This window comes from Artemia sp. Qi Xiang Cuo, chromosome 3 (assembly GCF_049724085.1).
Source record: "Artemia sp. Qi Xiang Cuo chromosome 3, ASM4972408v1, whole genome shotgun sequence".
In the NCBI taxonomy this organism is placed as follows: Eukaryota; Metazoa; Arthropoda; class Branchiopoda; order Anostraca; family Artemiidae; genus Artemia; species Artemia sp. Qi Xiang Cuo.
The window spans coordinates 64,540,434-64,612,522 of record NC_142796.1 but is presented as its reverse complement, the minus strand read 5'-3'; the positions used below and the strand labels follow the sequence as shown (position 1 = coordinate 64,612,522).

At 33.8% G+C, this 72,089-nt stretch overlaps 2 protein-coding genes and 1 long non-coding RNA gene across 4 annotated transcripts; 1 reads left to right on the top strand and 2 right to left on the bottom strand.

Moving 5' to 3' along the window:
- Positions 1–12,840: 12,840 nt before the first annotated feature.
- On the bottom strand, positions 12,841–22,810 carry LOC148954416 (uncharacterized). The gene is made up of 4 exons (XR_016141508.1): positions 22,707–22,810; positions 19,733–19,890; positions 14,896–15,057; positions 12,841–12,920 (listed from the first exon to the last, which is right to left on the bottom strand). It is a non-coding gene; the product is annotated as an uncharacterized LOC148954416 (long non-coding RNA).
- A 10,186-nt stretch (positions 22,811–32,996) lies between these two features.
- On the bottom strand, positions 32,997–68,494 carry Cp110 (Centriolar coiled coil protein 110kDa). 2 transcript variants are annotated; one of them, XM_089086472.1, is made up of 6 exons: positions 68,438–68,494; positions 62,602–64,800; positions 49,576–49,707; positions 43,673–43,870; positions 40,046–40,254; positions 32,997–33,268 (listed from the first exon to the last, which is right to left on the bottom strand). In XM_089086472.1, exons 1-6 carry the CDS (start codon positions 68,453–68,455, stop codon positions 33,136–33,138), a joined length of 2,889 nt encoding a protein of 962 aa, XP_088942598.1. In that variant the 5' UTR covers positions 68,456–68,494; the 3' UTR covers positions 32,997–33,135. The 2 variants fall into 2 exon arrangements, with proteins under 2 accessions (XP_088942598.1, XP_088942599.1); XM_089086473.1 differs by lacking the exons at positions 32,997–33,268; positions 40,046–40,254; positions 43,673–43,870; positions 49,576–49,707 and adding an exon at positions 53,636–53,880.
- Positions 53,365–54,662, top strand: LOC148954415 (uncharacterized). The gene is made up of 2 exons (XM_089086474.1): positions 53,365–53,641; positions 53,831–54,662. The coding sequence occupies exons 1-2, from the start codon at positions 53,365–53,367 to the stop codon at positions 54,154–54,156; spliced, it is 603 nt and encodes a 200-aa protein (XP_088942600.1). The 3' UTR covers positions 54,157–54,662.
- Positions 68,495–72,089: the final 3,595 nt, after the last annotated feature.

Here is a 72,089-nt window from a genome sequence, read left to right as displayed (position 1 = left end):
CCTTGTTTTTCACATGTAACTGTAACTCTTTCCATCCATTAGCAAGGGAAAGGTCAACAAAATAGCTGAACACTCGATTGTTCCAGTTTTTTGTCCTTGAAAAACATCTATAATATGAGATCAACCTATTCACTAGCTCACCGCCTCCCATGTACTTGTGATAGCATCTAACAACTTCAGGACATGAAACGTTTACGTATCGCTTCTTAACTTCGTCCAAGCGCTGGACATAACTTTCCTGTCCTTTTGCCACACAGTTAGATGCCATGAGTATTTCTTTACTGTCATACCATTGAGTGATTGCAACTGTCTTATCTGATCTCACATGTATGACAGATGTTCCTCTACCCATCCGTTTGAGATCTGATTCTGTTACTAGCTCAAGCCTTTCATTTTCAATTTTATCCCTTTGCAAGGTGCCTGAAGCATTAATCTGCATATCTGAAGCAAGTATCTTAAGCAAAGAGATAGAAGTAAACTGCCGGTCAAAGAATAGGAAAGTCCCTGGCAGTAAGGACTTAGACAATATTAAGACAGAAGCAGCACTATAACCTAATTTCAACATTTCAGGATTAAAGGTTGTTGCACCTTGATAGATAGTGAAGTCAAGAACCAGTCCGTCAGAACTAGCAAGAACAATATTTTTCAAAGCCAATGGCTTGGGGTTGTTTGGATCGCGCTGCCGTACTGAGCTACATCCAAACAAAGGAATCATTTGTTCATCAATAGACGCATATTTAGGTCGTGGAAGCTCTAAGCATACCTCCCTTACAGTGTCAAGGAGTGGACGCACCTTCCACAGTTTATCATTTTTTTTAATTTCCGTTGTTATATCAGAGTCAATTACAAATTTTAGACGATTTCTAAGCTGAAAAAAACGGTTTCTTGTCATTTTCTCAGTAACTAAAGGTGTTCGCAGTCTTGAGCTCCAGTACATTCCAATCCTTGGATACCTAAGACATCCCATTACAATATTTATTCCAGTAAACACCTTTAACTCAGAGCCAGTAACACACAGAGACTTGCCAGTTTCACGGAGACTTTCGTGATTCATACAGAATGCCATTTTATCAAAAAAAGAATCTGGAAAATACTGTGTAAAAAATTCGACAGGATCCCAATCATTATGTTTTTCAAATACTAGATTATCAAAACTTGAGCCACGGAATTCCGAAAAATCACTCACTCCATGCTGCCACGTCAGAGACCGCTGTTCCCTTAACTGCGTATGAGGACCAAACTTGGATACATCTTCATCTTCGAAAAGTATGCTGTAACTATCGTTCTGGGAGGAAGGATACAAGACACCTGGTTTCTTCAGCTCTCTCCTCATCACTGTTTCTTCCTCATCCTCTTCGCTTTCCTCTTCTAGATCGAGACCTCCCTTTGGCAGCCACAAATTGTCTTCGTCAGAAAAATCACCTTCTTCATCATCAATGTCACTTCCATCAAATACATGTTCACCGACTTCGTTCTGATGGACTTTTGAAGCTAAAAAGGTAATCATAGTATAGTTTATCAATTGTGCTAGAAATAATAATTTGAAACAGAATATATATTTCGAGAGAAACAAAAACTTATTTTTTGTATACACACTCACTAGAAACAGAGAATTTAATGAAATCATATCTACTATTACTTGTCAATGTATTTTACAATCTAGTTTAAATGTCGATGGTTTGGCTTTTGGTTCAAAATGCTCGGGGTATTTACCTTGTGTCTTTTTTTTATATTTTTTTTATAATAATTTCGAGAAAAAAAAAAATTTATTTGGGCTAAGGACTCTCTCCGAATACAGTGATTATAAGAAAATCAGAGCTACTATGACTAGTCGATTTCTTCTCCTATCAAGTTTTAACGTCGATGTTTGCTTTTTGGGCTCAAATTATTCGCGTGATTTAACATGTGTCTTTTTTTTTACTTTATTTAATAATGATTTCGAGAAAAAAAAAAAGTTATTTGGGATAAGGACCCTCCCGGAAGACAGTGATTATAAGAATATCAGAGCAAATATTGCTAGTCGTTTTTTTCTCCTATCAAGTTTTAATATCTACCTTTGCTTTGTGTGCTCAAGTTGCTTGATTTATTTTACTTGTGTCTTTTTTTTAACTTTATTTTCGTTTAATTTCGAGAAAAACAAATAGTTATTAGTTCTAAGTACTCTATCAGAAAACAGTGAATATTATAAAATCAGATATATTATGACTAGTCGATTTCTTATCCTATCAAGTTTTAATGTAGATGTTTGCTTTTTGGGCTAATAATATTAGCTTTAAATAACTTGTGTCTTTTTTTAACTTTTCTTACTAATGATTTTGATAGAATCAAAAAGTCATTAGTTATATATTCTGTCTATGAAAAAAGCTAATAATATGAAATAATAGATACTGTTACTCTTTGATCTCTAATACTTTAGAGTCTTTTTTTCGAGTGTTGCTTTGAGTTTTAGTATCGTTTGCTTTTTTTTACTTGTGCCTTTTTTTAAATGATTTGACGAATAGTTACGCGGAAAACAGAAATCCATTTTTTAAATGGGTCCTATACAAAAGCAGCGATTATAAGAAAATAAGTTCGGCAATGACACGACGATTACTTCACCTTTCGATTTGCAATGTCGCTGTTCGCTTGTTTTTTCAAATCAATCGCTTGTTTATCCTTGTGTCTTTTTTTAACTTTAATTTAGGATAAATTAGATAAAATAAAAAATCCAATTTTGATATGTTCTCTCTACGAAGACAGTGAATATAATAAAATCAGAGCTACTATGACTAGTCGATTTTTTCTCCTATCAAGTTTTAATGTCGATGTTTGCTTTGTGGGCTCAAATTATTCGCTTGATTTAACTTGAGAATTTTTTTAACTTTATTTACGAATAATTTCGAGAAAAACAAAAAGTTATTTGGGGTAAAGACTCTCTCAAAAAACAGTGATTATTAGAAAATAAGAGCTACTAATACTATTCAATTTCATCTCCTATCAAGTTTTTAATGTCGATCTGTGCTTTGATGGCTAGTATCGTTTGCATGATTTTCCTTGTGTCTTTTTTTATCTGTATTTATGAATGGATACGCGGGAAAAAGATCGCCAGCCTGTAAATGGGCCATCTCTAGAAACAGCGCTTATAACAAAATAAGATCTGCAGTGGCAAGTCGTGTTCTTCTCCATTAGATATATATTGTCGCTGTTCGCTTGTTGTTTAAAAACGATCGCGTGATTTAACTTGTGTCTTTTTTTAACTTTAATTAAGAAAAATTTAGATAAAAACAAAAATTTATTTTGGATAAGGACTCTCTCCGAATACAGTGATTATAAGAAAATCATATCTACTATGACTAGTCGATTTCTTCTCCAATCAAGTTTTAATGTCGATGTTTGCTTTGTGGGCTCAAATTATTCGCTTGATTTAACTTGTGTCTTTTTTTTTAATTTATTTTAGAATGATTTAGAGAAAAAAAAAAAGTTATTTTGGATAAGGACCCTCTCCGAAAACAGTGATTATAAGAAAATCAGAGCTACTATGACTAGTCGATTTCTTCTCCTATCAAGTTTTAATGTCGATATTTGCTTTTTGGGCTCGAATTATTCGGTTGATTTAACTTGTGTATTTTTTTAACTTTATTTACGAATAATTTCGAGAAAAGCAAAAAGTTATTTGGGGTAAGGACTCTCTCCAAAAACAGTGATTATAAGAAAATCAGAGCTACTATTACTAGTCAAGTTCTTTTCCTATCAAGTTTCATGTTCGCTCCATGCTTTGATTTCACAATTCATTCGCTTTTATTTCCTTGTGTCTTTTTTTATCTGTTCTGTCTAATAGATTCGCGAGACAAAAAATTTTATTATTTAATTGGGCCAAAAACAAAAAAAGTGATTATTTGATAAAAGTATCTGCACTGAATATTTATTTTCTAATCATTTAGGTTTGCTTTGTCGCTCATTGCTTGTTTTCTAAAGTCGTTCGCGGCTGTTAACTTGTGTCTTTTTTTAACTGTATCGAAGATAGAATTAGCTTAAAAACTAAATTCATGTGTTATTTGCACTATCTACATAAACAGTTAATAATATAAAATAATATCTTATAGGAATTTTCGATCTCATAACCTATCAAGTTTCTATTTCGCGCGGTGCGTTGTGGTTTCGAAACGGTATAGTGTTTTAACTTGTGTCTTTTTTTAAATTTAGTTACTAATAATATATATTAAATAATACTTTTAACTGTTAGTTTGACCCAATCAATAGACTGCTATTATTTGTTAATATGATCTACGATGACTAGTCGATCACTTTTCCCTTCGATTTTCTATTTCGCTGTTCGCTTGTGTTTTCAAATCGTTTACTGGTTTTAACTTGTGTCTTTTTTTAACTTTATTTACGAATAAATATGAGTACAAAAAAAATCCATTTGTTATAAGGACCATATACAACAACAGTGTTTATTAGATTATAATATATACTAGGACTAGTCAATTTCTTCTCCTATCAAGTTTTAATGTCGATGTTTGCGTTGTGGGCTCAAATTGTTCGCGTGATTTTACTTGTTTCTTTTTTTTTAATTTATTTACGAATAGTTTCGCGAAAAACAAAAATCCATTCGGGATATGAGTCCTCTCCAAAGAAAGCGAATGCTAGAAAATAAGAGGTACTATGACTATTTGATCTCATCTCCTTTAAAGTTTCCATTTCTATGCATGCTTGTTGGCTAAAAATATTCGCTTGAGTTCACGTGTGTATTTTTTTTAACTTTATTTACGAATGATTTAGAGAAAAACAAAAATTTATTTGGGGTATGGACTCTCTCCAAAAACAGCGATTATAAGAAAATCAGAGCTACTATGACTAGTCGATTTCTTCTTCTATCAAGTTTTAATTTAGATGTTTGCTTTGTTGGCTCAAATTATTAGTGTGATTTTAATTGTGTCTTTTTTTAAAAATATATACGAATAATTTCTAGAAAAACAAAAAGTTATTTGGGATAAGTACTCTCTCCAAAGACAGTGATTAATAGTAAATAAGAGCTAATGTGGCTTGTCGATCTCTTCTACTTTCTTTTCACAAGGTCTTTCATCGCTTGTTTTCACTTGTTGCTCTCGGGTTTTTACTTGTGTCTTTTTTTAACTGATATATCGAAAAGTAACGCGACACACAAAAATTAAATTTTTATAATTATTCACTACAAAAAAAGCGAGTAATAGGAAATCAGAGATAATACGACTAGTCAATCTCATCACCTATCAAGATTTAATGTAGCTGTTTGCTTGTGGGCTCAAATTATTTGCTTGATTTAACTTGTGTCTTTTTTTAACGTTTTTTACGAATAATTTCGAGAAAAACAAAAAGTTATTTGGGGTATGGACCCTCTCCAAAAACAGAGATTATAAGAAAATCAGAGCTACTAGGAGTAGTCGATTTCTTCTCCTATAAAGTTTTAATGTCGATGTTTGCTTTTTTGGCTAAAATTGTTAGCTTGATTTAACTTGTGTATTTTTTTAATTTATTTACTAATAATTTAGAGAAAAAAAAAAAGTTATTTGTGATAAGTATTCTCTCCTAAGACAGTGATTATAATAAAATCAGAGCTACTATGACTAGTCGATTTCTTCTCCTATCAAGTTTTAATGTCGATGTTTGCTTTGTGGGCTCAAATTATTCGCTTGATTTAACTTGTGTCTTTTTTTAACTTTATTTACGAATAATTTCGAGAAAAACAAAAAGTTATTTGGGAAAAGGACTCTCTCCGAAGATGGTGATTATAAGAAAATCAGAGCTACTATGACTAGTCGATTTCTTTTCCTTTTAAGTTTTAATGTCGATGTTTGCTTTGTGGGCTCAAATAATTAGCTTGATTTAACTTGTGTCTTTTTTTAAATTTATTTAAGAAAAATTTTTTACAAACTCATTTAAGGGAAAAAAACATACGAAATTGCTGAAAATATGCCTTATTCTAGTACAAAGAGTAAGAGTTTGATGGTACCTGTCTAATTATAAACAACAAAAAAACAGTTTTCACATCAGCACCTATTAAACTTTTTAATGTAAAAAAAAACCTTTTAAAATAGCACTCATGTTAGTTAAAATGAGACCACAGTTTCAATCTTGATTCTGAGGCTCAAAAATAGGCTACTTTGTTATCAGAACACAAAGCTATACACGAAATTTCCAAACTCTAAGAGGATCTGCAAAAATGTTTGTGGTCGAAACAGAAAAGATGTATTTCTCCTTCGCATTTGATCCTTCGCGTTATTGTATTTCTCCTTCGCGTTTTTAAGCTCATGAGAATAAATACTCCTAATTATAACATTACATTTCTCTTTTGGCACAATTTTGTGCAAACGAATATGGTTAAATATTTACACATGTCCAGCAAGTTTCATAAGCTTCTTGCCTTATGCCTGGATTAAGTTTTTGTAAAATAACCAATTTTTATTATTTCAACTTTTATATTTCCTTTACAAATTTTTGCAAGGTTTTTTTTCTGCATTACTAGGCTTGTTATGTTTTGACGTATGGCAAAATTGTTACTATTAACCGATAGATGAGATAGAGCTTTGTCCATTGCTCTGTATTTTTTTAAACTAAAAAATCTAATGAAAAGGTAAGAAAAAACATGCAAAAATAGGAATGTTTTACTATTTTTTTAGTAAGTTTAGATTATTCTGCTGAAAGAAATCATAATTCTAGTGTAACATTATAATTCTGGCTCGGTGATGGATAGGACTAAAACTAATAAATCCAATGCTATAATTTTTTTGTATGTTTAACAAAATTTTATGTTTCTCAGGGATCATAAGCCTTAACTAATCTTAGTTCTCCTCATCTTATGCGACTGCAAAAAATTAAAATATTCAAAACCTAGAATTCAAAATTTGGGTATTCCTGTGAAAAAGTTTAGAAAGTTTGAGGGATCCACGTGAGGGGAGGACAATATCAATCAAACGATATATAATTTTTTTTAGAAAGTAATTGTTAATGTTTGACAAAAAGAGCAAAACAACATAACAACAAAAACCACTAATTGTAAGCAATAGAAAAAGAAAGAAACATTTAACACTAATGTAAAGAAAAAAGCAAAAAGAAGCTTTCACATTCATGATTTTTCAGATATGGGACAAGGAACTGGAACAGCTTCCAGACTAGGATTCTAAAGTCAAAGATAATTTTTTTATTTTTTACTTTTTTCGTGTTGAATATAGCTACATTAAAAAAATTTAGAGGGCAGTAGTATTTTAGAAACTTTTGAAAGGAAGGTTGAAACCTTCAAAGAGTGATTTGTTAGGATTGAAAATTTCCATGCTCCAAACGCCTCCCATGGGGTTCTGTCTAAATTCCGCATATAATCAGAAAAGAGATAAATGAATAAAAAGAAAAGTAAGAAAATTACTATTTACATTAAGATATATGAATATATTCGGAACGTGGTTGTTTAAAACTGGAGGTAAAGGTTTCTTTTAAACTTTTATTAACCTTTTTTAAAATAGATTTTAAGCTAAAGATAAACCAATGAAAGAAGAGATCAGTATACTTAAATTCTACACGGAAATATACTAAAGAAAACGACTCATATTCAAACACGTAGGCAAATCAACAAAAATAATATTTTCCTACCAAATAGTTGATAAATTAATGTCAAAAGCGCCATTATATCTTCCTTGGGAATATTTACCGTTGTTTTTTGTCGTGTTGGCTTAACAGTGATGTTTTTACCCATGGTTTTATCGTTTTCTACGGTTCTATCAATTAACGGTTTTAAGCGTTTAAACGGTTTTATTGATTGATTCAACTGATACGATGTTATCATTTAAAGTCATGTTGAAAAGACTTGCAGATTTACATACTTAGAAACAATCCATAACCATTCGGTCCAAACTAAGATCTAGGTGCAGTTAGTCGGCAAATAAAAATCAAGAAAACTAAAAAGCATTTGATAAAACATTTGATTTGTTGGGCGTTTGATCTCACTCTAAGTTCACCTAGGAACAAACTGCTGCAGCGAGGAGCATTAGGGAATCGAACCAATGAGCAACAAATCTAACCATCGGTTTTCATGTTTGTTGCCGTTGTTTAGAAGAAATTACTGGAAAATTGCACAGGTGCCTGATAAAAATTGAATTTTTTTTAATTAAAAAAATTGTTCGAAAAGACAACTAAATCATTTTTAAGTCGGCAACTAAGTTGCCGCGAAAATCAAATATTGTTCCTGTGTGAACATCAGTGTTAGTCAAGAATTAAAACCCTATTTTCCGATGTCATAGGAAAAGATGAGTTAAATTAATCACTTAACTTTTCCAAAACATACACATTCGTACAAACATTCGTTCAAACGAGCAAACGTTCGGTCGAACAACGAACAGCGTAAGCAATCGCTTTCCGTACAGTACTTCTTTTATATTTGAAGAAGACACCTAAATGAAACCTAAAAGGATCAGAAATACAGTCACATAATAATTCAAACAAAACGAATAGGAATTAACGAGAATGAATAAATAAAAACCCAAACCAAACACAACTTGCATTTTGAAAAATGTGTTTTATACCTTGACCAATCTAGATCCTTGTTTCCGACAACAAAATGTTAATGTGCCGATTTTCCAAAAAAAATATCGAGCTGTTTTTGAGAAAAAAAAATATATATATATATTCCATACACATATACACAATTATTGCTAGTTTAAAGATAGAAAACGTCATGAATTCTTAGAAGTCTCAGCAATTTTTATCTACCAATATTAGAGCGATTAAGTTCTATATTCTTCCTTATGGCAATTTCTGTTCATTTTAGGAATTATCTATTCATCAATATCTATGTCTGTTATCAACAAATTTAAAGAAATTAATCATTTTAGTTTCCATTTACTCATTCGTAATGATTTCTGTTCGTCATAAGTTTGAATATTACCAAACCTTATTTGTCGTTTTAGATAAAACTTAATCAATGGGACAACCCATATCAGGCAGCTTCTCGTTTTGGCTTTTGCCTTGCCGTGTTTTTCTATTGACGTCTGATTTGCGTTAGGTGTTTATTCCACTGTCGCTTTAATTGTGTTTTACTTGTCAAACACAATCCAAAGAGGTTTACATTTTTTTCCCTTTATTTTACTTTTAAACTGTTATAAAAACTGTTCTTTGTTTTCTTTTGTCATATTATGTTAGTTCACAAGCTATTCGAAAAACTAATAAATAATATAAATTGTTAAGCTGAATAAGAACAGAATTTTCTGTTTTGCCGAATTGAATCAAAACAGAGTTTCTAGCTACTTTTCTGAGTTTATTATTATAAGATTATCACTATTATGGTGTTTTTTTATAATACATAATTTATTATTATATTATTATTGTCATAATGTAAAGCTTATTATTATTGTTATTATAAGACTGTCGTGAATCCCGTTCCATGACTAAGACTTTAGTTCCATCTCAACTTAATAATATCCCCATAATTAGTTCGCTGTCCTCCTTCTCTTTCACGCCCGATCCAGTCCCGCCTTTTAATTGTACCTCAAAGCCATCCCCTTATCTACAGCATCCTTCTCATAAACTTCAACCCTAAATAACTCCATCCCGAGTTGAAAAAAAAATCCCAATACCCAAATCGGTTTAAATTTCCAACTTTCCTACTTACCAATGCTGAGAGCCTGAATTTTGATAAAGTTACCGAACTCGAGGGTATCTTTGAAATTCATAAAAGTAATATTATTGCTGTGACAGAGGTTCAGTCCCAGAACCCAGATTACCTAAAAATCAGCAATTATACTCAGTTTATATAACTTCGCCCTCCCGATCACCCTCTCGGCAAAAAAGGAGGTGGTATATTATTTTTTGTCCAAGATAACCTCCAACCTAAACTCATCCCCACCCCCAACTTATCAGATTATGATGAAATCCTATGTCTGAGCCTTAGACCGAAATTACTTCCCCGCCCTTTCAATTTAATTGTAACCGCCGTCTTTTATCATTCCCCTAACCAAAGTATTGACCAGAAACGTAAATGTATACAACAATTTCTTATAAGTGCTGACTTTGTGTTAACAAAGTATCCGAACGCCGGTATTTGCTTACTTGGCGATGCGAATGACCTGAGAATAGACTCTATCTGTAACTCTCTTAATATTAAACAACTGGTTAAAATATCTACAACAAAAGGTAACACCTCTTTGGATGTTATTTGTTCAAACATGAGTAAGTATTACAACTCCCCGCAAGCACTACCACCATTATGAGGCAGTTACCAACTATTGTCTTCTTTTTTCTCCCTCTTCAGCCATTGAACATTCCTTTACTACCTCCATTGGGGTTTGCTGTCCCCTCAGTGACACAGGCCTTTTTTCTTTTGGATCATGGCTGACCAGTGAAAGTTGGTCAGACTTTTATAATTCTAATAACCTTGATGATAAAATGTAGATTTGTACAAAAAACTAACTGATTCCTGCTCATTATGTTTCCCAGAAATTAAAAAAAAATCAGAAAATGCCCAAGTGATAAACCTTACATAAATAATCACATAAAAATGTTAATCCGCACGAAAATAAGCTTATTTAACAGGGGTAATTTAGCTGGAGCAAATGAATTAAGAAAGGAATTAAAAAGTCAAATTAGAAAAGCTGCCCGAGCCTACTATAAAAATAAAATTAAAAAATTGTGCTATGATAAACCAAAGAACTGGTACTCTGAAATTAAAAAACCTACCAGCAAGAGTCAAGAACAACTAAATTTTAATATAAATGAACCGTACCACAGCTAATGACCTCAATAAGTTTCTGGCTTCTATTGTCCAGAGTCTCCCACTACTATCTTACGCATTTCCAGATGTTCCTGATCCTTTTTCACTCCCACATGTTTCTCTACTTGATGTTGTAAAAAAAAATTGAAAAACTAAAACAATCAAGCATTTGCCCTTTAGATATTCCTGTTCCTCTGATTAAAGCTTTCAGTGATTACCTCTCAAAACCCCTATCCACCCTGTTTAATGAAATTACCGAATCTGGACAGTTCCCTCAATATTGGAAACAAGGCTTTATTACCCCTATCAAAAAGAAAAATGGGAAGCCTGGCTTTGATGACATTCGTCCTATTGCCCTCACCTCAATTTTTTCAAAATTGTATGAAAGTTTTCTCGCAGACTGGCTTAAGATGAAAGTCCTCCCCCTCATTGATCTTAGACAGTTTGGTAATCTCAAATCCACGTCAACCTTTCATTACCTGATCCATCTTGTTGATACCATGGGTAAATTACATAAAAAACACTTGGCTTAATCTGATTTCTATTGACCTTCAAAAAGCTTTCGATTTGATTAACCACAATTTACTCATAGATAAACTTACAAATGAATTCCACATTGAAACTTTCCTTGTTAAGCTCGTTGCCTCTTTTCTCTCTTATAGATCTCAAGCAGTTAAATATCTAAATTGTTTCTCAGATCATCTCCCCATATTTGATGGCATTCCTCAGGGGACTATTCTAGGCCCTTTCCTTTTTTCTCTTATGATTAACACCCTATCAACACTTTATGACAATAGGTAGAAATTTGTCGATGACTTGACAGTTTTAGAGATATGTCATAAAAACATGTTTAGCAACCCAATGGGCATACTCCAAGATATTGCCTGTGAGGCCTCTTCCCTTGACATGACTGTTAACCCTTCTAAATCCGCAATAGTCTCAGTAAGTTTCCTGAAATCCCTTCCGCTTTTTCGTGATCCTAGTCCTCATGAAGCCTCTGTCTAACCACTTAAATTCCTCGGGCCTAAAACTTCTTCTAATTTGAAATGGGACATCCACATAAATAATACAATTCGACAGTCAAACTCCTTACTTTCCCTCCTTCAACTTTTAAATAATTTCAGTTGACCTCAATCACATTTACTACAATTATACATTTCTTTTGTGCGTCCCATATTAGAGTATGCTTGTCCTGTGTGGCACCCTGGCCTTTCAAATAAAGCAACACAAAAAATTTAAAATGTCTAAAAGAGAGCTCAAAGAATTATTTTTAAAGAGGGCAGATACCATATTTGCATTTATTAAATATTTCAAAACTAGAGACCCTCAAGAGACTAAAAAATAATTTGTGCCTCCGTTTTGGTAAGTTGGCATTTTTGAACCCCCGTAATGCGAACCTTTTCCCTGAATATTATGTACCTGATAGAAATCGTCCTCCACGAACTGTGTCCCAGCCTATCCCCATCTTATCTCCCATTCTTTGTACTACCTTGCGGTATAAGAAATCTTTTACCACTTTTTTTACTGATATAATAAATATTTGTTAATTTTATCAAAAATTTTATCTTATCACTTGCATGATAAAAGAAATATCTAGTTTTTATTTTTACTCTTTTTTTGTTGTTTTTTAAACATTTGTTAATGTATACTTTATTTTTCTTTTAATATTTATCAGTTTTATATTTTTAAAATGTGGCCAGTAGGAAGATTTTTATTTAAATTAAAAAGGAATCATATAGCATTCCAATTTTTTTTTTTTTTTTTTTTTTTTTTTTTTTTTTTTAAATTGTTTGCCAATTTTTTAGTTTTTTTGCTTTTTTTATGATTTTGTTTTTTATTTTTTTTTTTACGTACTTCAAAATTCGAATTCGACCCCTCGGGGCTTGTGAGGTTAGGTTGTGCGATTTTTTTTTCTCATCTGGGTCCAGGTGTGTCAATTGGGGGGGGGGCCATGGAAGGCCCCAATATTTTTCATAAAAAGTTTTATTTTCTATTTTTATTTTTTTTAAATACATTTTCGTTTTGTATTTTCGTTAAAAAAATCGAGAAAAAAACAAAATTGCACCGGTTATGGTTTTATTATTAGTTTTAACTAGATGTGAACTATGACCTCTTATAAACATACCTTAGTCAGGACCACAACCGGAGTCCAGTTTAAAGGAGCCAAAGCCAAGATCAAGTTGTTGAGAAAAGAACGTAGGAGCCGCTACATCAATATTTTCTTGTGAATTGATGAAATGGTACTTGTAGAATTTCCAAAGAATTCATGTTCAGGCAACACATCCTCAATGTCTGGACAACAATATTGAAAAAGAAATTTTACAGTCTCAAAAGGTAAATTTTGCCTACTAGTTCAGGTATATCTTCAAAGTATATATTGAGTTATTTTATTCTGTTTATTTAAAAATTAAATTATAATATTTTCAGAATTAAATTAAATAATGACACTAAAATTTTTAATGAGATTTTACAGATACCGATTTTAGCTATGACTAATTTTATCCAATCATAACTATTAACTGAATTTTACAGCCAATCAGAATTTTTTTTTTTTGAAAAAGCTGATTTTTAAAAATTAGGATAGCTAAATCTCGGAGTCAGTTAAATATATTTGTGGATGGGACTTGAAAAAGTGTGTCTAATCTTCTTAAAACTTTAAATATAATAGTAAACTTATTTTTTATTATTATTAAATATAAAACTCATTTCATTGCTTGTTGATTAAATTTTGAAGACACAACATTAAATAATTATACTGTTATAATCACCTATAATATAAAATTTAGGTGGGTGGTAATATTGTCGTCATTGGCGTTAATTCACAAAAACTAAGACATGGGGAGGGGGGACATTGTCGTTCTTTTTAAATGAAAATAATCAAATAATTTCCGTTTAACTTAAAAAAATTTTAAAAAATGTCTATACAAAAATCTCGGGGAGCGGGAGGCGCATAGAGAATATACGAAGGAATGTAAGGCTGAAGGGAAACAAGGCACGATTTATATCTTTGAGAGGATAATGTCTTATTTTTAAAACAGGGTATAAAATTTAACAGTTTTAATAAACATTGCAAAAACATTTTTTTTTTGACAAGATTCTTACCTAAATATTTAATCTGAGGCATCGGATATTTGTCCAAGTATTATTTACTATAGTTGACTGTCAGGGTTTAATTAAATATATGTTAATTAATATAATGTTAATTGACTATTTATTTTTCTTTAAAAAGTATCAATATTTTTTTTCTGAAATTGACAAAATAACATTATCTGTCCTGAAAAAAACGGTCTAGATAGGTCAAGACTTTTGGGAAATTCGTGTATAGTCCTAATTTTTGGGAAAAACATTTTTCTTATAAATGCCATCATAGGGCTGATCGTATCGAAACTATTGTCTTATTATATCGTGAGTAGGCTCATTGATGAAATAGTACAAAATTTCAATTAAAAATACATTTCATAAATCAGAATAACTTAGGAGAAAGTGCAAAAAAGTCCTTTACAGTAAATCATTATGAATTTAAATTGCAGAAGAGAAGGGGTTATTTGGAAGGTCAGAGGTGGCATTTTCAGCAGGGGCAGACTTTTTAGGGGCTCAATATTTAAAATAATATTATATTTATAATTGTCTTGAAGTTTTGAAAATGTATTTTTATTGAAATAAGGTAGAGGGCACAGTTGGCAGTAAGTATAAGCAAATTGAATAATACATTTTAATTTTCCTCATATCTTTTCCCATTTAGAGCAAGAAAATTTAGATTTAAATAAATGAATAATTTTGCTAATAAACGAAAATTGTGTTAATACATGAATTTTTTTTTTTAATTTAGCCTGAAAATTTTTAGGAGACAGGTGGTAAGGGGGGCACTAATCAATATTTTGTCCAGCGCACAAGATAGGCCAGAGAGGCCACTGACTCAAAGAGGATCAATCAACTAAAACCAAAAGGACCTGCGTTTTTAAAGCTGTAGTAACTAAAAATTAAAATAAAATATATTTTGGAGATAAATCACTTCCAAAAAGCTTCATAAAAGTAACTAAGTCAAGCTTGAAGTTTTCCAAAATTCATTTCTACTATCTGTATCAACGATTTCCACTATGTATTAACACCAAGAATTACTTGGTAATTGTAATCAGTTATGCTAGTCAAGAGGACTCATTGTCAAACAATATTCAACATACCGTCTTGGACTCGATTCACTGTATACGCTTCAACGCCGGCGGGAAAATGCTGAACAGAGTTTATTTCTGTTTTTAAAAACACAGCAAAGGGGTCCTTTGTAAGATATGCTTCACACCCTCCAAATGGCTTATCACTGCCAGAGAGGGAAGTAGCTACGATATCTAAAATCAAAATAAAAGAAACCATAATAATCAAATAAAATGAAAAGACCGGAAAACGAGATAGACTTGTTGTCTGTATTTTTGGCAGTGATCGAATGTCTCACTTTTTCCAATCATTTTTGTGTGATTTTTTTTATTTATACTTTTTTTCCAAAATCTTAAAGGGACCACTCATTTGTTGGTTGAGCGTATAAAAAAGAGAACAAATCAAAGAGAGTTCAAACAGCTCAAACAAAACACCAAAGTGAATAGTAGAGCATTAATCCAAAGTATAGCGAAGTAACAAATTAGTTGCAAAACTTACAGGGTTCACTCTTTCTGTCCGATTTTTGCACACGGGAAGATAGGAAGAAGAAGATTTTCAGCCAACGGTAAGCTTCACAGACATTTCCAAAGGAAAGTGTGGAAAATCTAGCCCCAAAAAGCACACTTTTTGGCTGCTTCAAATCAAAAATTAGTTGGATCATAGCTTGACAGTTATGTGAACAGATAAAACATTCTGAAAACTCATACAAATAGCCTAGGTATAAGCATATTGTGACGAATAATTCCATTATTTCCAGCCCCCTTGGTGGATATCAGTATTACTGGGATTGAAACTTAAAGAAACATTCTTCCAAGAGTTCACCTAAACGTAATAGAGAATATCTTTCGATATCTGGCAACAGTGGCTCTTGTAAATTTCGAAAGAAATTTGGGAAAACAAATCAATTAAAAGAGAAAAGAACATGGAATTTTGCACACGGGAAGATAGGAAGAAGAAGCTTTTCAGCCAACGGTAAGCTTAACAGACATTTCCAAAGGAAAGTGTAGAAAATCTAGCCCCAAAAAGCACACTTTTTGGCTGTTTCAATCCAAACTTAGTTGGATCATAGCTTTACAGTTATGTGAACAGATAAAACATTCTGAAAACTCATACAAAGAGCCTAGGTATAAACATATTGTGACGAATAATTCCCTTATTTCCAGCCCCCTTGGTGGCTATCAGTATTACTGGAATTGAAACTTAAAGAAACATTCTTCCAAGAGTTCACCTAAACGTAATGGAGAATATCTTTCGATATCTGGCAACAGTGGCTCTTGTAAATTACGAAAGAAATTTGGTAAAACAAATCAATTAAAAGAGTAAAGAACATGGTATCTTTTTAGAAAAAAACAATAGTTTAGTTAATTATTTTCAGTATAATTAAAATAATTTCAACCAGAACAAAATGAGAACTCGAAAAAACCTCAAATCCCACTATGTTAAAAACAAAGGTAATATAGTGGGTTCTGGGGCAAATTAGGTTTAATTGATCAAAAAAGTACTAAGTAACTTGAAACACACAGGTCCGTGGCGAAACTGGCAGTGAGACCCATGAGGTTAAAAGATTCGTCACTAACATAGAGCAAGGCTCCCACTTCAATCTTCAGCACAAACCATATGCCTCAGAGAAATACAAGCAAAGTGATTTTTTTACGGTTAATAATTTTTGTTCTGTTTCTGTTCCAGCAAACCTGCAATTGTTTGAATGTTAAAACATGACTTTCATATTAAAACACCCGCTTCTTATCTTCAAAAAACTACAATATAGTAAAATTTCACATCAATTTCTTCTATCTTTTTTCAATGTAAAGATAGTAAATGGCGCTTTGTATTCAACTAAAAAATGAAGAGCGAAATCGATCAAAATTTTCAAAATCATCACATTCTTGGCCTTTCTATTTTCTATTTTTTTTATAGTGCATTAAATTTACACTATCTTCGAAAGAGTATATATAACCCTAATAATACAATCCACGCTGTTCAAGTCAGAGTCAATCTGATCAAACAGTTCATGGTACCGAGCTTTAAGAAAGGAGCGACAAGACCCAGTGGTAACCGAAAAAAGAATCGGCTTATTATGCTGATTTCAAATATATAATTTTCACTAAGTTTAGTGTTACCCATCAGAGAAAATATGACTAATTTTGAAAACGAGGAGAGACCCTCCTAAAAGTTAAATAATCATAATTAAAATCACAACCCCAGCGTCAGCGTATAATAAAATCTGCCTGGAGAGCTTTCAATCTACTATATTCAAAAATGTGGAATTTTATTTTTTTTTTAAATAAGAATAAAGATAACAATTAATTGTTTGTTTGTTTTTATTTTACAGGGGTAATCACACTGACCCAGAGGTCCTAGAATATCAGGAAAATTCTAACAAAAATTAAAAGTTCTAGTGCCTTTTATAGGTGACCAAAAAGATTGTAGGGCAACTAGGCCCCCTATTACACTTTTTTTCCACTAAAATCATCTAATCAAAATTTTGAGATAGCTATTTTGTTCAGCATAGTTGAAAGGCGCAATAACTACGCCTTTGGAGATAACATGACCCCCAACAGCCCTTGCAGAAAGGTCTTCAAGTTATAAAATTTGCCCATTGTTTATGTATAGTATTTGTTATTAGGAAGTATGCATATATTTTTATGCATACGTCTTTTTGGTATGAATGGTTGCTCAATACATAATAATAATACTTTAACAGCTTAGACCTGTACTCCTATTCTTAGTGTTCCAGCCCTAATCTTTTGTTCTTTTTTGTACCAAAATATAAGAACTGGGTTAAAATTAGGGTCATAAGTTTTTTTGGGATATAGGTAATACTAGATCTTCATATAAGTATATAAATGAAAAGAAACAAAAATATTTCTTGTAAACACACCCAGAATCATTTTATTGATGTTGATGATGTCTGACAGGACATTAATAATCTGTCAATAAAAGTAACCTTGATTTTTTTGCATTTAAACTGGATAACCAATGGCAAAAACATCTGAAGCACTCAATTTTCGCTTATTCCTGCACTACACTAGGAGTATGATACAAGTGAATGTCATGGCAAGGCCCTATTATAGTCACACTTGTTGATAAAACCCAAACCGAAATTACAAAAAAAAACTACAGCCCCAATTATGTAGGCCATTCATAGTTTCTTTGTCCAACTTTCAAAAGTAAATTTTCGATTGACCAATCAGAGTCAAGAGAGAAGGTATAATTTTTGAAACTAGAAAAGATGGTGCTTTAAACAGTAGTTGTTCTTTTTATAACAGGAACATGGCAAAAGATAAGAAGGCCTAGTATTAGTAGAGAACGGGTGTGACCAAAGTAGGTATGAGCTTTCAAATTTCTCACCATATTGATGCCCAACTTCTGAAATACAATTTTAACATTATAACATATAAAATCACCCTTAACTTCATAATACTTTTCATTTTCATAAACTGGTGTAACTATGGGTCTGGATTGTGCATCAGTGAGATAAGTGGCTATGATTTTTACCATCTCCCAAGAAAGTCAATATTGTTAAATTTGGCTAATGTTTTAGAAAGAAACAAGTGTGCCCCAACATCTAAAACTTCTTGACATCAAGACAGGCTGTTAAATGCTCTAAAATAAAAATTTCAGAATGTGTGGACATGGGTTACAGCACCCTCCCAGAATGAGGAGGGGGGAGGGGGACGATCATTGTCTAAATCTCGGACTGGTAATTTCTCTGTTTCTCATTTTTTTTATGAACATGCCAAAATAAGTGTTTTTCTAATTAATATACCATAACAAAAAGGACTTCTTCAAAATCCAGGGGGTGAAATGTCCCGCCCCCAAATTGTTGCAATGAACAAAATTACAATGATTGTCATGAGGTGAGCATTTCTATGAACTGTTTTAAGTCCTCCTATTGAAATTTCTCTACCCCACAGCACTCAAAATAAAATTCAATTTTCTTCCTTTGCTGACCAATTAACATATGAAGGAATTTATAATTTAGCTCATAATGGTGCAACACAATTATGCATAACAAGACAGAAAAATGTTATGTACTAATCACACACTCAGGTTAAACAATCACACAATCAGATTCAAAAAATCAAAAAATACTACTGTACAGAGTTAAAGCTCTTATATACAAAAATGTGGAACATTGTATTTTATGCCAGACCAAAGATGCATGTTTATTTTTTGTTTTGTTTTTCTCCATCAGGGGTGATTGTATTAACCCAATGGTCCTAGAAGATCAGGCAAAGGCTTATGCATTATTTGCCTATTTCAGAATAATTAATCAATAAAAGATTGTTGTACAACAATGGGCTTTTTGGGCCATAGTCACAATACATTTGAGCTACAGTCTATTTTCATTTATTGAATTAAAATTTCAAATGAAAGTGTCAGCAGTTTAGGTGTATCAATATGAAACATTATCTTGTTTGACAAATACTAGTTCCTTTTCCTTGTAGATTCCAAATACCGAAAATTTTGTTTGAGCCTTTACACAGCTCTGTCTTATATAATCTACTGTCATTTGTCAATACAAAATAATTTCAACATGTAAATGCTTAAAATTGTTTTTTACTCAGACAGTCACCCCACTCCATTCCAGAAGCCAAGTTACAAGCAGACTTGTCTACCAAATACTACATTTTTATGATGATAGTTCTTAAAAATTCCCAATTTCATTTTTGAATTAATACAAATTAAGATTTTCTTTATTTCTAATTTAAACAAAGTGTAAAAGACTTCTAATATTGCAAATTAGGTAAATAAATAGCAAGAAACCAATTTACAATAAAATTATATGAACACTTGTTGGATAGTGTTTATATAATTTTGCTGTTAATTTAGTCAACAAACTTCTAATAAAATCACTTTACTTACCCTGCTTAATGACAGGAAGTTGAGATGCACTGATGGAATCCATCCTGGTTTGGAGTCAGTTCACAATTAAATCATCAAAGGAAAGTGTTGACTTGAATTTGAAGTATTTAAATACTACACAAAGGCCAGAACAGAAATGGAAGAAGCACAACAGTTCCCTAAAAGATTGTATAATATACCCATTTATTTCTTTTAATTACAATTATATTATTGTTGCTATGGTAGTATGAGTTATTATATATTAACTATATACAAAAGTACAATTTCCAAACTGATAGTTAAAACACTTTGATGGATGATCATAATTGACTGGATGATGATAGTTGGTAAAATTCTTAGAATTTACACAAACAAGCAAAGTTACATGTGATGTTTATTTAAATAAAAGGTATATATATTCAAATTTCATAGACAACACAACTTCAATAGGCTTTTGTATATAGAGACACTTGCTATCCTGTAGTAATAACTGTGTCAACAATGTTGAGTTTTGCCACAAGATAAGAATTGCAGATCCATGTGTTTAAACATAGAAGATCTTTCTAGAAAAAAAAACAGAAGGAAATTTCGACTTGTTGTAATTTGTGAATAATTTTCAAAAATGTCAAAAATACAGATGAGGCATTAAGGCAATGGAGTTGAAAATCTTTAAAATAAGACCATGGTGGATGTGTATCTTATTTGCAACAAAACACAAAAATGGTAGCCAAACTTGACATTCAAATGAGCTACAAGAGTCGTTATGTAAGCTTTATTGATGAGCCAATTGGAAGGATAAGATAATTACTGTGATCAACAGGCCTGATCCTGAGAGGTATGTCTACTGGTAGCAGTTGAAAAATCAACTTCAGGCTTTTGGGCATTTCATGCTTTTCATGGGCAAGCTTTTCATGATAATAATATATCAAATTAAAAACCTCACTAATGCACGTAATAGCAAAACTAAAATTAATAATACTATATGTGTACATACAACTCGTAACTTAATACTGGCAAAATTAAAAAAAAACAAGGCCTCAGCTGGATGTAATTCAAAACTTCTATGGTTTAATTGCTTTCTGAACTAACTTTTTATTTTAAGGAAAGCTGTCATACAAGGTGAGAAGCCTTCCGGTACTTTTTTTAAATAAAAATCCATTAGTATTTAAAATTTATACTTATCGGGCAGAGCTGCGTAATTTAAATATAAATTAAGGTTTAGCCAGAACAAAAAAAAAATAAGGTACTGTACCAGTTGGATTTATTTTATTTACTTTGTTTGACCTTATTGCAGACAGTAAACTGTTGCAGAATTAATACAATTTTAATTAATTGTAAAAGTAAATAAATTAACTAAGAAAGAAGAACTTTCCTTTTTGGATTCTTATTTTATCGATTTTCTTTGCAATAATTTACAATTAGTTGTTTTGGTAACATAATAATGATAACTCTCAAACCTTTACAAACAGTAATTAAAGTATCATAATAATTACAGCTATTCTACTTTCCTGATTTGATGACTATTTTAGAAATTTTTTTTCATTTATTAAATATAAAGTATGATATTTTCCATAGCATTTATGAATACATATAAGTTTGAGCTATAAAATTATATAATTTTATCAATACATATTTGGCTGAAAAGTGTTATATCCTTGCATAAAATACATAATTTGAATCCTTTTTCTGTGCTCTTTCAAACTTAAATACGTGCTTCTAGGTAAAATTTTATTTTGAGGCCTTAAAAATGATCAAAACCTCACATAACAAACAAAAATTCAAAAATGTTTTTCTAAAACAAATTTATAGTGAGAAAAAAAAACCATTAAACCTTGTCCAGGTAATTATTCTTTTAATTATTATTAATATAAAAAGTTTATTTCAAAAAAGAAAAATAACTTAACTTTATATTTTTAGTCTCTTTTACATTTGGTTTAGTTTTCTAAAAATACAATTTCTATCATTTCAGCAGGATTTTAAACTACATATGGGCTTTATTTCATGAATACCAAATCAATTTATGAATTTTTACCACCTTATAAGTCAGAATTGAGCAAAGTTATTAGGCCTGAAACACCTTCCCTGTGCCTTATTGACAGCACGAGATATTTTCCTCATGGTTTCAGTTTCATAACAAAAAGATTGTCAAAGCTTACAGCCCTGTGGAGGGGGGGCAAATAGAGGCATGTAATTCAAAGTACCTTCAGAAAGATCAGACAGGCTCTTAATCTATTCTTGAAAGTTCTAATCACTTAACTACTTTCAAAGATAGTGATAATTTCTTCATCTAGTAAGTTGAATTTCAGATAATATACTACAAAAAGGAACCTAATAGTAATATTATTATTTCATTAGTATATTGCCTTCAGAGGAGCAATCAAACTACATCTTTAGCAGGAAAGTTTCCAGATTTCCTATTTTTATGCATTTTTAGTGTCTTATTATCACGCAGGAAACTCAAAGCCAAATCCCCTCCTTAACATAAACTTGCCAACATGTTTGATATAGCATAACAAGCTGGCTAAGCTTTCTGTCTAGTACTTGCAACTACCAAAAGACAGCAGACCAATATGCAATTTAGTACATGCAGTTTATTTATTTTGTCCATGAATATAGACTTGTTGGGATCATTGGAATGAGACTAAAAAATTATTTATTAACCTAGTTTCTCTAAATGCTCAGCCATCTAACAAGGCGTAGGGGGAAGCAGGCTCATTATGGAATATGAGTAATTAGTATAGCAGGGAATTAGGCTAAAATTACTTCTAGCCTTAAGTCATAGCCCAGCTTTAGATAAAATTAACCTAAAAATGTCTGTGTTCCTTATGTTTTAAACAAAACCTTCAAGAGAGATCACCATTATTTTAAAAATACTACAGAATAACATACAATACTGAATTACTGGTGTCAAAATATTTAAAGTAAATTGGAACTTCTTGGGAGTGTTAAGATAGAAGCTTTGGACTGATCGGGATGGAAGAGGAGCTGTGTTGACCTCAGACAGATTGGTGCTGAGTGAATTGTTAGTAGTAGCCTGATACCAGTAGCTAATTTAGGCTATAATTAGGGCCCTTTTATGGTTAAGTTAAGTTGAAGCATTATACATTTTTAAATAGCTACAATTTACCATTGCCATAGTCAAAATCAAAACTCTCTAACATAATATCCAAAAGATACTGTTATCTTCCATAGACACAAACACCAAGTGAAGCATCGCTATCAGACTTGGCAAGACATGACGACCCTATAAGGAGGGGGAGGGAAAGGAAAACTATCTTAAAACATAAAGGGTTACTGTTTTTTTATTTATAATTACAACGGGAAATATTAAAAAAGTTATCATTATGTATCCTATTTTAATGCTTAGTAAATTGCACAAGGATCAGCCTATATTTGTTATAATCTGGGGAAAAAATCAATCTTCTGTAAATTTGGTTTGATGCCAATTTTCTTTCTCTCTAGGTTTCGGGCATAATGATTTAATAATTATTGAATTAATGCATTGATACCTTTTCCAGGAATCCTCGCCATTTGAACTTTGCTGAGTTTTGTTTCATTTTGTATGCAAAGGGCCCCCCCTGGAAAACATTCTGTGGGCACTTTTGTCCCATAGTAACTAAACTCTTAAGAATGAATTGTGACGACAATAATTACATCGAAAGAGTCTCCTAGTTATTGTAATTCCAAATAGATAAATATCAATTTTGACCCGGCTTTGGCAAAAGATTACGAGATAGCTAACTGAACTGGGACTTCTGAAAACGTAAATGAATATCAATCTAATTTTAAAGGTCACATTGTCACTACCTGCCACATTTGTCTCAAAACATTAAGTTACAGTGACCAAACAAAATGGAGACATTGCATTATTGTACGCAAGTATTAGAATAGTTGGGACAGTCAGTGGATCTATTTTCTCTGGGAACGAGATTCTAGAAACTCTCACAAGTGAAGTTTTTAGGGACAAATCCTCGTGATGTGTTCTTCATATCATCGAGAGAGAGAGAGGACTATATTTCTAGGATCTCTTCAGCTGGAGGAATAATATTTAGAATACTAATGAGATAAGGTAGTAAAATGGAATTTTACCCCCCAATTAGAGTAAAATATTTTTATAGTGAATTAAAATATTATATTTACTGTATTCTATTAGGTTGCTTTTATGTAAATCTTTTTATTTAGATAAAATCATATTCGGTTGCTATTTTTTTAAATTCGTTTTTGCACTGGCCCAGTATGTTCAGGGGCAATACTGGAGACTTACCAGGAGTGATCTTTTTCCAATGAATGCTTCTTTCAAAATATAGACGTAACAACGTGAGGCTGTAGAGATGGCTGTAATCTCAGGTGGATCAGTGGATCACCTTCCCTAATCAGTTTTGTTAATGTGTTTTTTGAGTTTTCTCAAACGAGAAGCAACTCTAACTTTCCTAATGATTCATGATCATACTTCAAATAAAATGAGGCTGCTTGATCAGAGGATATTCAAGCAGTGAGGATTTACAACAGGATGAAAATGATGATGTTAGCATTTAAGGCCCCCTTTTAAGAGGACGATATCAAGAATACATAATATTGCATTTTGTTATTACGCGTGGAAACGAAAAGAAAAGCAGAAAGAAGATTATGATGTGATAAATCGTGTGGAAACAGAATGGAAAGTATTTGTGCCTTGGATTTTATCTTTTAATTTTGTGGTAAGGATTTAGGTAGAAGATTAGAAAAGGGAGTTTTTAATTTTGGTAAAAAAAAATGGAATATATATTTATGGAATAAATGTAAAATTTAAGTTAAATATTTCGATGTTCTAATGAAGTGTTTGAATTTAGAGTACAATATTTGATTAGAATTTTTATATGGGGTTTAAGATCGAATATATTATTAGGGAATGTAGAGATAGTATAGGATTTTGTATGAATTTTTAGATTATAGAGTTTAGATTTAAAGTAATTTTTTTAATAATTGTTAGAAATCCATTTTAAATTAGTTGAATTTATTTTATATGTGGAGGGGAATACGATTCGCCTGGATTGTGAAATATTTGGTTTTTGGGAAATTCTTTTGAGGATTGTTCTAGCTACCCAATAACGCAAAGCCCGGCGAGAGTAGAATATGTTGAAATGTGATGTATTAAAAAAAGAATGGTGTCATGTTTAAATTTTTTATTTTTTTATGTAAATGTAGCGAAAAGTTTTTTAAGAAAAGTGAAAGTATTTTAAAGTACAAAAATGTATATGCATTGTAAATTTGTATTTTAATGTTATATGTTATAGACCTAATGAATAGGAGAAACCCCTTGTCACCGTGGGTAACTAGAATGAGAATTTTGAAATTGTTGTATGGTAAATTAATGGATGAAGAATCATGTGAATGGGGAAATTGTTAAAAAAAAAGATAGATAGGAAGTAAAGTGAAGGAAATAATAATAATAAAAAGAGGACAGTTTTTTCAGGGGCTTTATTACAGTTTAAAAGCATTAGAAATGCAAAAGTTAAACGTTGGTGTAAAAGCTAAGGGCGGATTACAATGAATATGATATTAAAAAAGAATGGGAATCAAATATGAAGAAAAAAATGTGTGCAAATAGAGAACAACATTAGAACCTAAATAATCAGTAATTAATCTGGAGAATAAAGGGGTTGATGCTTCCCAACATCTCACTTTCTATGCTTTAGTGACTATTGTTTCTCATTGCTTCACGGCTGAATTTTCTCACTTAGGAATGATGGAATAAAAGTTTTGAAATAATGTGTGTCTTAGCCCTGTTAGCCGATGTTAGCTATAGTATGGGCCCACGGGCTGAATGTTATTGACCTTAGAAGACTGGTGAAAATTTTATATATATTGTTCAACCAAAAGAAGTGTTGTGAAGTGTTATTTGTGGTATTTGGGAGTTGTAGTTGTAGATGTCTTTATTCTCCCTTTATAGGGGAGATAAACTCTGGCCCTAAGGTAATTAAACTTTGGTAGCGTGCCTTAGGTTATGACCGAACTAATGAGGCGTACCGACTGGGTATGCTCGAGAAGCTAAAAGTAGATCGTAGAAAGGTTGTCTAACATACAATACTTTTATTCATTTAACAGATAATATAATCGGATATATTCTGTCTACTGGGACTGGCTGTCCCAAGTAGACCACAAGTCTCAAAAACAACAATAATATATAATAAGATACTTAGACACTTACAATGATCCGACAAAATCCAAGGTATTTCTAAAAACAACGGACCAGAGGTCAGTCCGGCATAAATTTAGTATAAGATTCCCCCTTCCGATAAAATGTAGCTTTTATACATTTTTATCAACCACACCTTCCCACGTAATCGCTAGGAAGTGGTAATTTCTCAATTTCCCGTTAAACAGAACTTAGCAGGATATGTTCCTTATCTTAATAAAAAGTGGTATTTCAAAACTTCATATTTGCGTCATATATATTTTTACTAAATTAATAATTAACTAAATTAGAAAGCTTTACCACAATACTCCCCATTTAAAGAAGAATTGTCCCAATTCTCAATATTTTACTTTTAAAACAACTTAATTTCGTCTAAAACTATTATGCTGCCATCTTTGGGTCATTATTTGCATATACCCTCAATGGGTTTCCTTAGGGTTATGTTTCTGGTCCAATATTGGCCATGTTCTTTTTTTTGTCGAAGGATTTTAATTCGAAATTCATCCTTGTTTCTCTTTATCTGTCTCTAGGACTGACAATTGCTCTTTTAACCTCTTCATATGCATCTTCTGTTTTACTTGACCCCATGCGGCTGAAACATAATATTAGTGGTTTTGCTTAAATTAGATTTATATTAGAAAAGTTTATGATTTTTTTTTTTTTAATTTAATTCCTATTAATAATTTAGTTTATCTTTGTGATGTGGTTGATATACCGTTTATTCTTTTTTTATTTTTTTTTATTTTTTTTTTTTTAGAAATGCCTTGGTAAATTACAAAAAAAATTTTTATCTTTAAATTTTCACATATTTTTCCAGCACAAAGCATTTTCACATATTTCAATAACATAATCCATTGGGCTATGTAGCACATTTTCTAGGCCTAAATTAAGTTCTGATTTTATCTCACTTTCTGACGAACTTGTAGTAAAGTCTGTATTACTACTATAGTTTCCAAAATATCAGTTGATCGAGTATGAGATGATAGTACAAGGATATATTTGAAGTGTCTTCAAAATTTGTTACTTTCCAAAAATGTGTTAAAATATGATTGAAGGAAAAATGGATCCGAAAAGATGCTACGACAAATTTGATTTCCAAAAAAAATAGCTAATGCTGTATCTAAAATAAATATCCACATTAGTATACATACAAAGCATATATTTTTACATATATAGCAGAATGAAACACTCAATTTATGTATATATATCAATGCATTCGAAAGTTAATTACTTTTAATTACTTTCTCCACTTTTTTAATTGCTCCAAAAATAATAACCCGCTTAAATCGAAACATTATGTTCCTTGCTGGATTATTCTTTCAAACTTAATACTAAACAGATTATTTTACAATAATAAAAAAAAATTAATAATACTTTGACTCGAGGTCAAACATTTACATATAACATTACATCACTAGTTAAAATTTAAAATAAATTAAAACAGTGTATATATATATAAGCAATGTGTAATAACTTACACAAGTATTTAAGTCGTAAAACTATATATTCTATTATACTATGGGTTAAAGCTTAAAGCATTTTTAAAAACAAAACATGGTATAGGCTAGTATTTATAACAGTAGATATTTTCTCAATTATAGTTTTTACAACTATATAACTCTTTCTCATATACGACTAAATGCATTTTGTTTTAAAACTTTGATTCTATTTCGAACCCACTTGTTATTAACTGTCATTATTTTATAAGCCTGTTTGTCTATTCATACTTTTAAGCTTTTCAATTCTTTTCGAATTTCTAGGTACTTTAGACAGTTTTATAACGTTTTTGTCTGTAATTTCTCTTTTTTTTCAGCTTTAATGTCTTTTTGGTTTAAGGGTTTTATTTACAGCTTATATCTGATAAGCCAAAAAATTTTTTGCTGTTCACCTTATACCTGTAATGCCATTATCCAATGACTTTGCCTGTACTCTGAAGGTTTGCTTACCAGGACTGCCTTCTGGTATCTCCTTATATCGTTTCCAGGTCCTTTTGTCATGGACTACAGCTAAAAAGACTATTATGAGGATGCACACCAAATAATTAATTTTAATACTTTCTGGTTAAAATTTTTTTCTTGGGCTATTCTTTTTTTCAGAAAAAGGGGCCCTTCTGCAGAAAATACCTGGCCTTCATAGCACACAATAATTCTGTTTTTGACATACAAGTTACAATGACTATTTTCACTTTAACTTCCCGACTTTTAGTGGTCTATCTTAGGTTTCAACTTCAAGTTCTTAAGGCTATTATGTGCCTTTCTTTCAATTCAGTTTATTTTCCTTTTAGTTTCGTCTGGCTATATTTTCAACTTGAACCCTTTTCTCTTTTTTTTGCTTCGATATTTCAATGGAACTTAAGGGTTTTTTTCAAGTCTTTTCTGCTTTTTAAGTAAAATATATATATTTTTTTTTTTTTTTAAAGCCTATATTTATATATTCCATGTTCTTTTTCAATAACCTTAAAAAGTTTTTATGCTGATTGCCTTTTATGATCAAATTCATTATCTCCCTATTTCTAAGAGATGGGGGGGGGGGGTGTGTGTCTAATTTTTGCAACCTATATCTTTTTTGAAATTATTCAAATTTTTTCTTCGAAAGTTTTTGTGTTAGAAAAGTACTGAAGTTTTTCAGCTATTTTTTTTTTTTTTGAACACAATTAAGTTTCGCATTGCATTTTCTAATTCTCATTTATTCCTAAAAATGCAATTTTTACGATATATTGGTTGCCGATTTTATACCAGCTTTAATTACAATTTTATTTGCCAAAGAAAAAAAGACAAAAATTCCCTTGCAAGGCTAAATAACTTTGAATTCGGTGCTCATTATCTGCGGTTTATTGATAAGCTTGAATCTGGGAGAATTACAAGAATGAATTTATGTTCATTACTGCGAGTTTTTTGGTTGTGAAAGGTTATATTTTATTTTCCAATAAAAAGTGGATACGTTTAGTTTCTGTTAGGGTTCGACGACTTGGGATTTGGGTGTTTGGGTTGGCACAGGTGAAAACCAATTGTTTAAACTAGGATTCTCCTGTGCCAGTTCGTTTTCTCAGATCCAATACATCGCTAGAGTTAAAATTATTATCTTGAACTACTGTGGTTTTCTTGTGACGATGGGGTTAATTTTTGGCTGATTTTTAATGGATTTTGTCGTTGGCTTTTACCTCCTAGTACGTTTTTTTTTAGGTTATAATTTATTTTTATATCGCTTTTCGTTTCCTTTACCTAGCACTCTTTTTGTTTTCTAATCTTATTCTAAGTTTTGCTTAAACCTTTATAACGCTTAATTATTGTCTTTATTTTTTTTTCTTTTTACCAAAAATTATTATATTAAACTATAACTAATTATAATAAGATTACAGCTAGCTTGTACACATAGCCGGCACTTAATGTAAACTCTTGCTGTTTTTCCCATTATAATAATTTTAACATTCTTAAAAAAATTTTTTTTTTAAATTATCCCCCCCGAATTTTTTTTTTTTAAATATACATATCAAAAGAATCGCAATTTAATGCTGATTCTAAATATGTGTAATTTAATTAGTTTCACTGCACCTATTTAAAAGTTACGTGTCACCTATTAACGCACTGTGTAATTGTTTCCGTGATAAGGTTTCTGTTTGCTTTCTAGGCACAATATATTTGTTGACTAATTGGGATATAAGGGACTATTGGCTTCACTCTATTTGATTTCTACTATCAGATCGTATTTATCTGATATAAAATCTATCTGATATTCGACTAAACTCTACTGATTTAAAATCAGGCTAGACTTGAGGATGAATCGTCATTGAGTAACCGTAAGAGCGGACCAGAGTTATCAATATTAGCTATTCCAAAAGGATGCATTGCCTTCTCTGTTTGTCCTAATGTTGCTTGTATTCTTTGTAAACAAGCATGAACACTGGCTTCTTTTACATCTACATGGCTGAAAAGCAGCCATCGTTTAAAATTCAAAATTGAACTTTCTTGTGACTCATTTCGCGGAGCTAATTCAAAATTTGAACTTTTTCTAACACCATTATTCAGATGAAGGTAATCTGTGTAGGTAAAGGAGACCCTTTTTAAGACCTATCCCCATGCCTCCATTTTCTGTGATTAACGGTTGCTTTCACCGAACTTCTTGCCTTACGCAGGGTCCCCATCACAGCTGGGTAACAACTCTTTTTTTTTGCTTCCTTCGGCGACTTTTGCTAAGCTTCCACATTTGTTTTCTTACTTATAAGGTTACTTTTCTCGTTTTTTCCATCCCTTTCCTCAAGTACTGTAATTATATATTTATATATCTTTTCCTTCCCATTACTTGTGAAACTACATAACTAACCTAGTATTTGTTAGCTTTAACAAAGGTAATTATATTGCTTATTACGTCGTAAGATGTCATATTTTCGAAGCATCTCTACTCCTAAAACACTTGGAAATGGCAGCTTTTAACCTATAATTGATCGGACCACAATTTATGTGCTTCCTTTGCTAAATTGTAGCAGTGTTATCCTTGAACAATAAGTCCATAGCCTCTACCTGTAGTATGGCTGACTTAGGACCCTATTTGCTACTATTATGTCTAAAATTCTTCTATTTCTACCAGCGTTTCATCAGTCCAGCTAGACTTTTTTATTTTTTATTTACGTATTATTTTTCATTTTTTCTTTTAATTCACGGTACAAATACTTTATTATTTAGTTATATACGGCACTACTTCACTGCAGTTATTACTAACACTAATAAAACTACTAACAATACACATACTTCTACTTGCTAAATACTGAATACTATCTTTTTTTCATTTTACAATTCTTGATTGAGTATTTTCTCCATTTTTTCTATTGTATCCAACTCTTTGGGGGTTTAAAAATCTATTTGTAATAGCAATATTTCGACCAAAGCTGCTCGAAAGTTTGCCAATTCGAGCACCGTTAAAAGCAAAGTACATTTACTTTCCCCTTCTGATACGGTCATTTCGATTTTTTTTTTATTTTGCAACCTTATTTAGTCTCCTCGACCCAGTTTTTCTAGCGACCACCAGTTGTTGTGAATCCCACCGCTGCCACCAGTTGTTGTGAAGTGTTATTTGTGGTATGTCGGGGTTTTATTCGTAGATGTATTTAGTTACTCTTTAGAGAGGAGATAAACTCTATATCTAAGGTAGTTTAGGTTTTATAGATTGCATTGGGCCATAATTAAACCACTAAGATACTTTAACTAGATATACTCGAGCAGCTCTGAGTAGATTGTAGAGAAGGTATATAACATACAATGACTCTATTCAAATACCATATAATAAAATCGGATATGTTCTGTCTATTGGGACTGGCTGTCCCAAGTAGACCACAAGTCTCAAGAGCAACAATAATATATAAATAAGGTATTTAGACATTTACAATAATCCGACAAAATCTAAAGTATTTCTAAAAACAACGGACCAGAGGTCAGTCCGGCATAAAGTTATTATAAGATTCCCCCTTCCGATAAAATGTAGCTTTTATACATTTTTATCAACCACACCTTCCCACGTAATCGCTAGGAAGTGGTAATTTCTCAATTTCCCGTTAAACAGAACTTAGCAGGATATGTTCCTTATCTTAATAAAAAGTGGTATTTCAAAACTTCATATTTGCGTCATATATATTTTTACTAAATTAATAATTAACTAAATTAGAAAGTTTTAGCACAGAAGAAAAAATTTATGAAGAAGGTTTCAAAGACTATCAGGGCAAGTCGAAACTTATTTTAATTAAGAATTATTTCATTGAGGTGAAGAGGACAGAAAAAAGTAAAAGATAATATAAAGTCCATAGTAGACGAGTAAATTCAAAAGCATTTTGAGCGGAATCCAAAATTTTTGTATATGTCATTGAAGAGTGGATTTTGCCTTATATGTTCTTCTCAGTAATTTCAGAAAATAATTTGGCAATGGAATTTTTGGCGGCGATGGCGCGCTGAAATATTTTCGGCAGCATGCAGCTAGTTTTCGACGCAGCTTCGAGGACTACTCTATAATAGATCTAGTGCCTACTCTCTCGATATTCCTCCAACCATTGCTTAAAGAGTTCCCTAATAAGCTGTCTATCTCTCTTGCAAACATTCAAGTTTAATAACTAATTCAGGTGCTTACCCTATACTGTGAAATAGTTCACTGTGCGCGGTAGACTGTGTTTACTGTTTTGTAATACCGATAAAAAAGAAGGATAATGGCAAAGTTTCGAAAACGTTCGACCTAGCGTTATCCTTACAACAGTTTCCTTTAGTTTGTATGAGAAAATATTCACAGATTGGCCGAAATTTTGCGCGCCTTGTAGATAAAATCAAAATAAAATTACACCAGAAATCACAATCGTAGAAAATCAAAAACTGGGGCTTTACGGTCCTTTTCTTGAAAAGGCTAAGAAAGTTACTTTTATTGCAAGAATAACACTGATGTGTCTCCCCTCTTTTTTTCGTTTTCTTTTGGCCAGTACTTTTATATGACTGGAATTTTTTTTTTCGGATTAATGACACTTTTTGACTATTCAGGTCCTTGCATCGGCTCTGTAGTGTGTTGCTACAACCGGCTTCCGATCTCAGGGTCCCGTATTAACAAGCTCAGGCTACTCACTTTGCCACCACAGGACCTGGAAGATTATGAAGAGACGGTTAGCGTTTCATTTAAAGGATAATATTCATGCTAACTGTTTTTGTTTTATCGGTTCGGCTAGATAGCGGCAGAGTAAAGTGCGATATGGCACTTTACTGGATATGGAGTTTCCAGAGTAAAAAAGATTAAGAAACATAAAAGTTGCACTACTGAAATAGCTAACGTTGAAAAAACTTCACCGCAGACTCAGAGTCTCACATAGTGGTTGTAATACTAGCCACAGACTCGTGAAGAGCGACTCGTAGCCCTTACTGACCTAAAATTTTAAATACATTTTTAAAGAAAACATGTACTTACAAAAAAAAATATCTATCACATGTAGCTTGGAACCGGTAGATTGTATTGTTAGCAGTAGTAGTAGTAGCATGTGACAGAGATGCGGCATAACTGAAATCCAAAACAAAATTTTATCTTATTCTTTAGCTGCATGTATCTCTAGCCTTTGGCTATCAGCATTTTACAATAAATATCAGAATACGGTACTTTTATAAATATTTATTTTCCAAATGTTTATTACAAATAGTCTTAAAAAAGATAACTGGATAAAATCCGTCAAAACTCTTTACTTAAATTTAAATTTCAGAAAAAGAAAACCATAAACATTAAAACGAAGAGGTAATTATGAATTTCTAGCTTTTGAAAATTGGTGCCCGTTAACACTCAAATTGATAGGTGCAGAGGTAGAAGACCTTATAGAATTCATAGTGGCTTCCGATGCAGTTTTTTCCTTTGAGGCACTTCGAGCTTTTGTCCTGAAAGTAAATTTTGGTTAGTTTGATAAATCTATTGAGAGAGGCTATCGTCATGATGACCTATTTTTATTCTTGCGTAAATTATACAGATTAAGAAATAGAAGATATCTAAAATAAAACGTAACAGCTATCAGGCCTCTCCGAAAAATAATTTAGAGATTAGTTAGATTTAACGCAAAGAAAAGGCACGACCTTTAAAGGGCTAAGAAAATAACATGACTTTTTGAAGGGCTAAATTTCTGCCATTATGTAAGAAATGTAAGAGGTAGCTTCGGAATCTAGAAGGATCATTACTACAAAGCGGTAAATATTTTGAAACCTCAAGAAAACAGACAATGTTTGTTTGCATTTACAAGCAACCAAATTACATATTACTTTAGTGCAAAATAATTGACCCGCAACTTAAAAAAAAATAATTTATACAATTAAAAATCAAAAATAACTGGCATTGATGTTGCGAACACTAAGGTCTAATTTGATGATGGCGAACCAAAGGAAATTATTTATTGTAACGAACGATGTCGGCAATGACCAAAACATTTTTATTCCTTTCCAAAAATTCTGAATCTAAAACTGAATTCAATCCTCCGGTCTCAATCTGACCTTTGAAAGAAGCTTGAAAGTATGAATGCTGAAATTATGGAGCTCATCACAGTGAGACTTTTGAACAAAAGAATTTCTTCTCAAGGGATGCAATTTTACCCGGGTACGAATAAGATTTGGTTTTCAGCTCCATAATTTCAGATATAATAAAGTCACTCTTATTTGAAAGGTAAGTCTGGAACCATAGGACTGAGTCCATTTTTAAATTATTTAAAAAAAACTGCTGAACATTTAATTTAAAAAATAAATTTAAATTTAAAAATTTAATATTTAATTTATTAACGTCAAAGTCAATAAAAACAGTCTCATATTGAAATGTCTTTTTAAAAAAACACTAAGCCTCGCAACTGATACTGTTCATGTGACAAAATTTTAACTTCTTCCTGATAAGCCAGCAAGCAGAGCACTATCGGGTGGATAGAATGATCAGAACCGACTAAGGATAATAAATAAAATTTTAGTAAATATAAAAATCAAAATGACTCGGAATGCAAAATACTATATTTTATGAGTCAGTTTTTGTTATCACAAGGTAGCCAAAAAAAAGCAATGGAGGTTAATTAATACGTTAGTTGGGAAGTCTAAGAAGCCTTCACAACCGAGTGATATGACTGGCCAAGATGGGATTATTGTAGATTATGATAAAGAATTAATCGAACTTCTAAATCAGTCTTTTGTTAGTATCAGTGAATAAACAGCAACTGTATCATCACCATTGTCAGATTTCTCAACGTCAGTACCTGCCACCAACTTTAGGCAAATTATGAGTCACGTATCCAGTCACAAAATACGAGGAATTTCTTATCAAAGTTCCACTTATGAAACGTGGTAATTCTGAAGAGCTAGAAATTTGTTTTTCTAACCATGTGAAAATAGTTATGCCTGATATTACGCATGTATTTGTTCATTTAATAAATTTAATATTTCAGACAGAAGTTTTTCCTTTTTCTTTTAAGGTCTCGAAAGTTATTTCTCTACATAAAGGGGATGCCCATAATAATCCGTCTAATTACCGCCATATTTCAATATTGTCTGGGTTTTCTAAGGTTGTGGAAACAGCTTTATATAATCTAATGCATAATTTTTTGAAAAATCAGAATTGTATTCAAGGCTTCAATTGGGTTTCCGAAAGGGATAAAATGGACAAAGGAGAAATTACTTCAAGCCTGGTCCTGGACATTCAAAAATTGTTCGACTTAATTTCTCATTTGATTTTATTTTCTAAACTTAATAATTCGGGGGTTCGCGATAAAACATTGGGTTTAATAAGATAATATGTTTTTGAGAGAATACAAGTTACTTTAATTAGTAATTCTGCTTCTTCTTTCCTTTCACTATCGTCATTGGTTGGTATCCCTCAGGGTTCAACCACGGGCCCTCTTTTCTTTCTTCTTAATATTGATGATCTGTGTTATGATAGAGATTCGTCTTCTCTAGATACACAGTTTACCGATTATACAACTGCTTTGTGTGCGGTAAATCTTTAAACGAGCTTCACATAAATATTTCCTACACATATAGTGGCATTTCGAAATGAATTGAAAACAATAAACTTATGCTTAATAAGAAAAAGCTAACCTTATTACTCTTTTTAGAGTTGGTTGCAGGTTTCCGGAACTAACTAACATTTGTGTCATGCTAGAAGACAGTTTATTGTCTATTGAAATAGTGAGAAGTATTCGTTATATTGGTGTGGTTGTCGACGAGAATCTATCATGGAAGGATGACATTAATGTTGTTCATGCAAAAACAACATGCGGCGTTGGTATTATGAACCGGTTGAAAAATTTAATTCCTTACTCTGCACTTAAGTCACTTTATTTTACTTTAGTGCAATCTCATTTTGATTAAGCAGGATTGGTTTACCTAAATACTTTTCAGTCTATTCCACTTCAAAAGATAGAGTATAAGGCTGCTCGTACCCTTAAGTTATTTCTACCATTTCCTTCCCTTTTGCCAAATAAATAAACGACAGAATCCTTATACATAATTGTGGATTGCGGACTCTCCAGGTGAGGCTTAGGTTCCAGTCTTTTATAGTTTTGTTTAAAGTTAAACTCGACCGTGGAGCTCTTCCAAAATACTTTTTATCAAATAAACCTCTATTCTTTACGTCCCAAAACGCCCGTTCCAACTCGATCTGGATCACGCCTATTAATCCCTTTCCCAAAATGCAATACGTCAAGATTTACAGTGCAGTATATGGTTCCTGTGATTTTTTCAAGGTTTGTTGCACGTATAGATCTAACGTTGTCACTTACTACCCTTAGATCTCGGCTCCGAACGTTGCTTATGCAATGTTTCAAAAATTAAAAACTTATTTCTGGTGAAGGAAGGTGTTTTGTATTTATTATTTTTATTATTTTGATAATGATTGGATAAGATCTTCTGCCCTCCCTGCCCACTGTTGCCTAATAAATGACATTTCTAAGTTAATACTGTCTCGAATGAACAAGTAATGGCGGTAGGTCAGAGTGGCATGTCAATGTGATTTCTTTTTAAGAAGTATAGGCAAGGATAATTCAGTTTTTTTCAGTGATACGGTGTATTTTTTTAATGCTTTTATTTTATCGTTGGTATACGACCTATGCTCCTCACCAACGAAAAAATGTAAAAATTTTGTAATTTATAAGTATTTATGTTACCGTGAATGTCCAAAATCTGGTTAATGTTGAAATTCACCGGTGAATGCCTTTTTCTTTGCTTGGATTCAATTAGCTTTGCGAGTGCGCTTTTTCAGCCTTATGCAGGCTGTGATGGTAAAAGGTGAGGTTAGGTGAGCTTAGATTATTTTGGTTTAGATTAGACTAAATTTGGTTATAAATATCAGAAATGGGTTAAAAACCTAAGCTAACCTAATCAAACCTGATCTAACCTAACCTGTAATGAATACGAGAAACTTATTTGAAAGTAATTGTCATAAGTAATAAAGGAAAAGGTCTCGAGGAGAAGGGACCTTTCATAACTAAGACCCTATTTCTAATGCCAGTTTACTAAAATAAGTGAATCAGAACAACCAAAGGGAGGACAATTTTCAAATAGCTGGCTTTTCTCAATAGATATTTGGTTTCAATAGCCTATCTTACTAACCAACTTTGTGTCTCATTGGATATTCAAGACTTACAACTCAAAAAATAATTAATATTTATTGTTAATAAGAGGTCATTAATAAGTTGATCAATTTTGTACTTAGTTATAAACATAAGACATTTTTTATAATCTATACTTGGAAACAAAACTTCAATTGGAAGCTAATCCTCAATCCCGATTTGTTCAAAATCTCCCTCAAAATACGTTTGAAATGTTTTCACTTTTCTTACTTTCATAAATAAAAAATTATCAAAACTTTAAGGAATAAATATCAGTATATGTCAATTAAACTGACAATCCATGGTCATTTTATTTTTTATTGTCATTTTATGGTCATTTATGGTCATTTCATGGTTTTTTATTTTTTCAGTAAAGCGCAAATTGTAATCTGGTCTTGAGAAGGCATAGGGGTTGTCAGAGCTACTCATGTTAATTTTAGCTCATTTTGAGTTTGACTAGGCCATTTATTGTAATTTCTGTTCGTTTTGAGTTTTATTTATTTACTGATAGTGACTTGTGGTAGTTTTACGCTAAGGAGATTATTTGACTTAATTTTTGCCCATTCTTGGCTTAATGGAGTTCTTTACTTTTCTTTGAAATACTTGTTTTGTGGAAAAAGTTTTTTAAATAAATGGGTTAAAAGTCTAACCTAAGCTAACCTAACTCAACCTAACCAAATCTAATCTAATCTGACCGGTCATCATAAAACCTTGCATTAAATTGAAAAAGTTGACTGGCAACGCTAACTAAATCCAAGGAGAAAAAAAGGAGTTTTGGACATTTTTTGGTGAATGTGGATATTCACAAATTTTGAACATTCACGGTAACCTTTATAAAAAAGAACCTTGAATCTAAAAACAAGAATCTTGAACTTAAACTCACTTTTAGTGCTGCAAAACAGACATATTCCAACGGCAGAATGAGAAAAAAATTTCTTCTAAAAAATTTAGGTAGTAAACTTTGGAATTCGTATTTTGGATTATTGTTCAAGCTAAAGTTTTGAGTCATCAAAGATTTTATTCTAGAAACACATACCCTTTCAGATTAGAACAATTTTCAATCAAAGCAAAAGCAACTAACCCACAAGGCAACGGTCCAACAGCTGAACGAAGCTATAAATCCCCTGACCCCTCCTCTTCCCTGCGGCTCTTAACTATGTATATATAAGCTGACACTGATATTGCAGGGCTCATTAGTTTTGAGTATTGGCTTAATAATTCCTCTTTTAAAGAACTCTAGATCATAATTATGCTAATACTGAATTATCATTACAGTGATTTATATGTGTTTATCTCAATGTAGAAGGTATTCTGTTCCTAAGCTTGTTGTTTTGTTGTTTTTTTTTTTGTTGGAGAACCAGTCCCCTGGGAAAAAATTACTTTCTTTACTTATTTGATGTTTAAAGAAGTACCACGTAAAAAAAATCAAAAAATTTTAGTTAACATTCCTACTCATGTGCCTAAGACACAGAACAAAGTTTAAAACAATATTTTACTTACTTATGAAACAGACGCCACATTTAGACCCCACTTTTACAAAATAGATGCCACTTTTACAAAAAAGACGTCACTTTTACAAAATCGTTATTTTTACATTTCTTTGGCATATTTGAACTAAGTTGGTTTACTGTCTTTTCAAAGCAGTAAATTATCTACCTTTATTTTAAGGTTACTAATTTGCCATACATGTGACAAGTCTTTGACATTGACATGACATGTGTCATGTGACATGACACTCTTTGTCATTCTTAAATTAGTCTTTCTTATGCTCTAAACTGTTTCGGAATTCGAAAAAAAAACTTTCGGTTCTGAAAAAGTAAAAGGGGTGTTCCTCCATGATCAAATTTTAACCTCCTTTAGTCAAAAATAGCTGAGGTCAGGTTTTTCACTTGAAGGTTCCCATTCCCTCAACCTATGCGCTTAATTTTGTAGAGGCCCTTCCCCAACCGGTATTTTGGATGAATTTTTGCCTCGATCCTTTGGTATGCAACAGGTACCACCGAAATAAGGTTAAGTTCTCTAGTTTGATTAAACAGATAATTAATATTAATATTAGATTGTATATAACAGATAAATATAATAATAGATAATTATATAAAAAATAAACAGATTATCATGATACTTCTAAGTTAATAGGTTATTTATTATTAATGAATAATTAATATAGATAATAGTTAATCTGGATAATTTAATTAAATTAAGTTAACTGAAAAAAACTTAAAACTATAGTAAAAAAGTAGTGTACATTGTTTCAAAAAAGAAAACCTCAAAAAAGAAAAAAGCTTAGGAAAATAATCAGTTTTTCCATAGAAAGATAAACTTCAGAAAACATACAGCGTTGAAGTTAATTGCACGTACTTCATTGTCTTCACGTACTACTTTGTTTTTATAACGACCATAGAAAAATAACTGAAAACGGAAAGAACTTCTATTGTGACAAGAATTCCCGATGCTAAATTTTCTTAGGGTTAACAAATTATTATTTGGATGCGTTGATTCTCGTGGCAGGTTTACTTCACCAGACATAAGACAATAAAAAACGCACAATGAAAAAATATATGATTTAGGGAGAAACAAAATAGAATTATGGCTTTCGTCAATTAATCTTAATTCATTAACAAATTGGCTAATTTTAATTCAGATTACACTGTTTGTAGGCATGCGCAAATCTCTTGTCCGACAACAAAATGTGACAAAAAAACTCAAAATTTTATTTTAGGAGGAGTAGGGGAAAAATCCAAAATTTTATTGTGTAGTGGAAATTCTATAGCCTTGAGCCTACTTTTATCACCAAATTTTAGTAGATATGACAAAACCAAGCTTTAAAAGTTACAGAAAATCAAATTTAAAGTAGCAAATTTTCAATTTTAATACTTTTTTTTGTCAATATAAAAACGACTAAAAATTAGCCAAACTCCTCCAGGGGAGAAAGGAAGCCTACATTCAGAAAAAGGCCCCTTCGGCAGAAGAACGCCGTATTTATTAGTAATATCATAACATTTTCCCTTCAAATATAGTTTTCCGGGCCTCAGATAAGGAAAGGTACTACAGTCCTACCATCCTCTATGGTAACGATGGTACATACCTTGTGTTCTGTCCTGAAATTTTCCCACTCTCACTCCGTTTCTGCGCAACTTTTCTCTGAATTTTTGATTGAACTTTCCGCCCTGTTACTAAAGTAGCAGATTTATCGGCCTTGGGAGGTCGTTGCCGATCAACAGCAATAATACGCATGCGTTCTGCAATAGTCGTTTTGAAAAAAGCATCATGAAATGCATGGAAGGCAGAAGTTAGCTGAAAATATCGTAATATGTTAATATTGAATTCAATGATGTATAACAGGCAAAAAAGAGAAGAAAAACAAACGACAAACAGAGAAAAATAAATACAAACAGCCTAGCCAATGTCAGGAGGCTTTTAAAACTTCTTCCATATAGACGGTGAAAAACCCAAAATAATGAGTCAGCATGCTCATTATTTGAAAATAAAAAACACACACGCAGAAAACAAGAGTAGCTAAATGAAGCTGACATAACAACACTGACACTGACATAACAAGGCATTTTATGCAGAAAAATAGCCGATCTTTGTACCCATTTTGAAGCTGATATGCTTCATGAATAGTATAACTTCAAACAAGGCGTGACTCAAAAATACAGTTGCAACATGTACAAATATGAAGTTTTTACCTCAAATGAGCAAGTACAGAACCACAGTTTATATAATATACCAGTAAGTTTACCGCAGATGATTTCTGACTCTTCATTCTCGGTGCGAACAAAAAGCTCCTCCCACTTATTTCTGCACTTATTGTCCACTTATTGGTTGAGCCGGCCAGGTGGTTTTGTCAGTACTTGTTCCGTAGGTGATTATCCTTTAGCTACCCGTGAAAATATCTAATGCCGCTTATGTTTATATCTGCAAAAACGTTCTCTGGAGCACTCGCACCTCGGTCTGGGTTTTTATAATGGGTGAAATAGGAAAAGATCATACTGGATAATTATATAAACTGCGTACAGAACACACGAAACTGCAGATTTGCTCTGACTTACTGACCTTAAGCATGCATATTTATATTACTACATAAATACGCATCAAAAATAGTCATGGCAACACAGGACACAGAGTAAGTCTGGATGGAAAATGGGCAACAGATAATGCTGCGGACGATAGCACATACTCTGTCTTTACAACGGAACTGAAAGGGATAAAACACAGCATTCACCACAGTTTTCTGAACTATATCTCATGATAATATTTTACCAGCAGCCAGTATTTTACACAACACCATTTACTAACAGTAACTATAAAAAGTACACTTGTTTAAAATTTGTTCTCAAGAAATCTTCAACTGCTAGAAGTGATATTCTATTTATAATAAAGCTATTGCAGATTTTTTTTTTTTTTAGAAATTGAGTTTGTTATTTATTTATAAAACGTATTAGGTAAACGATGAATGATTGCGAATGATATGATATATAAGTATTAACTGCCAGAGCTGTAAATGGGCGGGACTTTGATCAAGTAAGAAAAAGGCAAACAATACTGTTCAACAGGAATGTATATTACGAAATGGGCTAACTCAACATCGATTTGAAAATAATAATTTAAATTTATCAAAATTTAATTATTCACATATATAATTACATATAATATATAATTATTCAAATTTCAAATCTACCCCTAGAGTTACCGAAGAATAACATGTGACCGATAAATTTTTCTGCAAATACAAAACTCAAGTAGGAAATACCAAATTAAATCTATCAGTCCAAATCTATTGACCAAGTACCAGTTTTGGACTACAGCGGTAACTCAAGCAAATACTTTGCATATTTGATATAAATCCTAGATAGCTACCATAAACTCTGCACTGAAAAGTAATTTCAGCCTCTTTCACTCAACTCAGTTGATGGTACAGCAGGAGAAAATTAGGCTTCCCAAAGCCCAGTCTAAGATCAAAAAAAAATATGACATTGGGACTCTTAATATCCTTCCGACAGAATAACAGCATTACCATTTCAGAGCTAATACTGGTAAGAAATAGTTGTATAATTAAAGGCAAGTAAATTTACCCACCACGAGGTAAAAAGGGCGTCTTGATCCGACTAAAAACTCTAAAGGAGTATTTTTGATAAGGATATACGTCTAGATTTGGGGTTGTTGAGAGGGAAGTAAAATGCAGCTGCAGACGAAATGTGTCAATTACAATTATTCTGCATAATATGAAGTTAGAATTGTTTTCTTAACATGTTTCCTTCTCAACAGCCCCAATTCTAGACTTAAACATAGATGAGTTAAGCGTTTTGCCTCGGTATGGCTCAAATAAGCTAGGCATCTAGGCTAGGCTTGCTTACGCTAGAGAAACTTAAAATATAAGGGCTTGATAAATGAGTTATAAATAAACGAGCTTAGTGTCCTGAAATTGACCCCGGTATATGCAAGCCTCGCGAACACAGATATTTTAAAATTACTGAGTTGTTGAGGAAGGGCTTATTGTATAGCCCCTCAAATATCCAGGTTAGATTTGCAAATCACTTAAAAAAACACCCTTAACGAAAAACATGTCGGTAGCAATAGAGATCAACCAAAAGAATTTGACTAACGTCTCGGGCACCGCTAAGAGGCTTTTTGAGTCTTGTTCGACTTAAACCAGTGTTCGCCTCATCTTGCCAGGGATAAGATAGATTTACTTGCCAGTGCCTGTTAGGCTGGCAGTATGGGCTAGACAAAAGTAGATCTTGGGCACCAAATCATAAGGATCAATACAAGAAGCTTTATATATATATATATATATATATATATATATATATATATATATATATATATATATATATATATATATATATATACATATATACATAGGCAAAAGTAGATCTTATGCGCCAAACCAAAAGGATCGATACAAGAAGTTTGATGTATATAAAACTACGTTTTATTGTATTTTTTGCCGCTCAGGGAGGGTCACTATTTCCAAAAGGGCAAGATATACCAAATTGCACGGAAGACAGCAGCATTGAAAACTTTTGACAGAATAAAACAACTGTATGACTGCTTACGTTAAACAGATTTACCTGACTGTGTAACAGCTGAACGGAGGGATTTACAGACTACAGCCGCCAACACGCATCTGGTTGCCCTAAGTGTCTGGCAGCATGTGATTCCATGGTATTTTAGAGACTAAAACTGCTGGATTCTGATACCGTCTAGTAGGGTAGAATTGACTGAACCAGTTTTACTAAAAACCATATCATCAGTTTTATCAATATAGACCATGAGTCCCACTCATACGTACAGGGTCACTAAGAAACGAAGATTATCTATTAGATCAATAGGCTTGCTGCGCAGAGGCAGCAAGTTATCTACGCAAACTGAAACTGAGATCCAAGCCATTGCGAAAAATGTCCCTAGAATGTATTTTGCAGATAGAATGATTGTTGCAGAGTAGATAGCAGAGTTGAACATGATGGTGCTTAATGTTGATCCTAAACAGACTCTGCTAAAGAGCTTTACGGGGGCACACAACCACAGGTTGCCCAGCGATTACTTCCAATTCCAAAACCAATCAAAGGAGTGAGAGGGAGAGCCACCAACCATGGAAAACTAGGACAATATGGAGACCTAAGACTACATGGGGACGATGTGTGATTTGATTAAAACCACTGTTGCTGGATCGTGAAATTAAATCAAGATGTAACAAAAATTAGCTCACCTGTTGAAGAAGTCTCTTATGAAGATCAATATCTTGCTGGCTTGGTTTCCCAGTCTTCATTGGAGTTTCTTGATGAAGCCTCACCAAACAGCTAGAAGTTTCCTTAATTGTCTGAATTAAATTTTTCACATGTTGAGTTTTTAAATATCGACGAACCAAAAATCCTTTGACAAATGCAGGAAGCTTATATAAGGCAACCTAAAAAACATAATGACGCAGATTTAGGTACATAAATTCTTAAAATGAAACATAATATTTACTCAAATAATGTACCCGAAAAGATTTGTAGAAAAGACCACACACTAGAGATATTGTCTGCACATTTAGCCTATCTAGATTTTTCCCGTCTGTAAGAAGTCTGTAACTCTAGTCACTTTGCCTTTGTAAAACTATAACTTTGTAAGTTACAACCTTTAGATACAATTACTACGATTTACTTTACACTTTCCCTGACCTCCAAAGCAACGGGAAAAAAAAATAATAATGAGTAAATATCTTCTTGTGAGCTCCACACGATCAACCCAATGATCAATAATGGAGATAACGCTTGGGGCTAAGTAGCGTATTCAAAATTAGTTATCATCTATAAATAAGACACGAAACTACAGCAAGTTTTATTTTAAAAATTCCACGGTCATTTATGGTCTCACCGGTAAACAAGGTGGTAATTACAGGGCTCCCACAGGTTCAAATGGTAAAAAATAGGGATTTAAGGACCTCTTTTTAGTCGAAAATGTACCTCTCTAGGGACCATTCTAGACGCAAAATGGACCGCAAAACTCAGTTTTCAGAAAGCTTTTGAAAGAAAAAGCAGTAACACAACAGCAAATGGCACTTGACCAAAGAAAAAATGAAAATGATCATTTGCAGACATCCCTCCATGATAAGAGGTCAAGTAGTAATTAAGAAACAGACCATCTAAGAATCATCATGTCATGGGAGGAGCTTTTTTTATTTTTTTTCTGAACACTTTACTTTCAAATACAAAAAAATCAGATACAAAAATATGATGAAAGAGATAAGGGTATGGTAACTAGAACATACAACCTATGTGTTTCCATGTTTTGCACTGCCTTCTGCTAGAACAGAGATGTGATCAGCAACTTTTTCTTTGACTCTAACTGCTGCTGGGGGTTTCAATAGTAGTGGCTAACTTTTTTGTTCAACACGCATCGACAGAGTCCCATCTATCATGGCCTGAACTAGCTGTATCTCGACCATGTCCTTCTTTTCAATGCCCCTTTTTTTTGCCCGTTATAAGCTTCCTTCAGCAACTCATCTGCGGCCTGTTCCTTGGAACCAAACACTTCTTTTTTTTTCTTTGAGAGATTTTCCGACAGTCTCTATTAATTGTCTTTTCAAAGAGCTTTCAGCGAGCTGCTGTTCTCTCAGCCGTTCTTTTGCCTCAAAATTCAGCCGATCTTTGTCAGGTTTTTCTTTCAAAGCCTTTTCCTGCTGTAAGTACAAATCATAGCTCTTTCTAGCGGATTTAGCCAGTTTTATCAAGTCTTCGGTGATAACAACATTTGCCCAGCCGAGTATTTGCTTAAGGATATATCTTGCGGCCGCAGAATAATGCTTCTGAACACGCTGCATGAACGAGCGTTTTGGCAGCTCGTCTACTGACTCGAGAGAGTCGACAATCTTGTCATTCACAACTGTCTGTAGCAGTGGCACAAAGCTCTTTTCATCTTTGAAGGGTTGACGCGTTAGCTCATCCCTAAGTTCTTCGGTCGCTTCGGGTTTTAAAAATCGTCCAGCCAATGTCAAGCCCGGGAGATTCAGCTCCGTATAAAGTTCACACACTAGGGGCTCTTCACGTCAAACCTTTTCAGTGAAACGTGTGAAGAGGTTCGAACTATCAACAACAAACTGACACTCTGCTTTCACAGTCAATTGTTTGGTCAGCCGAATGATCTTTTTTTACGTATTTGATTTCATAAGACTACGATTTTTCCTTGAAATATAGAAAACAAAGTACTCAAACAGAGCTGACATCTATTCCCTTAGCCTCGCAGCGGCAGGTCCTACTGTTTACCATCTGGCGGGTACATGTTTCAAAATGAGAGACTTATGAACGCCAGTTTCCTTTGGAATCTTCCTGCAGTCTTCTTTCTAGCCGGCCAGCCACTTTGATGATCAGATCGGAACAATTCTGACCGATTTCCTGCAAACCCTTCCGAAAAGCGTTGTACCAAACGGAACTTGCAGGTACCAATATAGAGCAGACTTTCGCTACCTGTCAATTCACGTTTTTCACTGTCAATCAGTCTGAAAAGTTTTATGTTCACGTTCGGATCATCACAACTCAACGCCAGTAGTTTAGAGATAGATAAACCACTCTCATCGATCGTTCTAACTTTTTCTGACTTGAAGTCTTCAGCTGTGGCCTGTCCAATAAACGCAGTTTTCCAATTTCGTGTTTTCATCTTTTTGACGACATCATCTTTTTGGACGAGAATCGCATCCTAATTTGAAGCTCTTTCTTACTTTCTGAGTTTGTAGTTTCGTCAAACTCGACAACATAATAAATGTTGCCAACTTCATTAAGGGCGATGTTCCAGAAATGGGGTCCAAGAGCTTATGTTTTTCAGAACAGCCAGACTCAATCATCGTCAGAGCCACTGTAATTTCTGCAACTGTTTCATCCCGCACTACATAAGCATCTAGGTGCAGTTTTGTCAGTTCCCCACTCTCCATGGAAGATGCTGCCAAGAGACAAAGCTGATTCGGCGTTAGTTTTATGGTAACATTCTTCTTATGTTCAGCAGTTCTGGCGTGCTGCAGTAAAGCGTAGGAGCCCTTATGCCAGACAAGCGATGTATTGCAGACAGAACAGTAGAAAGATAAAAGATCTCCTGGAATGGCTCTACACCACTCTTTCATTTGGTATCCCATCGCAGCTTCTTTTTCCAACCAAGTCTCCTTGAATTTGCACTTTCCTATTCTTATTCAGACTGGAACTTCGATCCTTAAACCTTAAGAAAAGAAAAGAAGTTGGTAGAACAATATATAGGCTATTACCGGAAATGCATTCAAATATAAAAGGGTGCTAGAAAGTAGTCTAATAGTTCGAGTACTTGCTACTTAAGTAGTCTAACTTGCTTCTACTCGTACTTGCAGCAAAACCGGGCATTTTCAGCCGCACATGGCTGCTCAAAGTCAGATGGGAGTTTTTTTTAACCCCAGGCTCTCCAGACACACAACAGCTGAGCTTATACAGTAACATCACTGACTCTGCCTCAAGTCAAGAAATTGACGATATCAGGATTTGAACCTCTATTCCGAGGGACATAAGTTTTGAAGTCCAGTATGCCATCCAATCGGGTTTGTCTATCAACGCTGTTAGTCCAGAACAGTTTGAACTCGATTCTCTGTTTCTAAGGGATTGCCTCAACATAAATATTCTGTGGTAACTAGTAAAAATATGTCAGGAGTGGGATTCCAGCCCAGAGCCTATTTCAAGGACCATGATTACTCTCATGACACCTTAGACCACTATACCCTCCTGAGACAAGCAAGGATAAAGATCCTCTGGAGCCATTGCTGGCGCATAGGGCCTCGAATCAACGCTTTAGTTGCTGGGTCTTTTTTTTATAGGGACAGGTAGCAAGCCTGTCACCCAACCATGCGGTAGCAGGAAACGAACCTGGGCTCCGTATTGCCAAGCAGAGTGTTAATCGATAAGCGTTAATATACTGTGTTATCGCAGGGTTTGAATCGAGATGTACATCGTTACAGTAATATGGTTTGGACTCCCATTTTTCAAATCTGGAAGTTTCATATCCACCACGCTCCAGTAATTTGAAAATACCTGCATCCTGACCACAGATAGGATTGATCTCAAATCCCATGGTTCTTAAGGGGAGTCTTATTACAACGATAAGTAAACCTACAAAAGTTAAATAGTTTACCACGGTATTGGTTGAATCCGAATCCTTCTATATAGAAGGAGAGTACCATAATCACTGCCACTATTTTGAAAACCAAGACTCAAATTGAAATTATTGGCACCACAGTTTACGTCAAACTCAAATCCTTTGTTTCTAAAGGAAAAGCTCATTACCACTGCACTACAGGAACTTAAAAAAAAATACTAAAACAAACGAACAATAATACTGGAGGATAAGTTCCTTGCAACGTAAGGAAATTTCACTGAAGATTCCAATTGATATTTCTAGGAATTTCTAGACCTGACTAAAAACTATTGACTAAATCAGTACAGAGTTGGCATTCGGAATTTAAGGGGATGTCAAGGTTAACTTAAAAAAAACCCAAGATATATAGTAATAACAAGGTATACATTGTGTATACGTAGTATAGTTTGGAGGGTATTATACGCTTTTACCAAGATCCTCGGGATTGAAGCTCCAAGAGTTTGGGGAAAATTCCAAGGAGCGACAGCCCTGATTTTGTGTCTCAGAACATGACTGACATACAGGAGGGATCTTATTTTTAGTATTTGGGTAAATGAAATATATTAAAAAAAAAAAAAAAAAAAAAAAAAATCATTGGCACGTGGAAATTAAATTTCGCATACCCTTTAGTATCTAAAATTCATCTATGATTATTCTACAGTAGGCTTTGACTGGTTTAAAGAACGCCCTCCCAGCCTATATAAATAGTATATCAGCCCAGAACAATACTGGTTTTCTTTCAAGCAGAGAAAAAGAGCATTTAAATGTTAAAAAAATGAGAATACTACGCTTTGACAAAGGACAATAACCTATTGGCTCTAACCAGTGAAATCAACATAAGCCACTTCGCGCGATGTGCAAAGCGGTAGAGAAGCTTGAAGGGCGGCGAAACTTCAGAGAGGTGGATGTAACAAGCTACCGAGTCCAGTCATTTAGCATATTGCCCAGAGTCCAGAGGATAGCATATTGTCTTGGCTAAGTGGCACATGGTGGTCGATCTAAGTGTTAACATTTAGGAGTTTTTAGGCATTTTTTATTAATATGACAAATCAAACAGTTCGGGGTAACGAACTGTAAGTAAGGAGCCATACAAAAGTTTTGGGTATTGGGTAGCATGCATACATTTTTCGGGTGGGGGGATATGTGTTGTACCCTCTTTCCTGACTTTATGGGGCTATAATGAAATAAAGACTGAGATGGCCAGGATGAAGGATAATACATAGTCAAGCATTGTTCCAAAGAGTATGGGTAGTTTATAAGAGTGGGAGCTGGCACCAGTGTTAACAAAAAACTATCAACACATCTAGCTTTTGGTGACACTTGACATTTTTCCCAGTGTAATAATAAGAATAATTAATTTAATTACTGCATTTGGTGAAATGTAGGTAGCAATAAGTGTCTCATCTCGGTTCCTGACAAAAAAAATTATTACAAAACTTAACAAAAATAGCAAGTGTCACCAAATGCTAAATGGCACTGATAGTTTTTTCGTCGACACTAGCGCCAGTTTCCACTCTTAAAAGTTACCCATAATCTTTGGATTGTGATTTTGGCCATCAATCTGGGGTCAAACAATAATCTGGTCAGTCTCGAAATACGGTGGCAGGTGGCAGGAAGTGAGAGGGGGTAAAGTTTTGAATAGATTTCGATGGAAAAGGAGGGTGCACAGCTGTATTAGCCTTATGCGGCTCCGTGTTGCAGTGAGTTTTTATTAGTAGTGGAAGTAGAAAAAGTTGGAAAACAAAGGTTTTGATACCACAATTATTTTTGCTGTATCTTGGACGCATAAAGAAACCTTTTTACTAACAGCGGTTTCTTTAAAAAGGTTCGAAAACAACAAATAAAAATTTCCACTCTCCTGGAAAATTTATACTGTAATATACCGCCTTTTCAACTACCGCAGTCGCACTTTCCCAACGAGTATTTCTGATCTATAAGGTTACTGGGACAAATTTATAATATTACAGCGATGCAGGGTTTGCAAACCTGAGGATTGGCGACTGCTGTAGTTGTCAGTACTTTAGAAGCATTCGTTGGCGTTGCCTTTTCCCCTCTTTCAAAGTCACCAGAAAGACTTCTTCTTGTGCTGCGTGATGACCGACAAAACTCACTTGAAACCTAAAAAATATACCATAAAAATATATATGAAAAACTCACGTGCAAACTTTGTATTTTCAAAATTTTCGTAAGAAACGAAATATACTTGAGGGTTTTTCTATTGATTACGAGCCTAAAACTAAAATTCGCTTTTTATTAAATTCATCAGTTTAAAGGCTGGTAGAAAGATGTAGACCGTGGTTCCTCAGCTTTTTAGAGCTACAGCCCTCTAACTAATACATAGAAAATAAATACTCACCTAATGACTCCATTTATAGTAAATAAATGTATGTAGTGATAATAATTACATTTATAGTAAATAATTTACTCTATGATTTGTTTTATCAGCACAGCATAATTATCTCAAATGACTGATTGATACACGTTGATTCATTTCCTTTTTCCATTGGTAAATAAACTAAATTGAAAAGCATTAATGAATAAAAGGGAGTTCATCCTTAAACGATTTAGTAATTCTTTTCAGACCGAATGTGACCCCTTTCCTTCCCGATCACAACCCCCCCCCCCCAGAGGGTTATAGCCCCTTGACGGAGTAACGACGTAGTAAATTTTTTCTAAAGAAATTTATGCCATATATGTAAGTATTTTTCATGTTTAAACGATAATACGGTTCGTTTTCTTCGGCAATAGCTTTTTAACGAAATATCGGTTCGGAACGAAATTTTCGAGTTGCACTATTCGAGAGAGTTTGAAAACGGGGTTGCCAACTTCTTCTTTTTTATTCACAACTGATCAAACTTTTAACTATGGATAATTGTAGTGAAACTACAGTAGATTCCATGCGATTTACCTTCCCACATCAAAAGCAAAACTCAGCTACTCTGGGCGCTTAACTTGGAGCCCTTTCACTAGTTTAGTCGACTTTTCGCAACTCCTCTAGCAATGTAAAGTAACTTCTAAATTATATTTCAACGACGGTGGAAACTTGGTGAAAGTTGGTGGACGTCCACTATTGTACCCCTGAGTAAACACACGTCACTGTTCATACCACAGTCCACAGCTGCTTTCATGCTCCACGGGAAAGATTACTGCCAAAAGATTATTTTTCTTTGGAATTTGAGTAATTTAAGGGGATATTTCAATGAAACACACATCATTTAGCGGTTAACTCTTCTTGTGGGTGTAAAAGCATTAGTTCAAAAATTTCGCAGTGGCCTACGGAACAAAAAACAACATTTTTCTCTTTTGTTGAAAAAAAAACTAAATTTTTATTCATTTTAAAAACTTAAAAAGAAGTTAACAGATCTGTTATACCGTGACTTCATTATAGCCTTTACAGACAAAGTTGAGCAAGTACTTTTGACACTTCCTGGCACCTCTAATTCCAACTGGGCTTTTTAATGCTTAACTACAAGTTAAGTGCGAACATAACAGCTCTTAAGAAAAAAAATCCTGGTCCGGAGATTGAAAGGTGTTTTCAATGAAGAAACATTTTTCATTGAAGAAATGAAGATGAAGAATTTCAATGAAAAACACTGAAGAAATATTTACATCAAGAAAAAAAGTAAAGGTTACCAGGAGCGTAGCCCCAGCATTTTATGGGGAGGGGGGCACGAGGGGGTCCATATCCAGATAGTCAATGAGCATGGGCTATCCTTCAGGGGAAAGCAGTCGCAGTTCTGGCCACTTCAATTTGCTGATACTTACAGCAAGTATTAAGTATTATTACATAAATATTACAGTAGGTAAGTAAGTTACAGCCAACCACGACCTCTAGTTTATTTCAATAAAGATATATTTTTAATACTAAAAATTAATTATAAATTTTAGATTATTTATTTCAAATTTGCAGCCCTAAAATGCCTGCGCCTGGGGTGAGTGCCCCCTCATTCCTTCTTCTCTAAAACCACTAGTGGGGAATACGGTGTTAGAAAACTTGTGAAAAACACAAGCCTAAAGGTGTTTTAATGATGTCCGAAAATTCTGATGATTCTATTCCGAATTTTCCCCATTAGTCTAAGGTCAAGTCTCCTTGTTGAAAGGGGCCATGACAATTATCATGAACATCATAGATAGCTAATTATGCGCCCATTTATAAACAAAATTTTACATTTAATTGCTCTTTATAAATTTCACTTTATAAGGCAATCATAAAGTGACAAATGGCACCCAAAAAGTGCGCTCTGGGTTGTCTTCCTTTTTTTAAATAAAAAAATAACAAGAAAAAGATGCTGTCCACTTAAAAATTCAGCGGACAAATTTTCCCCGCCCACGAGGAAATTCTCATCTATGGAAAATTCCCCTGGAAATTTCCTTACATTTGAAATAGCGACAGTATTTTTAATTTAAAGTATTTGAAAAAAAAATGTCTGAGTTATTAACTTACTCGTTTAGCATTTTTTGTATTAAGAATATCCAGAAAATCTGAACAATTATTGGCAGCATTATAGTAGGAACCTTATATTAATTAAAACCTACTAGAGATATCAATCGGATGGGAGTTATTGACACCTGGAGTTTGAAAATTACCTTCCCTCTTGTATTTTGGAAAAAAAAAAACTATAAAAATAACACAGCAGTCATTTTCTGCAAATCAGGGTATGGGATGAAAACAATTACCAGAAAGGGGGAGCTGAATATTATTTAATACTTGACTTCCAATCAAGAGAACCTGCTAGGGAAAGATAGGGAAAGATTGTTTCCGTAGGGGGAACGAATTTTGGTACTTGTGTATTATGCGCCACTCACTCAAGTTTACGCTGTGTAAAACTCGAGAACACACCAGTTTTTTCTTTACTTTAGAAATAAATTTGGGCTACAGATTTGCATATAAGGGGGGGGGGGGGTAAAGTATAGCGGGTCTGTATACAAAATGTGTTTGGTACAATCATTCTGCATATTCGATATATAGATAGAGAAGTGTATTTTAAAGCCAAATATACGGCCATGAACATAGTAAAATAACAAATAAAAGGCACAAATAACATAAACTTTTGTTCAAACTGTCCAAATACTTTACCACCCCCTCCCCCCTTATGTACAAATATATAGCCCAAATTATGTATTTCCCATCTATTCTGTCACTTGTCTTTGTCTTGTCTCATGCCAAGATGAAAGAATCTAACGAAGAAACCGATTTGTTCGGTTTATTTTCGGTTTATTTTAAAGCCTTATTTTCCACGGGTGGTATTTTCCGGGGGGTAATCACCGGGGGGGGGGGGGGTAAACACCCCCAATCGAGAAAAACGTACAAATATTGTTTGGATTCACTTTATCCTACTTGCAGCAGACATTTTGCACATCGTGCTGATGCAGAGATAAATGTCACACAAGTAGCGCTGGTGTTACGTGAAATACGATTAATAGTAGTAATAATCCTCAGCAGAATCCTTTTTTTTAGCTGGTTAAAAGAAATATTTAGAAAAGCAAAAATAGCAAGAAGTTAACAGGGTATTGTACATAGATGCAGTTCTACATTTACGGGTTAGTATATGAATCCAAAGCGCAAGGAATAGGACGTTAGGAATCAGCGCTCACTAGGCGTTTTAATTACAAATAAGAGAATTTGGAGCTATATTAGAGTTTTGATCTATATATTGGAAGTAAAAAATTATAAAAATAAATAAATGATAGCTTGAGTTGACCCCCCCCCTCTACTAACTTCTATGACTGAGCTACAAATGATTTGACCTATCTAGCTACAGTACAAATATTATTATGAAAAGCACTGATGCTCAACCCGATGAAGATTTTGTGGTCAGCACCCGTTCTGTCGAAGATGCCCTCCAAAAATTAAAAAGGAAACGCTCATCTGATATTGACCAAGTTACTGCGATTCATCCAAAATACGGGGGAAAACTTCTTACGTCTCATCTGTCTCTGCTTGTGCAGATGATTTTCACTCATGCTATCGTTGATTCTTCGTTTTGCATCGGAGATCTGACTCCTATCTCTAAAAAAGGAAAATCTGAAGTCCACTATACATCATTCCGCCGCATTATTATAGCTACATCCCTTCGCAAGCTCTTTGAGCTAGTATTTATTAGGAAACGTGAAAAAGTTTGCTCTACTCCTTCACATCATTTTGGATTTAAGCAAGGTACAGAGTGTGCCGACGCTTTAACCGCTGTTGCAAATGCCCTGATTGATGCGGAATCGTCTGGAGTAAGCCTTGTTTTGGGAGGATATGATGTCAGACGTGCATTCGACTCTCTTATCCATGCAGCGATACTTCTGAAAGATGGTAAACGTGGATTGAATCTGGCCATTATACGTTCTCTTCGGGATTTCTATTTAAGACTACACATCTGCCTGAAACTACCCCCAGATAAAAGCTTGCTTCCGATTCCACGTAGACAACTTATCCCAGTCAAGAAAGGGGCCCGTCAAGGAGCTGTCATCTCTTCCGACCTCTTTAATAACTATGTACTGAAAGCACAGGATCTGTGTCACTCGTTATTGCGAAATTCAAGGTTGCTGACCCAGAGGTTGCCGTCTCCCGACGAATAGCAAAACATAATAGAAAAAAATATGGGAATTTAAATGATTGGTCCCACATTCTTAAGCAGTGATGTGTTGTGTTTTTTCTTTTTCCTATGCTCCGTTTTGTTGTGTTTGATTGTGACGGGTTTTTCTATATTTTTAATAATAACAATAATTTAATTCTTGTAAGATTGTTTAAACGTTATTGTTCTTTAGCATATATAATATATCGCCGTTTTTGAAGATTTTTTTTTTGCATATATATTATGTAAATTATACTCGTTTGCTTATAAGTCTTTTTTCTTATTCTGGTTTCTTTCGAATATTTGCTTGTCTTGTATTTTGCGAAGTGTTTAATTGTTGTCTTTACTGTTTTATTATTTTGTTTTCTTTTACTGCTCCATCTTCTTGCTTTTGTACGACGAGTTTTCAAATAAATCAATAAATGAAAAAAAATTCTTGTTTTCAATGATTTCTTGTTTTTCATTAATTCCATTCCTGTCCTTATTGCAGATGTAGAGGGTGTATTCATATCTATTTTTGAAAGTTTTAAAACAAGAAAATTTTATATTGAACTGATAGATTTTAGGAATTAAAAGACTTTTACCTATTAGGGAAACCAATTTGACCTTAGCAAACGTAGCGAAACAGGAAGTATAGTATATTTGTATAAACATTAATGTAGAACACCTTAGGAAGATAACCCCTATTTTTTTGCGTTTTTTACATTAAAAACAAGAATGAATTAATTCAAAAAAATTATCTCAAAGTAAAGAACAAGGTTGAAACTTAAAACGAGCAACAAATTTTAAGTTACCAAGCAATTTTTTCTCCAAATTATTGGGGGGGGGGCAACTTCCCCCCTGCCTCTCCCCCTTCAACGACACCACCGAAGGTTACTTTCAGTGCCTCACATTTGTCAGTAACAAAAATCATTATGTTAGGTTGAAGGAGTTAGTGCAAAGATCAATATGAACGAAATAGCCCCTATTAGCACCACTGCCTAGTCACAGCGTCCAAAGACTAGTGCCCGAGATGGTTTATATGTATCAAAGTACTAACAGTCAAAGCCTCCTGATTTGTATTCTTATTAATTAAAACAACTTTTTCCACAAAATAAATTTTTCAAAGAAAAGTAAAGAACTCCATTAAACAAAAAATGAGCAAAACTAAAATCAAATAATCTACCAAGAGTGAAACTACCACGAATCAGCATCGATAAATAAATGAAACCCAAAACGAACAGAAATTACAATAAATAACCGAGTCAAACTCAAAACGATCAGAAATTAACATGAATAGGGCTCAAAACCCCTATGCCTTCCCAAGGCCAGAACAAAATTTGCACTTTACTGAAAAAAATATTAATGTTTTTAATTTTATAACTTTAATAAATCAAATAATATTAACATTTTGATTACAAAATATCATTATATGTATATTAAAATAACAATGCACATTCTTTTTTATTTTTTCAGTAATGTGCAATTTATGTTCTGGCCTTGGGAGGGCATAGAGGTTTTGCACCCAACTTATGATAATTTCTGCTCGTTGTTGAGTTTGACTCGGTTAATTATTGAAATTTCTGTTCGTTTTGGGTTTCATTTATTTATCGATGCTGATTTGTGGTAGTTTCACACTTGGTAGATTATTTGATTTTACTTTTGCTCATTTTTTGTTTAATGGAATTCTTTACTTTGCTTTGAAAAACTTATTTTGTGGAAAAATGTTTTTTAATTAATTTCTGTTCGTCTTATATTGACATAGTCTTTTCAGGGAAATAGAAAATAATACTTTAAATCTTTTCGTTTTTTAAAACTTTATAGTTTCGCCTGCTATTTGTATGCTGGAGAAAATTTTTCAGCAGATTTTAACAACATACACCCTTTTAAAAAACTGGACAAAAATAGTACTGTTTAATTTAGTTTCATACCTCCTCTAGTTGACCTGAAATGGAAAACTTGATACCATTCGCAAAAAAAATCTGTTTACTTTCTTTAATAGCTTGGATACACTTACGCTATTTTGATTCGGTTAAATTTTAAGAGCAGAAATGGGAGGGTTGGCATGGGAGGGTGAGAATGGGAGGTAGATTAGTTGCCCTCAAATCACTTTCGACTATAAAAAGAACATCAGCCTTTTCTATTTTCAATCGAATGAGCCCTTTTCGAAGTTCCCACGACAACTCCTTCGATACGAAGGTCCCTGGTCTAAACAACAACAACAACAAAAAATAATACATTATACCCACTTCTATCTTTACTATAAAAATGTCAAGCCTTCCAATCACTTTCGACTATTAAAAAGGGCACTAGGCCTTTTGATTTCCAATCAAATGAGCCCTTTTGGAAACGACAACGCTTTCTATAAACACCTTATATGCCCCCAGGACATAAACTACAACCTTTACCCCAAGGTCTGTTAGAGTGGTTGTCATCCTCTAAAACCGAATTTCCACAACTTTCAACTACGTTAAACAACATGACAATCTCAAAATTTTGATTGAACGTGTTCGGGGAAATGGTGGGCGTGAGAGGGGTGTTAGTCGCCTTTCAATCACTTTCGACTATTAAAAAGGGCACAATCCGCTCCACTTTCCAACGGAATAAGCGCTTTTCGAAGTTTCTAAGACAACTTCTTCGATACGAAGTGCCCTGCTCCAAAGAAAACAATTAATAAATAATACATTTTACCAACATTGTTCTTATATGCCCCCAGGGCATAACTTAAAACCCTTGCCCTGAGGGTTGTTGGGGAGTGTCCTCCTCTTTAATTAGTCCCCATTTCTTGTCTTGTTCTCGAGTGTCCCCCTTCTTTACTTAGGCAGCGCGATAGTGCTGCCTATGATTTATACAACAAATTTTTACGTAAACCTTATATTCAAACAGGGCATTACTTATAACCCTTGGAGCGAGGACTCTGAAAAAGCTATCATCCTAAGAGACATAATTTACAGAAGGCTCAACTATGTTGAATAAAATGGATATGTAAACATTTTTATTGGATGTGTTTTCGAAAATGGTGGGCGTGAGAGGGGCGTTAGTCGCTATCCAATCACTTTCAAATATTAAAAAAGGCACGAGCCCTTTCAATTTCCAATTGAATGAGCTCTTTTGAAGTTTCTACGACAACGCTTTCAATAAAAACTTTATATGCCCCAAGGCATAACTTACAAGCCTTGCCCTGAGTGCTCTGGGGGAGGGGTTTTTATCATGAAAAAACTAATTTCCGGGGCTTTCAAGTGCCGTAAACATAAGGGATATCAAAAAATGGTGCATGGGGATGCTTAAGGGGAAGGTCGATGTGAGAGGGGGGTTTTTTGCCCTTCAATTACTTTCGACTATTATAAAGAGCACTATCCTTTTTAATTCCCAATTGAATTAACCCTTTTTCAAGTTTCTACGACAAAGATTTCAATAAAAACCTTATATGCTCCCAGGGCATAACTTATAATCCTTGCCTTGAGAGCTGTGGGGGAGTGTTCTCCTCAAAAACATTTTCTATCTGGAAATCAACTACGCTGAACAAAATGACTATCTCAAAATTTTGATTGGATGTGTTTGGAGAAATGATGGGTGTGGGGGGAGGGCTAGTTGCCCTCCAATCAATTTCGACTATTAAAAAGGGCACTAGCCCTTTGAATTTCCAATCGAATGAGCCTTTTTTGAAGTTTCTACGACAACACCTTCTATTATAACCTTATATGCCCCCAGGGTATAACTTAAAACCCTTGCCCTGAGGGTTGTGGGGGAGTGTCCTCCTCAAAAACATATTTTCTATCTGGAAATCAACTACGCTGAACAAAATGACTATCTTAAAACTTTGATTTAATGCGTTTGGGGGACTGATGGGCGTGGGGGGGGGCTAGTGGCCCTCTAATCACTTTTGACTATTAAAAAGGGTACTAGCCCTTCGAATTTCCTATAGAATGAGCCGGTTTTGAAATTTCTACGACAACACCTTCTATAAAAACCTTATATGCCCCCAGGGCATAGCTTAAAACCCTTGCCCTGAGAGTAGTGGGAGAGTTTTCTCCTCAAAAACATAATTTCTATCTGGAAATAAACTACGCTGAACAAAATGGCTGTCTCAAAATTTTGAATGGATGTGTTTGGGGGAATGATGGGCGTGGGGGGGGGGGGGGCGAATTGTCCTCCAATCACTTTCGAACATTAAAGAGGGCAGTAGAACTCCCAATTTCCAGACGAATGAGCCCCTTTTGAAGTTTCTACGACAACCCCTTCCATGTGAAGTGCCCACCTCTAAAGAAAAAAAAATAGTACATTTTGCCAACATCGTTCTTATAGGCCCTCAGGGCATAACTTAAAACCCTTTCCCCGAGAGTTGTGGGGGAGTATCCTCCTCAAAAACATATTTTCTATCTGGAAATCAACTACGCTGAACAAAATGGCTATCTCAAAATTTCAATTGGATGTGTTTGGGGAAATGATGGGCGTGGGGGTGGGGGCTAGTTGCCCTTCAATCAGTTTTGACTATTAAAAAGGGCACTAGCCCTTTGAATTTCCAACCGAATAAGCCTTTTTTAAAGTTTCTGCGACAACATCTTTTATAAAAACCTTATATGCCCCCAGGGCATAACTTAAAACCCTTGCCCTGTGGATTGTGGGGAGTGTCCTTCTCAAAAATATATTTTCTATCTGTAAATCAATTACGCTGAACAAAATGGCTATCTCAAAATTTTGATTGGATGTGTTTGGGGGAATGATCGGCGTGGGGGGGGGGCTAGTTGCCCTCCCATCGCTTTCGACTATTAAAAAGGGCACTAGAACTCTCAATTTCCAATCGAATGAGCCCCTTTGAAGTTTCTACGACGACCCCTTCCATATTAAGTGCCCGGCTCTAAAGGAAAAAAAAAATAATATATAGCACATTGTCCCAGCATTGACCTGATGTGCCCTCAGGGCACAACATAGAATCATTGCCCTGAAGGTTGTGGGGGAGGTTCCTCCTCAAAGACATATTTTCTACTTTGAAATAAACTACGCTGAACAAAATGGCTAACTCAAAATTTTTATTGGTTGTCTTTGGGGGAATGATGGGCGCGGGGGGACTAGTTGCCGTCCAATCACTTTCTACTATTAAAAAAAGCACTAGCACCTCCTATTTCCAATCGAATGAGCCCTTTGCAAAGTTTCTACGACAACTCCTTTGATACGAAGTGCCTCACTGATGAAGAAAAAAAAAAAAAAACACATGCGCGCTGCCTATGATTTCTTTACTTTTTTCCGCAGAGCCCCTTTACATGGAAGGGTTGGTCGCATAAACTTCGGAAAGTGCTTATTCATTTAAAAATTGAAAGTTTTAGTGTCATTTTAAAAGTCAAAGTTATTGGAGGTCAACCACCTTCCCACGCTCTTTTTACCTTCAAAAACATTTGATCAAAATTTGGATGGTCACTTTGTTCGCAATAGTCCAAAGGTCAAATAACTATGCGTCCGAAGTTGACTTAACACCCAAATCTCCCAGGCCAAGGAATGTAAGTCATGCAATTTGCCCATTGTTTACATGCAGGATTAATCATTGAAAAAACGGGGAATGTTTGATTCTGAGTTTGTCCGAAAAGACTAAGGGTATTAAGGTTAAACTACGGGGAATGTTGAGGGGTATATTGAACTAAATCAAAGGACACTATGTGCAACCAGTTTATCAAAAAGGGCGTATCTGCAACATCTAAAGGACGGCTGAGGGTAATAAGATGAAACTTTCAGGTCATGTTGGAAATTGGTGGGAGGACAATCAGCCCCCCCCGTCTCTGGCCTTTTTTTAGCCGCCCCCCCCCCCCAAAGAAGACATCCGATCAAAATTGTGAAATAGCCATTTTGATCAAAATTACAATAACTATGCCTCCGGGGATGATATAACCCCTACAGCCCCAGGGGCAAGGGATATAAGTTATACAAGTGGCCCATTATTTATATATACAAGGTTTTTATTGGAAAAAGGGTGCATGTTTGATCAAGGGCTGGCTTAGGAGATTAAGGTGAAACTTTAAGATGTTGAGGATGGTTGAGAACAATATCAAACACTATATCAACGCCGTATCCGGGGGGAGTTAGGAGGTTTTACCCTCCCTCCCCCCAAACTGTTTGTCAGACTCGCAAAATGCATATAAACAAATTTTTTATGCATTTTTAAAAGCTGTTTTTTTTTGTACCCCTCCCCCTCTCCCTACACTATATACAGCATTGTTTTCAGAAGGGTATATCACCAATATCTAAGGAATGGCTGAGGGTATTTAGTTGAAATTTTCAGGGCATGTTGAGAGTGATGCTGAAGAGTGATAAAAAAACAGCCAGTCCCCCTTACCCTTTTTTATGCCCCCTCAACATCCATAGAAAATTTGAAGCCATTTTGTTCAAAAGATTTAACAATTATGCCCCCGGGGACGCCATGCCCCTCAAAGCCCGGGGCGAGGAATGTAAATTATGCGATTTGTGACTACAACTACTTGCGACTACAACCAAGTATAAGCGTCACTACTTTCAGAATAAGTTGAGGGGGATATTGAATTAAATCAAATACAAATTGTGTGCATGCTTGTTGCCAAAAGGGCGTATCAGCACTATCTTAGGGACAGCTTAAGGCATTAAGCTGAAACTTTCAGGGCCTGTTCAGGGGGATGTTTGAAAGTGATCAGCGGGCAAACATCCCCTTCCCACTTGCCCTATTCAAATCCCCCCACCTAACACCGATCAAAATTTTGAAAAAAAATCGTTTCAAAATAATCGAAGGATCTAATAACTATGACTCCAATGATGCCAAGCCCCCCACAGTCCCCGGGGCAAAAGATATACGAAAGACACTGTCTGCATCAACGCTATCAAAGGGGGAAATCTGTAATATCTTAGGAACGTCTAATGGTATTAACTTGAAACTTTTTGGGGCCTTGAAACTTCAGTTGCAATAATGAATAGTTACAACTGTGACTCCGACTGTGACAACTTGCGACTGTGACTGCGACTACTTTTAATTGAGACTGTGACTACTTCTACTTGCGACTACGACTACTTCTATTTGTGACTATTTTCAGGAAATGTTGAAGAAAGTCAAAGCACACATTGTGCATACTGGTTCTCAAACGAGTGCATTGGCAATATCTCAGAAACGACTGAGAGGTTTGAAGTTGAAACTTTCAGGCCATGTTGAAAAGTGCTTTGAGAGCGAAGGGCCCCCTTTCCTTATTTATATGCCCCCCTCAATACTGATCAAAATTCTGAAATATCGTACCCACTTTGTTCAAAATAGTCAAAAAGGTCTAATAACTATGCCTCTGGGGATGCCATGCCCCCCACAGCTCCAGGGGAAGGGGTCAAATTATGCAATCTGTGCATTATTATATTATTATAGTGTCAGGTTATTTTTGTCTTTCTGGTTTCATTTTGGGAAGAAGTAGTGTCAGGTTGTTATTGTTTCTCTTATTTTATTTTGTAAAGATGTAGCCTTTTAAATTATTGAAAATGTAGTCTACCTGATGATTTTTTCGTTTCTTTGATGCGCTTAAGTATGCCATTAGGCATTTGCGTTTTCGTTTATTAACAGTGTTTATGTCTGGTTATAAATAAAAAGTTACTCTACTCTACATTTTGTTTTTTCGTTTTGCTCCTCAAGGGTCAGCTATCCTTGTTAAAAACTTTCCACAAAGAGCAATAAAGACAAAACGAAAAGAATCGAACAAACAAACGAAAAAATCAAACAAAACAATAAAGCCAAAAAAACTTTGTCCGTATAAAATAGTAGGCTAAACTAAATTGAAAGTTACAAAATTTATTTATTTGCAGAAATTGTTTGTTTGTTTCGTGATTCTTATTCAGATTTTTTTTTATGTTATGGCAAATAAAGCTTGATTATTTGAAATATACATCGCTTTCAATAGAGTAAAAACAACACTCTGACGCTTAGGGGGTTTGAGAGGCGGTAGCCACGCTGTAATTTATGGATTTTTTTTTTGTTTTATAGAGGCTGGAAAAAAATGCATTGGAGACACGTCACTCTTTACTAAGTTAGTGCTACTACATTGACTAAGACTGAGTTTTTTTACCTCTTACCCTAAACGCATTTACAGTGGGTTGCCTAATATTGCCACTTCTGATTGCTGTTGTCAAATATCGACACAATTTTTGCTTCAAAAACCTTATATGCATATGATGCTAATCCTTGAGTATGTGTAAAACTCTGTCTAAATTTTGTTTGGTTCTCACAGCCTATATCAGTTACAAGTCCTCAATGATCTTCCTCTCTCTATCTCTGAGGTACAGGCCTTTCTCTATGAAAGAGGAATAGAGAGGTGTAGGCAAGAAAGAGGAAGAGAGAAAGAAAGAAAGAAAGAAATAGAGATGGAGAGAGAGAAAGAACCACCTTGGCTGTCTTCCAAAAGTTTTCCCGTGTGTTAAGATATGACAGTCTCCCATACATTTCGGGTGTTTTTACCCATAAAATAGAGAAAGATGCTACCTCACTTTCTGCAGAAGAAGTCATCAACTGGTTGCTTAACGTTGGTCGAAAACAATCACCAGTTCTTGAAATACTCTCAAACACTGCAGGGTCTTGCTTCTTCAATTCCTCTAAAATCATCAGTTCTGTCCTTTGGAATTCTTCAAGAAGTCTCTTCTGTTCAACCATCTGTTGCTCCATTAGCTGTTTCATCTTTAACTGTTGCTCAAATTGAAAATTCTCCATCTTCTTTGCCATGTTATTAGCATCCATATTGGAAGTATTAGTAAATGCTGAACTAGCTAAATGAGACACGCGTTCTTTATTTTCTTCAACTATTTGTCTCTCTGTTATTGTTTTTGATTGAAGAGGGATTTTAGGGCTGAAAGAATCAGTTTCTATACAAGTTTTACCTGATATTGTTGCAGAAGGTAGACAAATTAAATTCGAAGTTGGAGAATTTGTACTTGCCATCCCTATTATTTTATTCTCCAAAGTGAATGTCTTTGATACTGCTGTCCCTGTATTCTTTGATTCCATTATTTGTCCCGAGTCATCAGCATATTGAGACTCCCTATTACTTCCATCTTTAAAATCATCGAAGTTTTTTGATTTATATTGGACAATAAATGAATCTTCAAGGGATGTACCTGATGATGTGATTTGACGTCTAGCTATATTATGTTGGTAATTGGAGGATTTTGCAACACAAGGGCTCTCAACTGAAATAATGTTATTAAGTGGTGCAAAAGTATTTTCATTAGCACTTTTATTCTCATGGTTGTCAATAGGAACACTATCACGCATCACGGAATCGTTAATTCTTTTTAGAGATAATTCAGACAGTTGACTGCTATTTAGATTTAAGTTCAAGTTTCGGGGTGAAATCCTGCTAATCGTTTGACGTGGAGCAGGTATTGGAAAACTTCTTTCCATGCACAATCCATTTCCTGTCTTGTTTGTAAGCGAGTCCAAATAATTGCCATTGCTCGAACTAATTGCAAAAGGAACTTGACCTATTCTTGTATCTTTGTTTTGAACATTTTCAATTTCTTTGATACTTAACTCATTATCAAGACGCGCTATGTCCATATCTAAATCTGTTTTTATATAGAGTGGTTTATACAAGACTTTGGAAGTTCCTTCAGGGAACTGTTTATCCAATAAATTAACTTTTGCACTATTATTCACAGGACTTTCTGTTCTCTGATGAAAAATTGATCTAGGTTCAACCTTCTCAACTATTTGATCATTATCTGATTGTTTCAATTCTGCAATATCGTCATTTCTTACTATTGGATCTTCAACAGTATAATCTATTTCTTCTGTTTCTTTTGCTGATCTTGAATTGACATTATGATTATCATTGTTGTCACTATCCTTGACACTATTGATATTTTCATCAGCAACAACTGGCAAAATCCAAGGTGACTCTTTGGGTTCTCGAGTTAGAGTGTAGGAATTTCTTCTGTTTCTTTCTGATGTCAAATTAATAGCAGCTGTAGAAGTATCACTAGCCATAGATTCAAATTCAGAGTCATTTATCAGTCCAATAGTCTCAGAACAGGGCGTGATTGAAGACGCATCGGATGCCATATATTTCCCCAATGAAGTAGTGCTCGTACTTGGGTCTTGAAGAGGTTTGTTGTTACTTGTTAACGTTTCTTCATAAATATTCATTTCCTGTTTTTCCAAAAATACTTTACAATCTTTATCTATTTCCGAAAGCTTTTTTTGCTCAGATATACCAACAGATGAAGAATCAGGAAGAACTACTCGAGATGGCATTGTATCTTTGAAACATGATTCACTGTGATTGTTCGCCAAATCATCAATTAACTGTGAACATTTATATGAGCCTTTTTCATCATGATCTCTCACAAAGCTTCCATCATTTTCAGCATTATAGGGATTGATGTTGACTATCTCTTTATTTTGACAAAGAAGACCTCCTTCACAGGGCTCATCATCATTTTCAGCATTATAGGGATTGATGTTGACTAACTCTTTACTTTGACAAAGGGGACCTCCCTCACAGGGCTCATTTAACAGTAAGTTTGTGTTGGTAGATCTGTCAATTTGTTTGTCGCGATTGACCACATCTTCACCATCAACACATGTTGAACTTCCAATGAACTGTTTACGGACTTTTAATTTTTCCTCAATAGCAATTGCAAGTTGTCGGTAAAGTCGACAGGCCTTTCTATCTTTCTGTGTTATCTAAGAGAGAGAGATCGTTATTATGATAAATTAATTAAGCTCTCAAGTCTTAACTGGACATATATTATTCTACCAAGCAAAAATGTGTTAACATTTTTTATCTTTGCCAATTTTTTCTTTATTTAATATATGCCAATGAGTCAATCAGCCATACCTCTGAACAAAAATCCCAACCTCACTTATATATGATCAAAAATTGCAAATAAAACAGTATATTAAACAGAGCTGAAGTATCTTTAATATTGACTATATTTAGATAAGTTGAAGTGATACTTTTAAGGGGTAGCATGATAATTAGACAACTACGGCAATAAAACTCAATAGCACTTAGAGATTTCTACACATTTTCCTATTTTAAATATAAGCCACCTATTTTTTGCATTTTTTTTTCAAATTTTGAGTAATTTAAATTTCAATTAGCTCAGAGGACATATCATATCATAACATTTTGATCACCTAAAAAAAGCATCTAAATTACTGATAGTTTATAGGCAGCTTACAATAAAAATACCAATAAGATGGTGCTGGCTAAATGGAAGCCTACTGGTAACACAAATATTATCTTAATATTTTATTTCTAATAATAAAAATTAATTAATCAATAGTTTGAGCGTTTATTTTGAGTAGTAGTCATATTCAAAAGAAACTAAAAACAAATCGAGCAGTCAATTAAAAATATAGTTCTAAAACTTACTCGATCCTTAGTTGCTTTTTTGGTAAATCCTGACGAAAGTTACTTCAATTACTCAGAGTAAAATCTGAGTAATTGATCGCGTGTGAAATATTAGTAACAAGCAACGTTTTTACATTATACGTGTAATGGTAAGCAAACATCAAAAAGAAGATATTATTCAAGTAGCATATAGTAATGAATTCGAGAGCAGAATAATCCTACTATTTCAAAAGATTTTTTTGTGAAAATCCCCATTTACGATGTTGACTACCATTAAAGGTACTCCATTGAGCCCACCTATATTCCTAATAACGGTGACCTTAGGGACAACATTACAAGTCGTTGAAAATTCGTAGATTATTTCCACAAACTCGAAATTTGCAAACGAGAATACGAAGTGACCTCCTCTCCCTAAGCTCTAGAATGATCCCGAGTCTTTTTTCCCATTCTCTCCTCCTTTTACTTTACTCTTATAAGACCGTTGTTTGAATATGGCTATCTTGCGGTATCCTTGTATTTATAATAAAATCAAGTCAACTCAAAAGCGTACCTAAAAGAATATCAACAAACAAGTTAAAATAGCTTATTCTTACATTTTAATGAGGAATGAAGAGTGCCTTAAAAAATGAAAGGCCGATTATTTTTTACAGGATGTTGTCACAAAGTCCCCCAATCGGGACAAGATCCCAATCCCAATCCTAGTTTCCTCCAAAGTCCCTTATTATATCCCAATCTTCAACCACGATAAAGATACCCAAATAATTGGTACTATATCTTACTGAGCTTCTCAATAGTCGATATTGCCTACTTCTTTTCTCGCCTTTCCCAGGCAGTTGAGTGCATATAGTTTACGTTATAATTAGTAGCAAATAAAGTAAGTAAAGTCAACTTTTTTCAACTGTATTTGTTCATTTAGAAAATCAGCGCAAATTCCAAATTTACAACTTGCAAAATTTGTTTTCAAAATCAAATTTTTTTAAGGTAGTGATATTTTGAGCAGCAGTTTACATATTTAGAAAGCCTCAAAAGCTCTATTGACAAAATCTATAGACCTCGAGAATACTAAGAGATGCTATTCTAACCAGGTTAACGAATGCAGGTCATTTTTGTCGAATAAATTAAAATTTATAGTTCAATGAAAATCTTGTTAAAGCTTAAAAAAAAGTGAGAGGCTAAAAATTGGCAAATATTCTATTGGAATAAGATTGTTTAGCGGAAATCAAATTGATAAATCCTGGATAATACAAGTCTCGTTGGCCCTTTAAACACCCACCTTGTTGTTTTTGGATGCAAATTAGTTTTTCAATAAATGTTTCTTTATCTTAAGAAAAATACTAGTTACACTTTTTTTTCATTTTCCCTCTAAATAAGAATTGTGAACATTTTTACAGGTCTCATTGGGCTTTTTTGTCCTTTTTTTTTTATCAATCTTGATTTATTTGAAAGTAGTTTAGTCTTAGATAAATGCTTCTTAATTTAAAAAAAGAGTTTTATTTTTTGGACTTTCTTTTACCACCCCTAATAAATTTTTTTTATTCTGAAATTCTGATAATTTTAGCTTTTCGGCAAAGTAAATGCGACTAGACACATTCTATCCGAAATAAAACCCATTTTAGAAAGGGTCACTTCTTTGAATTTGTTGAAACATTCTTGGTTAGAAAATTCGAGACCTAGCATCTGGAAAACAAGTTTACAGATAGGCAAAGAAATACTATTAACACTAGCTAAAAATATCCATTTGACTATAAATACATAGCCAAAAATCACAGTAAAAAAGGCCTACACAACAAGAAATTCACACTAAATACTTGACGAGAAAAAATTATAATAGAACTCTTTTAAAGAAGTGCTTTGTTTTCCTTGGGGTTTAAATAATCCAGTGGTTTCTATTTTACTGAAAAAATTTCATGCTAGAAATGTAACCGGAAAATATACATTAAAAAGTCTTTTAGAAGAGAGATTCGCTTTTCCATTGTTTTTTAAAATCCAGCGATTCCTATTTTTACTTCCAAAAACTTCAGATTCCTTTTCAATACATTTCATTACTGTCTGGGGGGAGGGGTAGTATACTTCAGGGTGGTAGATGGTAGGAAAAATTTCAAAAATACAGGTTTAATTCCACTTTCCACACAATAATTTTAAGCCTTGGAAGGAGGGGGCATGTGCCACTCTCCTCCAGCTAGAGGTCATAGTCCAATCTACAAAAAAGAAGAAGTGGCTATCTCGGGACAAGCACAAATGTATTTCAATTGGAAAGAAGTGGATAAGTGGTTCATGGTGTAAAAACGGTTCTTCTTATATGGAATAAGAGTCAAGCATGACAAAACATCATCAGTAGACTAAAGAAATTGAAATTCCACAAGTAAAAAAAAAGAATATGATTTTTCTTATTCAATCGCCCAATCATCTCTAATCTGTTAAAATATTTGAAGTCTTAACCTCTAATCTGTTTTTTGAAGCCCTTGCGCCCTATGCCAAGGGCATCACAGGATGTCCTTTCTACAGATGGGAGCCAAACAGAGCCGTTCCTAGGGGATGGGCAATCGGGTCAGCTACACCAGGCACCAAAGCTGGAGGGGGGCTTCACGGCTGGGGGATTGCCCACTTTGATCAAATTTTTTGCTTCTATTCGGCTATTTTTGCTTACACTTGATTTGGGACGAGTCACTGTAATTAATTTTTCCCTGGGCACCACCGACCCTAGGAATGGCTCTGCAGACAAATGTCAAAGATCTCCAAGATACAAAAGTTTGCAGATTTGTAATCATTTGGGTTTTAATTTTGTTCATTTTGATTTGTTAGAAATGGTCTTTTACACTTACCAAAATCAAATATTTGCGGCAATTATAATCAAAATTATTCCTAAACAACTGAAGCAACAAAATTGGCAAGGCTTGAAACAATTCCTTGTATTTTAATGACGCTAATGTACACAATTTTAAATATTTAAAAATCGAGTCTTACCAGCAGTGGAAGGACCATCACCTAAGCATACACTCTCCTCCTTTTCTATATAATATCCTAAAAAAAAAAACTTACATTAATGCAAGAAATTTTTACGTTTCCTATCATAACTGAATTATGTAACAACATGGGTGGTTTTTCTTTTGATTTTACTCTTGGAGGTATGATGCCTTTAGCTTCAAGAATTAGAGTCTCATATGGCCAGAAGCACCAATTCAAGAAAATGTAGGGATGGGAGAAGAGCAAGAATTTTTCAAAGATGCAAAATTAAGCATTTTTCGAAATCTTGGAGGGGATTGCTTACCTTCCTCTCCTCAATTGGCACGCCTGCTTCTGCTCTTTCCTTCACAAAACGAACTGTTGAGAGGGGCTTTTGTTTTAGCTTTACATGATAATAACTCCAGTCAACTCAAAAGTGGGAACCCAAATAAGACTAAACATATGGGATACATCTAAAGCCCAAGTTAAGGCAGGAAAAAATCGGATCCCAAAATCTGAGCTAGATTAATTAAAATTTTCCAGAATAGTTCAAAACCCTACAAGTACAATTGGAGGTGAGGCAGGAATAGGACTGCTGAGAGTCAAAACTAGCCCCCAGGTATAAATTTCCCTATGACCTCTATCCCCACCTTTTTAATTACAACATCAATGCAAACGAATTCGACAGATCATAGCAGTGGTTTTAGATACTGAAATTCAGGAGCTACATATACCATTCTCATTACGCTTTCCTGAAATTATATTTTTGTGTCTAATACTGCAGGCAAAATTGTCACCACAAACTTTTCATTTTCTATGCTGTAGAAACCATAAGCATTACAAATATTATGGCATAAAGTTTGTTGGATTATAAATTAGCAAAAAAACAATTATAGTTATAATATAAGTTTCTGCAAACAAATAAAAACATTGCACACATAGACAGAAAGCTCTACTCCCTGTCTATGTGCCCCCTTCTTTCATATTCTTTAAATCATTGAAATTATTTTAGCCTCGGGAAAAGTAACGGCCTAAGAACCAGTGCAGGACGTGGAATAAAACATCTTCTCAAACCTATACGAGGTGCGTAAGCCGGCTTAGAACCGAACAGGAAGAAGTCCCCGGGATCTCCAGTTGAATAGAGGCTTTGTGCAATCCTGGGCCGATCTTGGTCACAACATAGTTTCCTCACTTGGCGACGCTCTTCTATAAACACGAGTCAAATTCCTGCACTGTCAATCTCAAGTATTAAAAATATTATGGAATAAAATTTATTGTATGATAAATTAGCAAAAAAAACGATTTATAGCTTTAATATAAGTTTCAGCAAAAAAATAAAAATTTGACTGGACACCTTGAAAGGCTTGGGTCTGGAGGACATCCGAGCTTTCTCTCCCTCTAGTCCTTGGCATAAGGTCGTAAACTCATTCCAAAATTTATAAAACAACAAATTCTTAATTTATTTTATTATGTCAAATCTATTTTTTGTTGCCACGACAGCCCATTTAACTTTTTCTTTGTTTAGTTTATTAAAAATGATTACAAATTTCACTTTTTCAACTTCTTCTTTAAAAAGACAGCATCTGGGGAGTCTTTAAAAGTCCCCAGGTAATCTATGGGTAGCCTATAGGTGGTTGAGAACTCAAGTAGCAGGTGAGCCAGCGTTGCCACCCTGGCCTGGAAGAATTTACTAAATCTGAGAGGAAAAATTTACTAAATCGCATCTGTTTTTACTAAATGCTCAAAAAAAAATTTTGCGCGTACGGCTACCGCCACAAGCGCACCATCAAGCATCGATTTTTACTATAGGAGGATAATCAATAGGATTCCGCAATATTTTTTCCTTTTTTCTTTTTTTTTTCCTCTTTTCCTCTTTTCGTTCGTTTTCATAGCATGATTAAAAATTCCGGAAACCAATAAGTTCAAAAATCCTTTCTTTTTATTATTTGGATTGGATAGGCTTCATATTCCAGATGCGGTGCATCAAGACGTCAAACAATAGTCTGGAATCTTAGATTCTGAAAATTCTGTTGGTGAAACCAGGCTTCAAATTTATCAATGGTCTTCAGGTCATAAAATTCAGATACATTGAAAAATTAAAAAAACAATTAACAAAGAAAAACAGCTACAACTCATAATTACGAAGCATTTCAGGCGATGGAGTACTTAGAATTTGAGGTGTGTTTGAAAGTGACGGCTTTTGAAATTTGTCCCCCAGTTTCCGTTTTTAGGTTTGAAATCTAAATCCTTCAATTTTGCCACTTTTAAAATGCTAATTGGGCTTCTCTTTAAATAAGGGATAAGCTGCTTATAAAAATTTCTCGCAAATTTTAAAGCAATTAATTTATGATTTTTTTTTAACTTATTTTTTCTGGATTCTCTCATTTGTATTCAAGGGAATCAAAAACCAATACAATCTATGTCACTTCAAAACAGAAACGACGTAATCGGCTACCGGTTTAGTTGCAAAAATATGTAAATTAAAAAGTGCACCTCTAGGGCTGTCAAGAAAAAGAAAACTTATATAACATACAATAATAAGTTTAAAAAAAATAACATTGTGTCAATATTCTTCAGGTCATGCAAATTTCACTTCAGGTCATACAAATTGAAAAGTAAGAAGAAAAATATGTAGTCACAATTAAAAAAAGTCGCACTGAAAAATCTTTAATCGTCCTCGGCCTCATCCGAATTTAAAGTATCCACTAGTGTCAAATTCTGACTGAAGGGATCTACTTGTTTCCATTTCTTGATAAGCCGAGTCAAATCGCTGGGGATCACACAAGTCATGTACTCCACTTGACAACCTGAGAACAAGTTGCTTCATTTTCATCAGGGACGAAACACTCGAGACATTTAGCCTATTTCGGTTTTTAATTTTTGATGACCGACAAAAACAAGAACTGTATGTCTGCTCCAGCACTTTAATGGGGCAAGCTGCAGAGTCAGAAAGAACTTGGGCAAGTATGGAAAAAATTCGTTTCCAGCAGCGTCTTTAAAAAGGGACAAGGCTAACTAACAAACGTAGTAGCTGTTATGACAGTCTGGGAAAATTTTCGGAAAACAAATTAAGCCGGCATAACAGTCCTGATTTTAAATAGTTTGCCTTTAAAAGCGAGTATCAAGAAGAAGTCGAGAGAAAAGTAGAGATTTTTAAGCGCTAGGGTTGATGCGAAATCGCCAAAATAAGAGCAATAGTAGCCATAATATTTAACGTAATCGAAGTCAGATTTTGTAATAACATACCCTAATTTTTTTCCCTGAATTCATGAAAAATAACAAAAGTTTTGTTTACTACAAATCATGACTTTCTACTAGATTTCGGGAAATTTACTAGATCCTCTAAATTTACTAGATTTTGTTTTTTTTTACTAGATCTAGTAAAATCCTACTGACGGTGGCAACCCTGAGGTGAGCAATGGCTGAAACTGTCCCATAGTCACAAAGAAAACCAAATATTTTTCCTTTGTTTCTGATTTCTTCTTTTTCCAGTTTGTTTGTAATAAAGTGTACTTGAACATGAAATGAAGCGCATTTGAACATCAAACGTTTTGCATTTTCTTCTATTCATTCTTCAGATCGATTACTTCAGAGCACATTTAATTTCTTTAAATTATGAATATTTGAATCACCAGTCTGTTAAATGTTTGTTTGTTTTTTCAAAAGAGATCAG

What these genes read in the sequence shown, in the direction of transcription:
- LOC148954415 (XM_089086474.1), top strand. Translation starts at nt 53,365, where the DNA reads ATGAAAAGCACTGATGCTCAACCCGATGAAGATTTTGTGGTCAGCACC. An exon ending in CCACTATACATCATTCCGCC is followed by an intron (nt 53,642 to 53,830) that starts GCATTATTATAG and finishes TTGTTTTGGGAG; the next exon opens with GATATGATGTCAGACGTGCA.
- Cp110 (XM_089086472.1), bottom strand. An exon ending in CTTCTTCTGCAGAAAGTGAG is followed by an intron (nt 49,708 to 62,601) that starts GTAGCATCTTTC and finishes TATATTTTTTAG; the next exon opens with GTTTCAAGTGAGTTTTGTCG. An exon ending in CAGCAGTCGCCAATCCTCAG is followed by an intron (nt 43,871 to 49,575) that starts GTTTGCAAACCC and finishes TATGTTTTTTAG; the next exon opens with GTTGCCTTATATAAGCTTCC.